The following is a 63,542-nucleotide window of genomic DNA, read 5'->3' as shown; positions in this document are numbered from 1 at the left end:
TGCGGGTACAAATATCCAATAAATCTCATTTTTAAAAAAATTAAATTTAAAACTCCTGTAATAATTTATTAAAAATAAATCGTGTAATTAAAATAATTTTCCTGAAATTTCTCTGGTCTCCGTTCCTCGATTGAGCGTGAAATGTATCTAGAAACCCTAATGCATGAACTTTTAAAATTTCATGAATTAAATCCTATCATGCAATAATAATGCATAAAATGCACAAAAATAATTAAACACAAATTAATGAAATAAACATGCATTTAATGCTTTTAAAAAAATTAATTAAAATGCTAAGGAAATTCAATAACTTGCATGCATGGCAACTTTTTAAATTATATTTACTAACATGGTAAATTACCACTTCCTAAATAAGTCTTTATTAACTTATCTCAATACTCCATCTCCAGTCCGGCCTCACTTATTTAACTGAAAAGGTGACAATTAAACTACTACGTAAAATAAATAAATTTAAAGAATTTAAATACTCATGCAATAAAAATCATTTTAATTTAAAATACTAGAATTATGCATGGCTTATACGTAGTCTAATTTACGGGTTCTGCAATAAGACCAGAATTGATTGAGCTTAGAATTTATTTGGGCAAAGATGCAATTTTCGAAATTTTTAAGGACCAAAATGAATAAATTCGGAACTTTAAGGGTCTGAAAATAAATTCTTGAAAATTACTTGGGTAAATGGTGTTTTTTCGAGAATTATTGAGAAAAATTGCAAGATTTTCACTCTTCATAAAATCTTGAAGTACTTCTTCACCCAAAAAGAATTGAACATGAGACAGTGAAGATGGTTAGAGCCGGTGAAGAATTACGACTGCGATATTAGCTACCATCCGGGAAAGGTTAACATAGTCGCGGATGCTTTGAGTAGAAAGACAATATTTATCGCTCAATTGACAGTTCAAAGACTATTGCAAGCAGAGATTTAGCGATTCGAGCTTGCATTGTATGCTAGGAGCGAGGCTCCTAATCTTGCTATTATGACAGTTCAGTCGACTTTGAGGGATAGAATCCGCGAAGGTCAGTCTTTTGATGAGAAGTTGCGAAAATGGAGACTGAGAGATGAGTCTAAAGGTCAGAAGCTGTATTCCAAGAAGGATGGCATAGTTCAATATCGAGATCAACTATGAGTTCTTAGTGGCGATTCACTTAGAGAGGTTATTATGAAAGACGCTCATATTTCTCTGTACTCCACTCATCCTGAAAGTACGAAAATGTATAAGGATTTGCAGACATTATATTGGTGGCCGGACATGAAACTAGACATATTGTGTTATGCGTCCTAGTGTTTTACATGACAGCAAGTTAAAGCAGAGCATTAGAGGTCAGCAGAAAAGCTTAAGCCATTTCCTATTCCCGATTGGAAATGGAAAAATATTACTATGGATTTTGTAATGGGTTTGCCGAGGACTATTAAGAGATTCAATGCCATTTGGGTGATAGTTGATCGTCTTACAAAATCAGCTCACTTTCTACCTGTTAAGACGACATTCACCATGACTTAGTATGCAGAGCTGTACATATGAGAGATAGTCCGAATGCATGGAATTCCAATGTCTATTATTTCTGACAGAGATTCGAGGTTAACATCGTCCTTCTAGAAGAATGTGCATTCAGCGATGCAAACAAAGTTGTTGTCAGTACATCGTTTAATCCTCAAACCGATGGTTAGTTCGAAAGAGCTATTCAAATTTTGGAGGAACTACTCCGAACATATGTGATCGATTTCCAAGGAAGTTGGGAACCGAAGTTACCTCTAGTGGAGTTCACCTATAACAATAGCTACCAGTCGTCTATAGGTATGGCTCCTTACGAGGCACTTTATGGGAAGAAGTGTAGATCACCGATACATTGGGACAAGGTTTGTGAAAGATGAGAATTTGGTCCGGACTTGATCAAACAAACAGCAGAGCTAGTAGTCAAAAATCGAGATGGGATGAAGACTGCTCAAAGTTGCCAGAAAAGCTACGCTGATAAGCGACGAAGGGAGCTAGAGTTAGCCGTAGGTGACCACGTATTTGTAAAAGTAGCACCTATGAAGGGTGTTACGAGATTTGGCGAAAAAGGCAAACTCAGTACGAGACTCATAGGACCGTTTGAGATTTTAGATAAGATTGGAATATTAGCTTATAGAGTAGCGTTGTCATCGACGCTAGCTGTAGTGCATAATGTGTTCCATATCTCGATGTTACGAAAGTACATGTTGAATTCTTCACATGTACTAAATTATGAGCCTCTGCAGTTGACTCCAAATATGTCACATGAGGAAAGGCCTATACAAATTCTGGATATGCAAGAAAGAAGGCTCCAAAATAAGGTTATACAAATGATCAAAGCCAAGTGGCTAAATCATTCGGAGGAGGAAGCCACTTGGGAAATCGAGACTGACATGAGAGGTCGCTACCCGAAGTTATTCGGTGAGTTTTAATTTCGAGGACGAAATTTCATTTAAGGGAGGGAGGAACTATAAGGTCCAAAATGCGATAATGTAATCCAACTGCATGCAAATCTAAGAAAAATGAGAAATGCTTAATTAAATAGTTTTAATTGCATTGATTAAATGTGGTAGGCATGTTTAAATGTTAAAAATATGATTTTCTACTAGAATGCATAAAACTGTATTTTAAAAGTTATTCAAGACGCGATCGAGGAACGGAGACCGGGGAGCGTAAAAGAAAAATATTTTTATTAAATGATTATTTTTAATTATTTAATATATGATATATTTAATGTAGTATTTTCGAAAATGATGCTTTTGAGATGTTTTTACGCGCCCAGTCGTATTTTAAAACGGTAATTGATTTTCGACGTAAATAAGAACTTTTTGCGAACTCGGCTAATATTTTCGATATTTTTCGTAAATAAAATATTTTACCTACTATATAATTGGCCTAATGGACCTATTTTACCTAGGTTATTGGGCCTAAACCTTTGCCATGCGATTTTATATTAAAATTAGAGTTTGCAAACCCTAAAACTACATCATAACTCACGCATACAAGCACTAGACTCCTAGGGCTTCACTCTCCATCAACACACGCACCCACACACCACACATCAGCAAATTCACGTGAATTGAAGGGCAAAAAAACACAGCAAGCTTCTTCCCCGTCTCTCTGCCAACGCCCCTCGCGTCAAGGATTGTTTTTCGTGCGTGAAATACGCAAAGGCATGCCTTAATCTTCCTTCACTCATCGTTCATACCATATTATGTGTATTTAACATTGCATGAAAAATATGATACATTTTCTTATATTTTCGTTTTTATGGCAGTACATGATCAAAACTTGAGTTTTCATGCTTTTAAATTCATGTTTATGTTGCACAAAGAGGCTATCATGATAGAGTTATGAAATGGGACGTTTTTGGGCATGATTAAGGGTCCATAGAGGCTTGGCTAAGGGATGGAAAAGAAAGGTAAAAAGGTTGAACGAAAATTTGGGATTATAACAAGCTAGGGTTTTGTTTTGAGGGCTAGGAAGGAGCAAGCAGTGGGCTGAGTTTGGGTCACATCCAGGGGTCTTAGGAGAGTCTATTCATGGTCCTAGAGGGGTTGAGAGAAGGCTGGTTCAAAGGGTAAGGGTTGTGGGTGCAAGGGTGGTCGCATGTCGTGTAGAGGCCACGGGTGTGAGGGCTGTTTGGGTAAGGCCTATAGGGCTACGTCCAGCAGCTAGTTTAGGGTTCGGTCTTTCCTATGATTGTTGGTTAGGGTCTGGACATGATGGTTTAGGGCTAGGCTCGATGGATTTGAGGTTGGCTAGGGCTAGGGTTCGAACAAGGGCAAGGAAAAATTCAGTAGGTTGTCTAGGCTTTTCCGAGGGTTCTAAATGTCTTGAATTTGGTTGCATAGTTTTTTGGTTAGGTGTTAATATGCTAAGGTTCAAGTTTGGTAAAATTTGGCTAAGTTTCAAGTCGATTCGGGTTAAAACCGAGACGTAGGTTCAAATTTTAAAACGAATTGGAAGTCGAGGAGCTTAAGTTTACATCTAAGAAATGTTTGTGGGTATATTTAAAGGTGTTATGTTAAGTTTGGATGGATTCGGGTCGTCGTTTTAAGGTACAAGGGTAATTTGAGAAGTTAGGGTTTCAGGGGCAAAACTGTCATTTTATACCTGAAAAGTGTTAGACGTCCTGACAGTGTCCTGAATGCGATAATGAATGTTAAAATGTTTATTTTGAAAGATTATGAAATATTATGATACAAAACTATAAATGCTAAAAGATATGTTGTATGTTTGGTTTAAAAGAAAATGATATTATTGCATGTATTTTTATAAATTGATGGAAACTAGAAAAAATATTTTGAAAGAAGCGATTTAATTATGACGGTAAAAAAATGAGGATTTGTGAGGGACGATCGAGGCCCCAGAGGAAGCCCGTTTATGGGAGAGTGACGTTGATGTCCCTGCCAGCTATAGGCCAGGGCACATAACGGAAAAGTGGTTAATGTTATCTCGCCGTTGGTACCATGTTTACAGCTAAGATTGATTAATCGACCGCATGATGAAGGATGATCACAATTAATGAACGAATTCACATTAAAGGGAATGCATATGTATATGTTTATGATGAAAAGAAAAGGATACGATGAAAGAAAAAACGTTTAAATTTTATGTATGTTAATGAAAAGATATTTTTATAAAAAGTATTTTCACGTGAATCTATATGTACTACTTGTTATCATGGTTAAGGTTTGCTGAATCAATTGACTCACTAGGTGTGAATGTCGCAGGTGAAAATAATTTTGATGATGATGGAGGACTTGATGGTTGAACTGGCTAGGATGATGGTGCACATAACATGAGGACCTTTTCTAGTTTTTTCGGATTAGTATGATTTTAAAGATTTTATGATGTTTATGATTTTTGATGCTTTTGAGTGGTTTTTGAGAGGAGTAAGATGCTTATTCTTTATTTTGAAAAATGTTAGTTTTTGGCTTGGTTTGACGGTTTACGATTTTATGTTTTGCACTGCGTTCTTTTGGATTTTTAAACAATAAGTTAGTTGGTTTATTTTAAATGTTGCAAAATATATTTAATATATATATGTATGTATAAAAAAATTCTAGTATATTTTAAAGAAAATTAAAATGAGTAGTAGATGTTTCAATATGAAATTTGTATTCCTTTCTTTTACTTTCCATAAAATCAAAAATCACTCAATTCTTTTTCATAAGAGAGAGATATGCTCGAAATACCGACATTGTTCACAATTTATAATTATTGCTATTAAAGTTAATAGCAATAAAGTTGTGAATTCTTTTCAAAAATAAATAACTATAATATGAAATTATATGATAGGCTGATCCCTGGATTACTATTCTCTCAAATTTCAATCCACAAAAAGCACTGGTCCTGGTAGATAAATGAGTTCAATATGATGAACCCAACCTTTTGTTAAAGTGTCAACATCAGTAGCTATTATCTGGTGGGCCATTTTTGGCTTTAATTATGGAAAACCATTTGTAAAAAGTTTAAATAAATTTTCTTTTATCAATAAAAAAAAGATTAATATGATTTTATCTAAGAAAAAATATATATAAATCCTCGGAACATACACGAGTTCAAATCGAAATTCTGAAACTAACTGGCTGGAAATCATGATATAGAGGATATCGAATTTCGTCACCTTTTGAAGTGAAATTCTGAATCGATTAAAGTTGTGTTTCATAGAAGGAACAAAAGCAACTATAATCATCAGGACAAAAAACGTGTGTGAGACGGTTTTACGGGTCGTATTTTGTGAAACGGATATCTTATTTGGTCATCCATGAAAAAATATTAATTTTCATGCTAAGAGTGTTATTTTTTATTGTGAATATCGGTAAGGTTGATCCGTCTCACATATAAAGATTTGTGAGATTGTCTCACAAAATAACTACTCATTGATCAGATATCGAATGAATTTCAGACATAGGATGAATTCGAAAATCATGATATGAGATTTCTCGATGTAGTTACAATAAAGTAAACATGTGACATGATTTCTCGAAGCTTTTCTCTCCATCTTTTAAACTGTTGATTGATTGATTATGCGATCTTGAGTATATTTAAAAAATTTTAAATATATATTAAATAATATTTTTAATATATATTAAATAAAAAATAAATCAAATCATATCAAATTCAGCAGCTTCTTTCTCGGAAACACCACTACGCATAAAGTCGTCTTTCCCTCTCTTCGGAAACCCTAGTTTTCTGGTTCCATGTCGTTCTCTCCTCGGGAAATCGAGGCCTTCTCCAGCTGATTATCGCGCGAATTCAAGTACCACGGACAGGTGAAGTTGTCGGCGGATTCAGGGTGGTGACGGCTCGGTGTTTTCATGGCGGGGAAGAAGGTTGATCCTGAAATCGCGGCGGAGACGAGCTGGTCTCTGGGCGATTCCGAGGGTTTCTTCGGAGGTGATTACAAAGTCGGCGCCGGGCTTCACGAGTTCGCGTGGAATTTCCCGGAGGAATCTTCTGTCGTTGGCGGTGGAGGTTTCTTTGATTTGGACCGGACCGAGTTTTATTTCGCAGAGAGCCGAGCGGATGATTACGTTTACGCCGCCGCCTCGTCCACTCATCGGAGTACAGAGTCGATGCTTCTGGCGCTGAAGGAGGAGAAAACGGCGTCGGGTTCCGCTTCGGCTTCCAACCCATCGGTGTCTTCCAGCTCGTGCGACGATCGGCCGGAGATGTCGACCGCCTCCGGTGGAACCAGCTCCAATCCGCCGCCCGACGCAGCGTGAGTGTATTAGCGCCACTGCATGCATGTGTTGTCTGATCACGAATTCCCTTTTGCTATGCACCGGAAAACGGGGGATTTTTACATCCACCGTCCCGGTAACTAACGTGTTCATCAAGTGCAAAATTGATAGGTTAAGTGTCAAATACTTTAAATTATGGTTTAAAAAAATCCTTAATTCTTGAATTTGATGCCCTACGATACTCAATAGAACTCTGAAAAAGGGAAAGAACGAAGGAACATGCTCATGAGCGTCCGTACAATCTTTGCAAGAGTCTCTAGAAGCATCAAACCGAGGGCTAGGTATTTGCGGAATTTGAGGATAACTTAGGGTCTCTTTGGGTATTTACAAAATACGTGTTCGAACGCACAGCCGCTACTGCGGCAGCAATCAAGTGCTATACATTCGTCTTCAATTTTTTTTTAAAAAAAAAAATTCTTTTTTTCCCCTGCAATGTTTTCTTTTCGATTGAGAATTTTGTGCTTTATTCAAAATCCAGACGATGCATATGAAAACCCTTTCCTCCTTCATTTTCAAGCTCTTTTTTTTTTTTTTTGAAGAGGTTTATGAAACAGTTCTTTTACATATATACATTAACCACGAACTTATAAATTAGTTATTATCGAAAAAAGTTTGTTGATCATGATCCTTGCAACGTTGTCCGGTTCTTGCATTACTCTTCATGTACACTAGATAAAATTTTCAACCATGTGGTTTTATTTTGTTTTTTTTTCTTGGTGTGGGTTAGAAGCTAAACTTTTGTTAAAAAAATGAGTTTTGTACTCGTTTAGAATCGATAAAATAATTTAACGAGCTATAGACGAACGCGATTACCAATTAGGCTGAATGAAAAATTAATTGAGTTCGAATTTTATAGAGTAAAAAGATTGAATCGAAATGATTNTGGCGTCTCAATTGAAGAGGCACCACTTTAGTGACTTGGTCGAAAGGCCAAGTTTATTGGGATTGAATTTTGTTAAATGATGTATTATTTCATGAAGATTCAAAGTTTTTCATCTTCTATAAATATGATTTCATTCATTTGCATTCAAGACACACTTTTCTCTTTTTCTTTTTTCTCTCTAAATTTAGTTCTAGATACTAATTTTTAAGCACTTAAAATTCAAAATTTCAAGATACAAAATCTTGAGCTTGGATTTTCTAAGCTTATACTCTTAAATTCGAACTTTAGAATTAAATTAAAGAGTTGTCTTCTAGTTTTAAGTTTTTTAAGCATTTGCGTTTAAATCCAAGTTTTGAAAGATTTAAACTATTGGAATTAAATTTTTAAGTTTAACGTTTAGAATTCGAAATTAGAAAGTTTGTATACTATCTTGATAGCATTCTAAACATTTTCAAAGTTCGTGTGACTTTAAAATTTCTAATGTTATTATTTTGAAGCCGTTGTATCTTAGGAAACAATTGTCAATAACGGTGAGCACCAAGGCAAAATAATATCGTTTAAAAAAAAGTCAAATTCTTATCTCGATTATTTACACGTAACCATTTAGTTCATCTATTTATACAATATGGTTTCCCTAAACAAATACTATAAAAGAATACACCAACCACTTTCCTAGCACATGCGCGTGAAAATCATCCAACGTCAGCCTTTTGTTTCACAATTCCATATATATATGGCTTAGTGTCTCGTAAACTGCATCGGCCAGGGTTTTCTTGGGATTTGTTGCCTCGTAATTTTAACAAAGAATGTATGTGCAAATANGAAAATACATGAAATCCATGTGAGAGTTAAGCAGTACATATATGCGTCCTGTCGGGATATAATGAAAGGAAATGGATTGAATCAGTTTTAAGCTTTGTTGCGTAGTTATTAATAAGTTTTTGTTTGCCAAAAAATATGAACACTATGCATTGTATATTGCATATTTTTCTTTAATTACTTCAATGGAATAATACTCCTACTTTCTTTTCCCAAAAAAGTGATTAGCAATATCCTATCAGAACCCTCAATATGCACATGAAGCATTGGTATTATCAAGGTGATGCTAACTAATCCTTATTATTTATCCACAGTTGCATGAATTTAACATAACTGCTATGTTTGTGTGTTCCAATGTGATTATGATTTAGGTAGTTCGAATGCATAACAAAGGATGAATATTCTGCAGGATCAAGACTAAGAAGAAGGTCCAAAAGCGAATTCGACAACCACGTTTTGCCTTTATGACTAAAAGTGAAGTTGATCATCTAGAAGATGGATATAGATGGAGAAAATATGGACAGAAAGCTGTTAAGAATAGTCCATTTCCAAGGTACCTGTCCTATATACAAATCCATCAGTGGTTAGTTCCTTATGATATAAAAAGAAAATTAATATGCAAATCTGTAACGGATTCCCTGGAAAGAAAATCGACATCGAATCGGCCTCCAATAGTTTATCACCAAGATAATTTGGATATCATCCCATGATTTATATCTAATTTCTAAACCTCAATCTGATCACTAGTACTGAGAAGAGTAATCAAGATTCTGCTTCTGAACTTTCTATGATGCCCATTATTAGTATAACGGACAAACAAGGTGGAGTCAATATATGAATTGTTAGTTGAATATTTGTTCTAGTCTCGAGAGCAATGAATTACGAACTAAAAAATCAATAGCCTTGATCGTTGCGTCGGATTTCTCGTTTGTGGTTTCAGTTTTGTCGAGAAGCAATAAAAAAAAAAAAAGCAAACTTAGTTCACAAGATCATGTATTATTCTCTGCAGGAGCTACTATCGATGTACAAACAGTAACTGCATGGTTAAAAAAAGAGTTGAAAGATCCTGTAAGGATCCAACAGTGGTGATTACTACATATGAAGGGCAACACTGTCACCACTCAGTAGGATTCCCAAGAGGCGGGATCATTCCTCAGGAGGCCACATTTACTATGCCGCTAGCTACTTCTGTCTCTCAGTTTTATTATCCGAGACTCCGATTTCCGCAAGAAAATTCTATACAATTTACGCAGTCCCCCAGTAGTCATGGCCATGTCGAACAATCCCATATAGTCCAAGGGACGAGTTCGCAACCTCCTGTTGACGAAGGGCTCCTTGAGAATATTGTTCCTCCTGGGATGCGAAAAGGATAATTATGAGGTACGGAATACATGCAGTTTGCCTTGAATCCTCGCATTATTTTTTTATGGCAATAACCCCTTGAATAAACATGAGCCTGGTGGGGAGATATAATTCATGTCTCGCATTCTGTAAGAATATATAATTGATAAACTGTTCCTATAAATTTTTTAAGTCCTACAAATTCCTAAACAATTTATTTTCATACACTTGTAAGGGGTGAGTACATGAAAGATACACATCGAATCCTTTTAACTTGGTATAAAATTAAGCTCCTAAAATTCTTCATGCATCATATATATCCAAATACTTGATTATGCACTTTTATCATCAAATGGACCAAAAAGGCTTTCCACTTGTGCAGGATATAATACCACTTGATCCCTTTTTCCAATTTCTGCAATTTGTCTTCTCCGAGACCATACAGGCAATCCTCAATTTGGGGTTCTATTCTATAAATTATATCATTCTAGCATTTATTTGAAGAGCTCAAATTATACCATATCTTTTGTGTTGGAGTATCATTTTCTTATACTCAAGGCGCCGCTTAAGTTTAAAAATTTTAGTTTAAATGTTCGAAACGTTGCTTGGGCGTATGATATGATTGATTACCTTTGCGTATTTAATATTGGCTTCGACTATCCGGTTTTTAAGCAGATACATGGTTTCTTGTAAATCCCTTCGTACGGATCTCTCTCATTTTAATCGCCCAATCAAGTCTACGATCGGAGACTGGATTACTTGTTTAGATCACACTGGAGATCTAGACAAACTTTACGTTGAGACTGGATCGCTGAAATTTCAGAGATCATGCGACGATGATGGCCGTGGAAGTGACCGTGAAATTTTTCTTCAAAAATATCAAGGTGGCTGAAACTTGTGTGTGGGAGGAAGGCGAGGCAAAATAGTCTTATTTCGAATGACCTTCAATGAAAGATTTATAGATTTTGATTTATGATCACATCAGAATTCCTTCTTCTATTAGGATTCGTAATCCTCTTCCCATCAGATTCCCTATTTTCATTAATTAAAATTCTCATGTTTAATATATCATGCAAAGTCAACAATTNTCGAACTCATTATAACTTTGTTCGACGATTTGATAGCGCTGATGCATCAATGATATAAATCTTGTTCATAAATGAAATTTGAAAATTTCGAACGTTAAAATTTCCACCGGTTAATTTTTTGCTCCTGCCACTTTTGTAAACTCTTTTACCAAAAAAATCAGTTTCACTCTGCTCACTTAATTAGTAGGTAAGCTAACTTCCACAATTTCTAACACATGGAATCCACTTATAAACTTCTTTATAAACAATATGTTTGATCTCTATCAAACTATATTTGCCAAATTCAAATCCTTGAATCTGACTATCTCAACGGGGATACAAGGTCCTATACTTGTGTGACCTTCAATGAATCATGGATACAACTAGACATGAGTTCACAACATCTTGTGATTCAGAATAACATATATTCTTATTTGGGCAATTAGCCACATTCTTTTCATCAATCATTTGATCAATAATGTCAGAACTCAAATCTGACTGCATCCATCGGATTATGGTAAGAGCGTCTAGTAGCATCGCCTCACGATTCCCTATGAAACGTCAGTTACTCGTTTTCTTAAAACGTGATATAAATTTTTTTTCCCTCTTTAATCTCCATAATTCGGAATATACATATATATAAATACTTTAAAAATACCTTGTACCATTTTAAAAATAAACAGTCAACTAATATTTAAAAATCGAAGGAAAATAGTTCAAATCGTCAACCATTTTACCGAATCTAAAAACATTATTTGAAAAGTATAGCTCATACCATAACCTCTCAAAAACCTCTCATAACCATAATTAAAAAGTCATAAAATATCTTTAACAAAACTTAAAATCATAAATCATAAACTAGTGCAGAAAACTAGCGTCGATCCTCGGGATATGTGCACCTTCAGTCCAGCAAAGTCAACCATCAAGACCTCCACTGACATTCATAATCAATATATAGCACATGCATCAATCACACCTAGTGAGTATAAAGACTCAACACACCATAATCTTGATAACAAGTACTACATATACATATCACATGCACTGTAAAAATACTTATACTTAAAATATCGTTTTCATGAAGATGCGTAAACTTTAAACACGAACGTTTTCGTAAACATTTTCATGATACATAAACTTTAAATATAAACATGTTCGTAAACATTTTCATAAACATTTTCATAAACTTTTGCATAAACGTTTTCATATCATCATAAACATATTCATATTAATATCATTATCAACATATACGTATTCATATTATCATCAACATATACGTATTCTTTTTTCATTTCGTTGAATTCAGATCGTTAATTGCGACTTTCGTGTTCATCTACGTCTACGTGTTGGGCGATGGATCCATCTACATGTAACCACAGTACTGGGCGGCAGGGACGTCAGCAACAATCTCACCGGTCAACTGAGCCTTGGCCTTAAGTATTAACATATCATCGTATACATATTCATATCCAAGGAAACACGATCGTCAGACTCCCACCGGGACAATAACCCTCACGATATCTCCAACATATCATCGTATTAGCCACAATTACTTTACCTCCTTCAACGTTTCATATTCTCATCACTTTAAAAAATTTAAACATGTATATAACGTTTTTCTTTTAAACCAAGCATGCAACATATCTTTTAACGTTTTCTTTTTATTATAAAAACCAATAAATATAATAAATCATAACATATTAAATCATAAGATTCATAAATATTTTAAAATAAACCTTCTATCATATAAAAACATGTAAACATTCAAAATAAACATTTTAAATCCTAAAAATTTAAAATAAACATTTTAACATATTAAACCATAAACATTTAAAATAACATTTTAACATATTAAAAATCTATACACATTAAAAATAAACATATTAACATCAAAAAATTCATAAACATCCACAACCATTGAAAATAATCATATTAGCATATAAATCAGCATTCGGGACAGTGCCATGATGTTTACTAATTTTCGGGTGTAAAATTACCGTTTTACCTCTAGACGTAAAATTTTTCGTATTTTTCCTTAGACCTCGAAACGACGTTCCAAATCATTCCAAACTTAACATATGACCTTAAAATACACCCATAAATATTTCTTAGACGTAAAATTATGCCCTCGACTAATTTCCCAAATCGTTTTTAAGACTTAGACGTACATCCCGGTTTTGACTCGTGTGGGCTCGAAATTTAACCAAACTTGAACCAAAGCTTCTTAACCCATAAATAAACCTTTTTCAACCCAAATTAAGCCAATTAGAACCCATGAATAGCCTAAGATACCTACTGAAATTTTTCTCTTATTCCTTTGAAAACCCAAGCCACCCTAGCCTTGTAATTTTCTATCCTAGCCCTCAAGCGACTCGACCCGCCCCTACGATCCCTTCCTAGGACCATGACTGAACCCACAACATGCTGCTGGACAGAGCATAACAACCCTAGGAGCCTCAGCCACTCAACCCGTCACCTACATGCCCTACCCCACCATGCCCTCGCGTCCAGCCCCTTGACCTTTGAACCAGCCCTCGTGCAGCCTATTTAAGACCATGGCTCGCACCTCTTAAGCCCCTGAACATGGCCATAATAGCAGCTAGCGGCCGCATGCTCTAGGGAGCCCTAGCCGAAGAGTCCAAGCTTACAAGGAGTCTATTTTCGTTCCTATTCCTTCCCTATTTTTTCCAACCCTTAAACACACACTTATTTGCCCTTAAACGTGTGGAAAAACATCCCTTCCCATAGCCTTATGATGGCAACCCCATTATGCATCATTAACACAAGTTTTGAATCATAAAATCATGAGTTTTTGGCCATGGCATGAAAAAAAACGAAAATAAAATATGTGTATCATGTTTTTCATGCAAGGATAATTAAATACACATAATATGGTGTGAAAGATGTTTGAAAGAAAGCTAAGGCGTGCTTTTGCGTATTTAACGCACGATTATTCGTTGACGATTGCGAAGAACGATGGTACGAAGACGACGGCTTGAATTTCCTTGAAGAACCTTCAAAATTTTCTCTTAATTTGATGATGTGTGCGCGTGTATTTGAGGGAGAGTTTTTGGGAGAGAAAACTCTGAAAAGTGGGCGTGGTGTTGTGGGTTAATGGGGAGGGTTTTTTGAGTATTTTATACTTAATTAAGTTATTAATTAAGCTTAGGACCATTAGATTTTCGTTCCTATTCCTTCCCTATTTTTTCCAACCCTTAAACACACACTTATTTGCCCTTAAACGTGTGGAAAAACATCCCTTCCCATAGCCTTATGATGGCAGCCCCATTATGCATCATTAACACAAGTTTTGAATCATAAAATCATGAGGTTTTGGCCATGGCATGAAAAAAAACGAAAATAAAATATGTGTATCATGTTTTTCATGCAAGGATAATTAAATACAAATAATATGGTGTGAAAGATGTTTGAAAGAAAGCTAAGGCGTGCTTTTGCGTATTTAACGCACGATTATACGTTGACGATTGCGAAGAACGATGGTACGAAGACGACGGCTTGAATTTCCTTGAAGAACCTTCAAAATTTTCTCTTAATTTGATGATGTGTGCGCCGTGTATTTGAGGGAGAGTTTTTGGGAGAGAAAACTCTGAAAAGTGGGGGTGGTGTTGTGGGTTAATGGGGAGGGTTTTTTGAGTATTTTATACTTAATTAAGTTACTAATTAAGCTTAGGACCATTAGATAGATTAATTAGACTCATTAATGCTTAATTAGAATTTAAAAATAATTTTGTTTAAATAAGTTTGCGAATTTATTAGCCGGGTTGGCAAAAAGTTTGCATTTTTGTTGAAAAACCAACACCGATAAAATTTACGTCCCGGCGTATAAAATCACCTCAAAACTCCTTATTTTTAAAAATAAGAAAAGAAATCATTAAAAACAATTATTTAATAAAAATATTTTCTATTTTTCAGTCCTCGATCTCCGTTCCTCGATCGCTACTCGAATATCCTTTAAAATATATTTTAATGCAACATTTAGAAAAATATATTTTAAACATGCAAATATGCACAACATAATTAATTCATGCAATTAAAAATTTTAATTAAAATATAAAAAATTTAATAATTTAAATGCATGTGGTTCGCGTGGACCTTCAAATTTTTTGGCAAGTTACACCCTAGGTATCACCGATAGTGTCTACAAGAACCTTAAGTTATGGTTAGCATATAGTACGTTCCCTTCAATTCATATATCCAAGTCGAATCAACAACCACTGGTATATCGAGAGTTGTGAATATCCATTAAATCAACAACTTTCAAAATTCATGTCTTACGCTGGTTAGAGATTCCTTGCCCAACTCATTAAATCACATATGATATCTTCACATGTAGGCAAATTCTGAATCTCTGATTACAATGTATTTGCTCCTACTTATTTCGAAACTACACCCAACATGCCACCTAATGAACCTCAATGGAATGGGTAAACGGATCAAAGTGTATGCTAATACGTAGATCACCTACCGTAGATCACCTACGTTGTCCCGGGTCAAAAGACTAATGATAGGCAATCACAACCATGTATTATTCCACTCTATGAATGATAACCAATTGGACAGTCCGATGGAGAGTTGTTCAGGGAATCATCAAATGATCACTCATCTATATGAATGGACATCTTCATGCCTTTACCAATGAAACATAGCGTTTACATAACAAATATTAGTCTCAAGTTCAAACGACCTTGATCCTAATTTTAAGCGTTTGATACGACTAGAAACCTGTTTAGAATATATGGTACACTTCCTAATGAGTTTCACGATCTTATGATAAGAGATAGACATCATGGTTCCTGTTATATATTCAAAGATTTTATATATGCAGTTTGCATGATATACAGATAAAGTAAATGTCATAATTGGATAAAACTGTAAAATATTATTAAAATAAGATTGTTTTTACATTAGAGTCAATAAATCCCAAACCACAAATCGACTCGCTGGACACCTACTGTAAAACTTTGTTTCTTTACCATATGATCATATATTTAGATAAAGTCGTGTAATTTTTAAAGGGAATTAAGCCATCTGTATGCCCATCAATTTCTTTCACTCATGTTAATTAGATTCCAAATGTTCGTGTACCTTTTTGCTGCCACCCGTGGCACAATCCTCTCCCCATGAGTGGATGTTCTATATGCATTAATGCTCTCCATTTACATTATTACATGTTTTCTTTATTTGGTACAGGTATTTGTTTCATTGCCTAAAGTTTATATATTCTAACTGAATTCTGAAGCACATTAATCATTCTCCAGGTTAGATGTTAAATCCATTTCATTTGTATGATCAAAATTTTCAAGCATCCAAGTTGAAACTTGAAGACCAACCTATTCCCAACTGTATAATAGTAATTTCCACTTCATTTTTTTTTTACATACAATTTATAACTCTAGGAGGATCGTAGAAAAGTTGGTTGTTGTATAACTTTATTTTGAAATTAAATAATATATTCTAAATAAAGGTTTTTGTACAAGCATATATTTGACATTACGATGCATCTCCACACCGAGGTATCCCTACTCATCTTTTCGTGTATGTCAGGACTAGTTATATAGGTTTTGTTAAGTGGATATCATAATATTGGATATGTGGTTTTTTTTAAAAAAAAAATTACAGTGAGGGCTGGAATGTTTATAGATTTTATGTAGGATCGGTCTCACATATCTCTTGTTTCGTGTAGAAGTGGCCCGGTAAGACTGAAAACAAATATTAGTAAAGTTGAGAAGGCAACAAAGTTGAGAAGGCAGATAGTCTCACGGATTTATATCCATAATACGGGTCAACCCAATCTATATATAAAAAAAATATTTTTGGCATAAAAAATAATATTTTTTATCGATCGAGTCGGGTTGAAAATTCTTCTTATGAAATTGATCTGTAACAGGTTCCATAAGAGTTTTTGTGTCCGAAGTTTGGCCAAAAATTGAAGGTGCTCTTATCAGTTTATGGTATTTTTTCTAAAAAATTTATCAAATTACCGTGATTTTTAAAAGTTTATCAAACTACGTGAAATTGGACGACAAAAATTTAAAAAAAAAATGTAAATAAATGCCCGCCATCTTATGAGAACGGCCAAAAAATTAAATTTAGATGCCACTCCTGTCCTAAAGGCGGGGGATAAAAAAAATTAAAATTGTTTCCTCGCCTTTGGTTGAGGCGGGGCACAAAATTAATAAAATTATAAGGATAATTTAAGTGCACAAAATGCACTTATCAAATCCCCTCAAACTTGAACTTTTGCTAGTCCTGAGCAAAAATAACAATAAAAATAAACTTCACGGAAGAATTAACGCTAACAACTAAAGTCATGGATATGCAAAAGTGATATTGACCTCCGACTCATTTATTTTCATGTAATTCATGATTACTCAAGAGTCACGTGCGTGTGTGCTATGTCAATGCTCATTTACCCAATCAACTGCTCAAATAGATTCACACACTTCCTGAAACGTCTGACTTTCTTTTCCTTAAAACTTGCTAGAATTTTTTTTTTCAAACCTCACTTAACATTCGGCCAAACCATAAAATATTTTTGACCTCATTTTTAAAATAATTCAACCCACTAACATTTTACTAAATCTACAAATAACATTTGAAAAGTATAGCTCATACTATTACCTCTCAAAAACCACTCATAAATAAATAAAAGTAAAAAAAATATTCTTAACATAACTTAAAATCATAAATAATAACTAGTACGGAAAACTAGCGTCGGTCCTCGGGTTATGTGCACCTTCAGTCCAGTCAGATCAACCACCAAGACCTCCATAAACATAATCATCATAATCACCTGCATCAATCACACCTAGTGAGTCTAAAGACTCAACACGTCATATCCTTGATAACAAGTAATACGTAATACAGTTCACATACAACAGTGAAAAATACTTGTACTTAAAATATCAATTTCATGAAGATGCATAAATTTTAAACAAAATCAATTTCATGATGCATAAACTTTAAATAAAAATTTTTCATAATGATGCATCCTCTTTAAACATAAACATTTTCATAAATCTTTTCATAAACATTTTCATATCAACATAAACATATTCATATTAATATCCATGCATATCCATATTCGTATCCATATTCATATTCATATTCGTATCTGTTGAATTCAGATCGTGATTGTGACTCGTATTCTTAATCTTAATGGGCGATGGATCCATCTAAAGAAACCACAGTACTGGGCGGCGGGGGACACCAGCAACACTCTCACCGGTCAACTGGGCCCTGGCCAACGTATTAACATATTCGTATTCGTATCACGTATTCGTATTCATATCCGTATCCAAGGAAACACGATCGTCGGGCTCCCACTGGGACCATAACCCTCACGTTATTTCCAACATGTAGTAGTCACAATCCCTTCACATCCTTCAACATGTTATTATCACTTAATAAAAATCATGTATATACATATCGTTTTATTTTTGAAACCAAGCATGCAACATATCTTTTAAATGCCCATATTTAGATCATAAAATCATAGATATTTAAAAATCATAACTTAACATATTAAAAATCATAAACATCCATAAACATTTTAAAATAAACATTTTAACATCGTAAATGTTTGAAATAAACATTTTAGCATATTAAATCATAAAACATTAAACATATTATCTTAAAAATCCATAAACATTTAAAATTGACATATTAACATATAAGCATCCATAATCATTGAAAATAATCATATTAGCATATAAAATAGCATTTAGAACACTGCCATGACGATTACTAATTTCTAGGTGTGAAAAGACCGTTTTACCCCTAGACGTAAAATTTCACGTTTTTGACATTTTCCTAATTCCATTGACTCTAACACGTTCCAAATAATTATTTAATCTTACATGAATTTTCCTATATTTTTATTTAGCTCAAAACGAGGACTTTTAAATTAATCTTTAAATGTGACGTATTAATGCGTTTTAATCCCGAATTAAACCAAACCTTAATATAAAATTCCCAAATTAAAAACTTAGACTTATAATAATTATTTAAGCTTAAATCCAATTTTTCATAATTTTATAAAGCTTAAAACTCTGTGTTTCAATTAATTCGTTAATTAGCGTTTCGTGCGGCGATTAAATCCCGAATAAATTCAAAACTCATTATTTTGATCCCAAATTTTTAACATAACTTTTTATTATTTATTCTACCCTTCCAAGTCATGAGCCACCCCCGTGGACCCATGGATTCATTTTTAGTTCTTTAATTTTCGTTTTTGACACCTTAACGAACACACCGAGCCATCTCCTAATTTACTCGAGCCACGCCCGAGCCACCTTGAGCCAAAACCTAGCCAACCCATCTAGGGACCCTACTGACCAAGCCCAGCCCGTAAAACAACCCCTGGCCCGACCAAAAGCTTGCTGGAAACTCACCCAATTTACATGCATGTGTACGTGTGTAGTGTTTTGGCACAATAGGACTCCTCCTCCTTCTAGGACACTACCAGCTGTTAAACACTTGACCCAACCTGACCCTAACCTTCCCTAGACCACGACTAGACCACATCCAGACCATCCCCAAGCTCCCACACCCAGCAGCGAAGCACCTGAATCAGAAAACACCAGCTGCGCACATGCTGCCTCCAAGGTGCTCCCCTCACGTTTTTGTGTTTGGCTCGAGCCAGCAGCGACCCAAGCCACTCCAGACCCTGCCCCAACCCTGGACCATCTCCCTGAACCCTGACCGACCACCTAGCCCAGCCCAAACCGAGCCACAGCCCCTGAAACTCTCGAGCAGAACCTGCGCATGCTTTGGGGGAGAGTCCCACTTCACGTGGACTCTTCCCCAGCCCAAGGCTCGAGCCCTAGCCCTCCTAGGACCCTTCCTAGGACCTAACCATGACCCCTAGGACCCAACCACCAGGCCTGGTCGAGACCCAAGCCCCCATGCAACACAAACAAACCTTGCACCTTACAAAACCCAAACAAAACCTACGGCCCCTTTTCCTGTTTCTCTTCCTTCGATTTCAGCCTGGTTTTCTTTATTATTTATCATGTTTTTGGCTATAAACCATTCCATATTAATACCCTATCCATGGCAGCCCCTTAAACAAAATAAAAACATATTTTTGGAACCAAATAACACAAGTTTAACACCTATATGCACATAGTTACGAAAATAAAATTGTATGTCATGTTTTCTTTCAAATCATGATCAAATAAATATTATGGTGTGATAGATGTTTGAAAGAAAGAAATATGGCGTGCCTTTGCGTAATTTACGCACGAATAACCGTTGATGAAGAAGAAAGGAGGGACACCTTGGCTAGCTTTCTACTTGAAACTTTGAAAAACCCTCTTGGAAGCTATGTATGTGTGCCGTGTGTGTGTAGGGTGGTGAGGAGAGAATTTTCAGATTTTGAAGTAGGGTGGCCGATTGTTTGTGGTGAGTAGGGTAGGGTTTAATATATTTTATACACTAATTAACTACTAACTAGGCTTTGGCCTATTAAGCCAATTAAATTAAGCTCATTAGTCTAATTAGGTTTTAAATAAAATATTAACAAGGTTTTGGTAAAAATAAATTTGTGAATTTATTAGCCGTATTGCTAAAAAGCTCGTATTTTATTTGAAAAACCAATACCGATAAAATTTACGTCCTGGCGTATAAAATCACCTCAAAACCCCATATTTTCAAAAATACTAAAAAGCAACACTCATATTTTAAATAATTAAAAACAATCATTTAATAAAAATATTTTCTATTTTTTTTCAGCCCTCGGTCTCCGTTCCTCGATCGCAACTCGAATAATCTTTTAAAAATTCATTTTAATGCAACAATGTGGAAAAGTATATTTTAAACATGTAAATATGCACAACATAATTAATTCATGCAATTAAAACATTTAATTAAAATATAAGAGAATTTAATAATTATATGCATGTGGTTCGCGTGGACTTTTAAATCTTCGGGGCGTTACACTTCCTAGCTTTATAAACTCAAGAAATCTTCAGTTCAGTTTAACCCACACTTCATTAACATACAGATTTACTTGCACATATTCCAAAAGACTTTAAAGGTGATCATTTGGCTCATAAAGTATTCAACATACATATACCAAAAGTTGATGTTACACAATGAGATGCTTTCGAGCAAATGATTAAAGTTCATATCCATAGACTTGACTTGAACAACTTTTCTCAACTAGTATATTGGATAAATGTGACAAGGTTAATATGTCTTGTAAGCTTGTAACGTTATGCTATGGCTCTTGGCTCCAATAGAAGATATGGAAATCAAAATTTGAGAGAAATAATCGAATTTTCATCATCTTCACTTTCATTTCATTCACCATCACTTTATTTTTTTTCTTTTCAATCATATCCTCTATTTCCCATATTTTTTCTTTTCACCACTTTTTGATTTCTTTCTTTGATTGTTTTTCTTCTTTTTGTCTCTTTTTGAACTCCTTTTTGAACTATTTTTTTTTTTTTGCACATTCAATTTTTTTCTTTTTCTTTTAAAGGAGTATTTGAATCATTACAACACCAATGAACTTATTTCTCTCAAAATTTAGGTAAGACAATACTTGTATAAGCTTCATTAGGTTGTTGTTGTGGGATGTAGAATAGATACAAGTGGGGTCTAAATGTATGTCATTGGCACACACCACTTGATTTTTAGTAGGCTCAAAATGGGACACTAAGGATATTTCATGTTGATTTGGCAGGCTCAAACGGTTCAAAAGATTGCCTAAATAATTCCTATGTCACATATTATCCGTATTTCGCCTCGAAAAGTGTTCAAGAAAGTTCTAGATTTCCGTCAATCCATTAGTCAACGAGTACAAACCAATCACATGCATGTTTCAATAAAACGGATATAAAAGATAAGTGCACAAAGAAAAATCAAGCATCTCAATCTACTCGAGGCTCAATGGGCTAACGAATGACAATAACAATGAAAACATGCCCAAAGACATTGAGAAAGATTGCATAGGTCATTTCTGTGTTTGTAAAGGTGTCCGTTGATGTTATGTGAGAAATACTAAAATTCAGAACTCTATTGTCTATTTAGCATCACAAGTATGTACATTGTCTCTAAGTATTTATAGTATCAACAAACATGACAGTGCAAAGATATTTATGACTCCCAAGTTATCATGAATACATATATGCATTACAATCACGATTTCATTTTCATCATCGGCCACACAATGACGTATCCATGACTCTTCCTAACAATTCTAGCATGCAATAAATAAACGATTAAATTTTTTTTTTTTCACAACTAAACTCCTACGAAATACGAAAATTCTAGCTACTGTGCAGAAAATAACTAACAATGAAACAATAACTCAAACAATCAATAAGCACGCAAATTGACACCCCCCCAAACTTACAGTATGCATTGTCCTCAATGTATAAACAGGAAAGAACGGAACAATCATACCTCCCAATACGAGCGTCAGTTCTCGCCGTCACCATCATTGTCATCTTCATCCATGTGCTGGGGTGGGGCCTGTGGAGGAGGTTCTAGGTACTGTGGTGGCCATATAGGCTGCTGGGGAAACATCGGATCATCTGGACCTAGAGGTGGAAACCGCTGAGCGAGCACAGAAGTGAAGTCCATCATATATCCCATGAAATGGTCGGTGCGGTACTTAAGTGAATCCAGCACCTGGCGCTGCTAAACCAATAACTTCCTCTGGTCCTCCATATCAGTCTCAAGTCTACGGAATCTATCTCCCCTGCTCTGTCTCGCTGCTGCGGGTGGTGGTGGTGGAAGCTATGGCTGTGGGATCTCCTCTTCGGCCGGATACTCGTGGGGAATATTAGAGGCAGCTCCAAAGTATGCAACAATGGGGGCCTTCGGCTTATGCACTTGCTCATCAGGCGACCAAGAAACGCCGGCCTGTCGGCATAGCTCAGTAACAATGTGAGAGCATGGAAGAGCGACCGTGGCTAACCCTGCGCCGGCTCTCATAATAGATTCATAAATGATTTTCTCCAAGTCAACAAATTTGCCCAACAGAATAGCAAATACAAGCTCAACTTTGTCTTTGGTCACATCATAGTAGTGCGAGGATGGGAAAATCAGGGTCAATACAAAAGATGTCCAAGCACTTGCATTAGGGCCCATATCGGATTTTTTTTTTAGAGAAATAGGACCGCTTGAGCTCATTTTCCAAGCGGCGCCTTCTTGACATACGGTCCGGATGACTTCTGTATAATTAACCCCCGCTTCGAGAAATTCACCGTGCTCGTCATGATCGTAGCTGGGCATCTGATATATCATATTGATCGTTCGAGAGTCAAACGATACCAATTTACCTCTTACCAAGACTTTAGAATCATCATGACGTATACGGAGATTGGCATAGAATTCTCGAACAACCGAGATCACGGCATCCAAAGGGGGTTGAGCAAATTCAACCCATTGTCGTCGTTCCAGTTCTTCCACAATACAACCACGTGGAATCGACAAGTTAAATCCCTGTTCCAGGATGATGGATCTAGTCATAGAGCTTTCATAAATTTGTTGGGCCTCCTCATTCCAAAACCTGTGAGAATCAAAACTCGAGGAAGAAGAAGCACCCTTTTTTGATTTCTTTTTCGGCGCCATGTAGTCAATAATTCAAAGCACACCCATGCACTAAATCAAATAACCGAGGAGCCAAGGTCACCGAGAATCACACCCAACATTCGTTAGAACCAATATAATCTCACCCACCAACTAATCCGGTTAGCAATATAACGTACAAACCCAGTAACAAGAAAGCTTTAGAACAATAAGAAATCACAATATTAAAAGTTCCCCAAATTCTAATTACCCTGAATATTTGAACAAAATCTGGAGAAAAAAAAACCTTACTTCCACCTGAAAGTTACATAAATTCGGAGTGTGGTTGGAAGTGTGCAGCTTTCAGAGAAGTGCATTAGCGGCTGATTTTTCAGAGAAGGAGGCGGTGCTGAAATTCTGAAGGGGAGGAGCGGCTGTGTCTTTTCTGAAGGAGGGAGGCGGCTGTGATGTTTAAGAGAGGAGAGGTTGATGTGATTGTAAGAACGAGGGTTCGAATCGTTTTTTTTTTAATTTCAGATCGCGCGCATATGCGCGTCATAGAACGGATCATATGCGCGTAGGTCTCTGCCCAAATCTCTTTCTTTTCGCCTTGGTAATTCACGCATATGCGCGAAGTCTCTGTCCTTTTTTCTTTTTGTTTTGTCAACCCGCGAATATGCGCGCCACTGAATGACGCATATGCGCGCAAGTATCTGCTCAAAAAATTTTTTCGCCCGGTCATAGCGCGCATATGCGTGCCTCTTTGTGGTGCATATGCGCGACATCCTCTGCCTTTCTGAGCTGGGGCCTGCGCTTGTGCGCGAAAATGAATCGCACATATTCATGATGCACTCTGTCCATCTTCTTCTTCTTCTTCTTTTTTTTGACACCTGAAAAAATTAAACAATTGAAATCAATACTCGAATAGAAAAATTAAAATTAACAAATAAGGTATTAAAATAAAATGATAAAAACAAAACGAATGCTAAAAATAATTGTGGGTTGCCTCCCACACAGCGCTTGGTTTATAGTCATCAGCCCGACTGTCACTAATCTTTTTCATGGTGGGTCGTATGATTTCTTGGATGCCTTTATCGACACCATTTGACCTTCAACTTCCATGGTCAACTTTCTTCGTTTCACGTCAATGATGGCTCCAACAGTAGCCAATAATGGTCGTCCTAGAATGACGTGAACGTTCTGATTGTTCTCCATGTCAAGTACCACGAACTTTGCTAGAATCTTCAGTTTATCGATCCTAAGTTCAACATCTTCCACAATACCAACGGTGTCCTGATCGATTTATCTACCATCTGTAAGCTTAGTTCTGTGGGCTTCATCATGCTCAATCCAAGTTTCCCATAGAGAGAACTTGGCATTAGATTCATGCTCCCTCTTGAGTCACAGATAGCTTTTTCCACTAAATGACCCCCTATTTCACATGGTACAATAAATTCACCAGGATCTTGCGGCTTATGAGGAAGATTTGTTTGTGTTCCTTCGGTAAATTCACCTTCCACCTGATCTGTAAACTCAATGTTAGTGTGTAGGTTCTTGAGATCTTCAAGAACCTTTTTCTTTTGAAACTCGGCATTTAATTGTAAAAATCTCTGGGGGTAGGGAAGTAAAGAAATATTAATGCATTGATTTGAGTCATATCTCTCACTTTTCATACCTCGAACTCTTTTGATCTGCGTTGACTTATCTTCCCGGATGGGTGTGTGATCAGCCTTTTTCTCTTCTATGTTTACCCAATCAATCTCCTTATGCTGAATAAAAACAGCATTCACTTCCCTCACATTTGGATCTGCAGTCTTTGGTACTGCACCTGATGGTTGAGACGTGAGTTGCTTCGTTATTTGTCCCACTTGCGACTCGAGGATTTTCGAGGAAGCACCAATATTCGCCATGTTTGTCTCCAGGTTGTCAAGACTAGACTCAGTCCTAGCCATCATCTTGCCAGATTCAGAAACGAATGTCCCAACTAAATCCTCAAATGACAGCTTCCCTTCCCCATTTGATGTATTGAACCCCGGTGGAGGATTCAACACATTCTTATTATTTGCGTATGAAAAATTTTCATGGTTTCTCAAACCAAGATGATAAGTGTTTGGGGGAGGGTTACCTCGATATCCTCCATAGCCTCCAAAGTTCTTGTTGTTGATGTACTGCACTTCTTCAAGAATTTGCGATTCTTAAACAACTAACGATGGTCCCTCAGTGTTTGATGTACTCACTTTATTCATGGTTGCTATCTGTGTAGTCAATGTTGATACTTGCGCAATGAGTGATGTGATAGGATCCACAGCATAAACTCCGGCTGTCCTCTATACTCCTGACCTCTCAGACGGCCATTGGTAGCTATTAATGGTCATCTGCTCAAGCAATTCATAGGCTTGAGTAGGAGATTTGGCAAAGATTGTGCCACCTGCCGCTGCATCCACTGTTGTCCGTGTCTGACCATTTAACCCGCTATAGAAAAGCTCAATCTGCACCCAGTCTTCAAAACCATGATTCGGGCACCTCCGCAACAACTCCTTATACCTTTCCCACGTCTCATAAAGCTGCTCAAAGTCAGTCTACCTGAAAGTACTGATCTCAATCTTCAATTGTGCAGACTTTGCAAGGGGAAAATATTTAGAAAGAAACTTTGTTGCTAACTCTTGCCACGTCGTGATGCTCCTCGATGGGAGTGATTGTGTGACGTACCGTACATTTACTACTTAAAATTTGCGGAAAAATTTAAAATTTTCTTAAATATAAACATCCATACGGTCGTCAACTCATCGTTCATAAAAATATCTTTGGAATCATCCATCACCAATAAAAATTTTGTTAAAAGAAAAGCTTGTTCAAAACATCTCGCATCAAAACATAAAATCAGAGTAAATTTAAACTTGCATAAAATATTAAAAATGACGTGGGCGGTCCTCGGGTTTAGCCTCCCGCTCAGTCCAAGCCTGCTCCTTGGTCGCCACCTCCTGTCTCCTCATAGACATCCTCACCTGCATCGATCAAGTCTAGTGAGTCTAAAAACTCAACACGTATAAACTGGAATAGCAAGTAATACATAATAAAACCACATGCAACTTTAAAATAGGACATACATACTTGAAACTAGAACTTGCAAAATGAATTTGAACATACGTACGTACATAATTAGACGTACCGTCAACATAAACTTTCTTAACATGCTTGCATACTTGAACATACATAACTTCATCATTTATCGTAGAGACATGATTCAAAGCAAGTGACTCATAACATAACCGCCTGATCAGACTAACCATAGTACTGGGATGACAGGGTCGTATCCGTTGCCACATACATGAGATCCCCGTTCATAATTTAACGGGCTGATTGGTCCACGTTCATAATTTAACGCTTTCCAATCTCGATCTAAACCCGTTCATAATTTAACGGGCGGATTGGTCCCCGTTCATAATTTAACGCTTTCAAATCCTAAACATAATTTGGTCACAAGACATTTAGCATACCTCAAAAACTTAAAATATTTTCTTGCACGTCATACATACTTACTTGGCGTTGAGGGATTTGTTGGACTTCGATTGGGGTCGTTGCTGCAACATACTAACGTGAATCCATAAACTTAACGGGTGTAACTCAAACGTAACAATCAAGCTTACCCACGAGTTCATACATTTCATTAGGACGTTCTAAAATTCCCGTGACTCGACATTGTTACACATTGCACTAAACCAAGACAGCAAACCTCAAAGCATACCATACTATTTCCCAAAACTCAAGTACACGGACCCCGTGCCCAGGTCCGGTTCCGGGTCCGTGTAGGTGCGGTGGAATGACTCGTGAAGAAAAGGGAAGGCACGGACCCCGTGCTGAGGTCCGGGTGGGGGTCCGTGTACCTGCGCAAATTTGAAATCAAAAGAAAACAAAGGCACGGAACTCGTGCCCTGGTCCGTGTGGGGGTCCGTGTGGCCTCGATTTTTCTGAACCTGCGAGGAAAACTTACACAATGTCTATTCTCCCAATCGAACAACTAATGGAACGAAAATAAACACCTTGAGACCATCTTAAGACACCAATGCTTTGAACTAAACTCGTACGAACGCCCAAAAAAAATAACGACGTCCAACCTACGACACATACAACCCGAAACATGAAAGCTTGACACCCCATCGCTTCCTACGACTTCTAACGAATTAAAGGGCCTAAAGACCTGAAACGAAACCTCAAAAGTACTCCAAACATCATTACCAATGTGCCTTTAGCAGCAACGATTACCCGTCGATCCCCAACGAAGCCTGCAACAATTAACTTCAAGAACACAATTTACGTAAAAGTCGCAGTTTGAGCAATCCCACGAAAAACGCCATAACTCACTAAATTTTCGTCCAAAAATTTTGATTTTTATATCAAATCGAAGGTATCAAAAAGTTCTACGTTTTTTGCGTTGAAAGTTTTCCCAAAACCTTGACCGAAAATTCGCAATTTTAAGAATAACAGTAAAAACGTGATTTAGATCTAAAAATTTTCCTTCAAATCGATCCAATCAATTATCCACTCAAACTATGAACATCATACATGAATTTTACGCATAAAATAACGCAACGCATAATATGACATGATCGACGCAGCAAAAGAGAGATTATGCATGCCTTTTGATATCAAACTTTACCGAAATGACGTCACCGAAGCGGAGATAGAAGCGAGGTTGATCCGGGACGAACGTACAACGATTTTATTGCAACAAAACTCATGAAAAATTGCTGGAGAAATAAAAGGAGAGGGGCGGCTGTTCTTGCTTCAAGGAACCCTAGTTTTTTTTTTTCTCTCAAAGAAAATGAAAAACTGAATTGAAATATGTGTGTGTGTGTGTGTGGTGTCGTGTATTAGTGAGTGAAAAAGGGTGTAATACGTGTAAGTGTGTGTGTGTTTTTAAGTAGGAGAAAATTAGTGCTAATTTAACTAATTAAAATACTAATAAAAGGTTAACCCATACTAATTTAACCAAACTCCTCAATTAAATAAATACACCCTGATTTTTATAAAATTCTCCTTTTTAGCACAATAAAATACAAAAATACTAATTTTAAAAGTTTTAAACTCTTAAATCACTAAATACATAAATAAGGTTTTTAAAATGCTAAACTAAATAAATTATTTAAAATGCCCCATCCTTAACTTAAAATAAAATACCATGCTTAAAATTGCCGAAAATCGTCGCCGGTCTCTTCCTCGATCCCGCCTCGAATAAACGCCTGAAACATGAAACTCGAAAAATATTTTAACGTGCATCACATAATTCTGAATAATTTAAAATAATGCATTTAAATAAATCATGCATGGCTACTACTCATTTAAACTTAAAATAATGATTTAATAATTAAATAAATACATGTGTTATACGTGTACAGAATTTGAGCACTACAGATTGGAGCCATCCTCTTGCTTGGTCTCTAAGAGCAAATGGAAACAAACAAAGTCTAATAATATCATCAAGAACATTATTAATTTTTATTGTATATGTGATCTCTAAGAAAGTCCTCAGGTGAACGTGAGGATCAGCAGTGGCAGTTCCTGCAAATTGGTTCTAATGAACCATATTTATCAGTGCAGGCTTCAGCTCAAAATTGTTGACATTTATAGTCCCTCGAGCAATGCCAGAATAATGAGTGTTGATCACTGGTATGAAGTGATCTCTGATAGGTATAGCGTCTGATGGGTTATATCTCGCGTCCTCCCTGTTTTCAGCCATTGTTTGGATCTCTTCTCTTCTTGCTTTTCTTAATCGTCTCGCAGTTCTTTTGATCTCCGAATAAAAAAATAAGCACGTCAAGGTTTTGCGATCTTAACAAATTAAAGTCAAGATTACTTAGTAACGATATTAACATGCAATTAAACAATTTACTCTCCGGCAACGGCGCCAAAAACTTTTTGCGTATTTTACCTACCGCAAGTGTACTGTGTCAAGTTTTAGTACTGGTATGAGTACAAATATCGATCCCACGAGGAGTAACTATTCAAAACTGTATATTAAATACCATAATTGACATAGTTAAACTTTATTTAGAAAAATCAAAGAGTTGGTTTATAATCAATTCAAAGAAAATAACGAATCCTGTAGTTCTTAACACGTAAGTGAAATTCAGTGAGCAGATAAATCTAGAGATATGATTTCGTCTGGTTTCCTCTATGCTAAATTAAAATTGACTAACATATTATTAAATTGCATCATGTTTACTAACCAAGAACTCGTAATTTTCCTATTCTTTTTTTCAAGTAATAAATAGAACTGTATTACCTATTACTGATTTTAATATATTTATTCAAAATCACGTAAAACGTAATAAATGCAAACAATGTTCTCTTTATGGATTCACCAGAGTTATACGTCTTTTGCACGTTATAAATATCTGACGATGTGGTTTCCATTGTCCTAATTTCAATATCCTCTCTCGAGTGTTAGAAATTAATTATTTGATCAATTGAATTATGCCCAGTAATCCAAAAGCATTAAGAACAAGAAATCATAAATATACATGACGAATTAATTCAATGAAAATTCAAAACGTCAATAACATAGGTTCAACCACGACTACGTCAATCTCTAGAAAATAAAATTAGTTCATACTCGAATCTAAATCAATACAAAACCTGTTTGTAATCATTAAAGACGTAAAAGTAAATAACCGAATTAGAAACGTGTTGAAGAGTGATGAAAGTGCGTCTTCGTGTCCGGATTCAGCGTCTTTGTACTCCGTTCTTCGCGTTCCGTCTTCCACTCTCGCTTTTGCTCTCTTTTTTTCTCTGTTATATCGGCTCTTCTCTTGTTTTTTTAATTCCTTCCCTTTTAAAGCCCACGTCGAAAACTAGAATTCTGGAAATCGCGTCGCGCGCATATACGCGACCTAGACCGACGCATATGCGCGCCTCTTTCTGTGTATGGGCTTCTTCTCTCGCGCATATGCGCGCTCAAGCTTAGCGCATATGCGCAAGACTCTCTGGTTTTTGCATTTGATTTCCTTTCTTGAGCCCATATGCGCGCCCATGACTCGCGCATATGCGTGGGTCTTTCTGCCTCTACGCTGAGGCATGCGCACAAATTTCTTCTAAACTTCATTTTCACTCCTTTTCACGTCCATGTCGTAGCCTTTACCTAGATTCCTGCAATCACACCAAAAATAACAAAAACGCATAATTCCGCCCAAGAAAACTAACAATCCATATAAATTATAAGGATAATTTAAGTGCACAAAATGCACTTATCAATGTTTCTGACATAACCACCAAGGTTCCATTTCACCCCTCCGAATGGACTTCTGACAAACGTAATTATAGTGGCCGAAAAATAGGGATTATTGCAGCCCCCACGCCCGATGAAGGAGAACCCTAAGTGATGAAAACTTGTCAGAGGTACCGAATGGTTGTCCGGTGTAGACATTCCAACTCTTAATTCAGCAGAGAACACAATGATAATCCCAAAAAATGAGAAAGCTCAAAATGAGAAAACACATGAGAATGTACCTTGGACATAAGAGAGACATCTATTTATAGATGTTCAGGAGTGCTTGGCAGGCTTGAGCCCTTGTATATTTGGCTTATTTTTACTAATTAACATATTGGGCTTTCATCCCATCAATTATAATCTATATAAATAATATATAATATAATAATGTATTATATATTTTTAATAATTTATATTTACATACAAATATGATGCAACCAAAAATTTATATCTCTGGTTTGGTCTGGTAAGTCATGTAAACATTACTTCGGTGGAACTCTTAACACCCAAACGTTATTACCATGAAATTTAATTATAGTTGATTAATCAATGCGGAAACTAGTTTAAAATGATCATTTAACATTAGCCAATGTGACAACAATGATTATAATACTAAAAATAGTATATAATAAAATTTCGTCTAAACACATAACAGCATAAAACATGTTCACACAATTAAATAAATATATACAAATATCTCATATTTTCAAGATATGCCCGGATATATTTATAAATATATTGGGATATAAACTACCAAATAATCTCAATAATGGCTTCTTCCAAAAGTATCATCTCCAGTTTCTTGATAACCTATAGTATCTGTCATTGTCCTTACACAAAGACAGTAACAGTCCCCTTGGGATGAGACAACGTCTCGTATGAAATAATTATAATAAATACAATATTTATCTACGAACCCTCAAAAAGTCCTCCGACTCGATTAAATTTACGTACCAGTTAAAAATATGACCCGACGAGTAAAAATACCCGACCAAGGCCCATTTTTGAAAATCACACTTAATTACACCATATATTAAATAATTAAAAATAATTTTTTAATAAAAATATTTTTTCTAAATATCCTCGATCTTCGTTCCTCGTTCGAAGCAAAATACAACTTAAAACCCTAATACGTGAAACTGTAAATAAAACATGAACTAACACACATATCATGCAATAATCATGCAATAAAATAATTAACAAATATTTTAAATAAAATCCTATATTGCATGCATTCAGGTTACGTGACTCGAATTTCTTAAATATTACATTATCACACACTAATTTTTAATATTTACAATTTTTATTTTCAACCTTCGATAATTTTAACTCACTCTTATTTTCAACAATGACATGTTTTTCATGAACTCCGAATGACATTAAATTTCAAGGATAAAATCTCTGATCAACACGCTGCCGTACACGTGTACGAATGGATTTTGTTTTATTCACTGACATTTTCTGATTCAGACGGTGGGTAGATGAAAAGTGCTTAGTCCAGTCCACTCTCCTTCCTAATTGGAGACGAATGAATTTTATCGGTCCACTGAATCGGGCCGGCTAACCATACATGTGGGCCCGTTACTGGCCCATGTGGTTGTTATTTAACAAAAAAGAAAAGAAAAGTAATGTTTATAGAACAAAAAATTTATTTTAATTTAAGCATATATGATATTTTATTTTCTGTATAAAATATTAAAATTCAATTTTTTCAGACAATTAATTTTTTTTTTATGTTTACACTTTGTGGTAGTTCATAAATATCTCATGGATAGAGTAGTTATTGATGTAGGAAAACTAATTTTATTTTAAATATTTATGTTCGTTTTTTTAATTATTTTGGAAATCAGAGATGAAATATATAATAATACTCATCGTTAAACAGTACGAATGGCGTGATTCAGCATCGTTGTTTAATCTCATATCTGACTCAAATTATATATTAATCAGAGTTAAAAAAAAGTTATATTATCTTTATATTCCAATTAATCATCACATAACACTAGCCAAACAATTACGTATATTATTACTCGATATATTTTTTTCGGGTTTTTTTCATATTGTATATGTATTACTACACCAAAATTTGGTACCAAAGTAATGAAGTGGCTATATTATCAAACATATGTGTTGTTAAGGTTATAAATTGGGTCACTCAAAATTCATCTTTAAGAGGAAAGATTGACTAAGTTTATATATACAACTCTCAATAACTTAATCCAATCGTATATGACATCTTATACACTCCCTCACGCTTATGAATGAACAACTGAAACGTGAAATTTATAATATATTAGTGGTTAGCCCATAAGCACAGTCCAACATATAACTGTGGTCCTAGGCTCCGGTACCATATTAAGATTATGAACTTGGACTTTATTCCATCACATAAGCTAGCTAAAGTGGGATTATCCAAGTCCATATTTACAACTTACAGAACTTTATCCAGCCGATGTCATGTATTTAACATACCTCTTACGTCAAAGAATAAACATTTAGAGCATGAAATTTACAATATATTAAGTGGGTAACCCATAAAGACGATTCAATGAGGGGAAGATTGTAAAAGTACATATATACAACTCTCAATAACTTAATTTATCCGATTTTGGACATTTAACACACATCTCTCACGTCCATGACTAAACATATAGAGCAACAAGTTTACAAATCATGTAGCGGGTGGCTCATAAGAGTAATCCAACATATAATGATGGGCATATGTTTTAATATCATCTTAAGATCATCTACTTAGATCTAACTTCACCCCAAAAGTTATCTCAAGGAAGATAGCCAAAGTCTATATATATAACTCCCGAGAACTTACTCTAGCCGGTGTGAAATATCTAATATATGTGTCTCTATTTTGATTTTGCAATTGTTGCACTCATTTAAAGCGTGAATGGATAAATGAGTAAATAGATAAGTTGGGACTATAACCAATAAATCTTTGTTCATAGTCAAAAAATAAATAATAAGTTTTACCAAAAATTATAGTTTTTTTAATGATATGATTCTAATCTTGTTAAACAGTATAACACTCCGAAAAAAGTCAAGTTACATATTTTGAGTGTCCTCTTAGTGGAGACAATCATTGAACCTCAATAAAAACCAATTTCTTAAATATGAAAAATAACCATGTATAGAAATTACTCGTGGGTTAATTACAAATATTTATATCTTTGTGAAATATCGAGATTATTGAAAACTCTTTGTGATTATTAAATTTTTTTGTTTCTATATCTTGAACACAAATGCCTCTAAAAATAAATATGGGCAAAGATGTTTATACTCAAGATTTGAAAATATAGGTATGTGTGTTTATAAGATTTAAAAATATGAGAAGTTAGTGGATGAATTTTTCTTGTAGAATTTTAAGACTCGAGAATTTTTTTTTATTATTATTACAACACACGTTGTAAAAGGGGATCGAACCAGCTAAACTGACGGATGAGACCATGGGCTAATGCCCGGTCTTTTTAAGACTCGAGATTTTAATATGATAATGTATGAAATTGACACAATTATTTTAAGTGGCCTCCTTTTTTCAAAAAAAATAAAAATAAAAATGATATGACATTCTTTTCATAAACTTCGAAATGGCATTAAATTTCGTGGATAAAATCTCTGCTCAACACACTGCCGTACACGTGTACGATTGGATTTTGTTTTATTCACTGACATTTTCTGATTCCGACGGAAAGCAGACGAAAAGTCCTTACTCTACTCTCCTTCCTAATCGGAGACGAAGGAATTTTATTAGTCCACTGAATTGGGCCGGATGACCATACGTGGGCCCGATACTGGCCCATGAAAAGAAAAGTCATATTTATAGAACAAATAATTTATTTTAATTTAAGGATTTATTATATTTTATTTTCTGTATAAAATATTACTGTTCAATTTTTTCAGTCAATTAATGTTTTTTATGTTTTACATTTTGTTGTAGTTCATAAATATCTCATGGATAGAGGAGTAGTTATTGATATAGGATAACTAATTTTATTTAAATATTCATGGTCGTTTTTTAAATTATTTTGGAAATCAGAGATGAATTATAGAATAATACTCATCGTTAAATGTTACGAATGGCGTGATTCAGAATCGTTTTTTAATCTCGTATCTGACTCAAATTTTATATTAATCAGAATAAAAAAAAAAGTTATGTTATCTTTATATTTCAATTAATCATCACGTAACACTAGCCAAACAATTATATATATTATTATTTTTCACATATTGTATTTGTATTACTAAACCAAAATTTGGTACCAAAGTAATGAAGTGACTACACAGCCTTTATTGCAAGTCACAACTTATTTTCCTAGTTGTTGAACTAATTAATATTTCATTTAATAAAATAAATAGTGTGTATGAAGTAAAATGAACTAACCAATTAAATTTTAGGGGAATTTGGTTCCAATAATCTATTTTAATTTTATGTTTTTTTTTTAGTTTTTAAAAGATAAATAATATTTTGGAATATTGGTTAAAATTTTTAAAAAAATTACATGCAAAAATATTTAATAAATCTTATTAAATGATTTGATTAAAAACTTTGACTTTTCATTTATAATATCACATCCTCAAATCGAAGTGACAATGTGTACTTTTTTCAATATCTTTTAATATATGGTTTGATGTATAATATAAGATTCATTCAGTTCTTTTTTATATTCAACATTTGATTCGATATCTATTATTAACTATAATATTCAATTTATCAACATAATATTATATTATTTTCTTAAAAAATTGAATAGAGTATATATTTTATGGTTTATAAATCAAACATTATATGGATTTAAGGTATTAGAACATGTAATCCATGGATCGCGCTTGGTAATTAACTAAAATATAATCATATTAATATTAAATTTTTAGAATCGATAGGTAACTAAACTAATGAATCAAAGAATATATATATGAATTTCAATTTATTAATGAGATTACAATTAATATGGTGTAAATTTTTTCTTGTAATTAAATTATTTTATATGTAAAATTTTTTTGAATACATTTTAAATGAAGACAAAAATTTGTGTGAGACGGTCTCATGGGTCGTATTTTGTGAGACGGATAACTTTTTTGGGTCATCCGTGAAAAAGTATTACTATTTATGCTAAGAATATTACTTTTTATTGTGAATATCGGTAGGGTTGNTTTTAATAAAAATATTTTTTCTAAATATCCTCGATCTTCGTTCCTCGTTCGAAGCAAAATACAACTTAAAACCCTAATACGTGAAACTGTAAATAAAACATGAACTAACACACATATCATGCAATAATCATGCAATAAAATAATTAACAAATATTTTAAATAAAATCCTATATTGCATGCATTCAGGTTACGTGACTCGAATTTCTTAAATATTACATTATCACACACTAATTTTTAATATTTACAATTTTTATTTTCAACCTTCGATAATTTTAACTCACTCTTATTTTCAACAATGACATGTTTTTCATGAACTCCGAATGACATTAAATTTCAAGGATAAAATCTCTGATCAACACGCTGCCGTACACGTGTACGAATGGATTTTGTTTTATTCACTGACATTTTCTGATTCAGACGGTGGGTAGATGAAAAGTGCTTAGTCCAGTCCACTCTCCTTCCTAATTGGAGACGAATGAATTTTATCGGTCCACTGAATCGGGCCGGCTAACCATACATGTGGGCCCGTTACTGGCCCATGTGGTTGTTATTTAACAAAAAAGAAAAGAAAAGTAATGTTTATAGAACAAAAAATTTATTTTAATTTAAGCATATATGATATTTTATTTTCTGTATAAAATATTAAAATTCAATTTTTTCAGACAATTAATTTTTTTTTTATGTTTACACTTTGTGGTAGTTCATAAATATCTCATGGATAGAGTAGTTATTGATGTAGGAAAACTAATTTTATTTTAAATATTTATGTTCGTTTTTTTAATTATTTTGGAAATCAGAGATGAAATATATAATAATACTCATCGTTAAACAGTACGAATGGCGTGATTCAGCATCGTTGTTTAATCTCATATCTGACTCAAATTATATATTAATCAGAGTTAAAAAAAAGTTATATTATCTTTATATTCCAATTAATCATCACATAACACTAGCCAAACAATTACGTATATTATTACTCGATATATTTTTTTCGGGTTTTTTTCATATTGTATATGTATTACTACACCAAAATTTGGTACCAAAGTAATGAAGTGGCTATATTATCAAACATATGTGTTGTTAAGGTTATAAATTGGGTCACTCAAAATTCATCTTTAAGAGGAAAGATTGACTAAGTTTATATATACAACTCTCAATAACTTAATCCAATCGTATATGACATCTTATACACTCCCTCACGCTTATGAATGAACAACTGAAACGTGAAATTTATAATATATTAGTGGTTAGCCCATAAGCACAGTCCAACATATAACTGTGGTCCTAGGCTCCGGTATCATATTAAGATTATGAACTTGGACTTTATTCCATCACATAAGCTAGCTAAAGTGGGATTATCCAAGTCCATATTTACAACTTACAGAACTTTATCCAGCCGATGTCATGTATTTAACATACCTCTTACGTCAAAGAATAAACATTTAGAGCATGAAATTTACAATATATTAAGTGGGTAACCCATAAAGACGATTCAATGAGGGGAAGATTGTAAAAGTACATATATACAACTCTCAATAACTTAATTTATCCGATTTTGGACATTTAACACACATCTCTCACGTCCATGACTAAACATATAGAGCAACAAGTTTACAAATCATGTAGCGGGTGGCTCATAAGAGTAATCCAACATATAATGATGGGCATATGTTTTAATATCATCTTAAGATCATCTACTTAGATCTAACTTCACCCCAAAAGTTATCTCAAGGAAGATAGCCAAAGTCTATATATATAACTCCCGAGAACTTACTCTAGCCGGTGTGAAATATCTAATATATGTGTCTCTATTTTGATTTTGCAATTGTTGCACTCATTTAAAGCGTGAATGGATAAATGAGTAAATAGATAAGTTGGGACTATAACCAATAAATCTTTGTTCATAGTCAAAAAATAAATAATAAGTTTTACCAAAAATTATAGTTTTTTTAATGATATGATTCTAATCTTGTTAAACAGTATAACACTCCGAAAAAAGTCAAGTTACATATTTTGAGTGTCCTCTTAGTGGAGACAATCATTGAACCTCAATAAAAACCAATTTCTTAAATATGAAAAATAACCATGTATAGAAATTACTCGTGGGTTAATTACAAATATTTATATCTTTGTGAAATATCGAGATTATTGAAAACTCTTTGTGATTATTAAATTTTTTTGTTTCTATATCTTGAACACAAATGCCTCTAAAAATAAATATGGGCAAAGATGTTTATACTCAAGATTTGAAAATATAGGTATGTGTGTTTATAAGATTTAAAAATATGAGAAGTTAGTGGATGAATTTTTCTTGTAGAATTTTAAGACTCGAGAATTTTTTTTTATTATTATTACAACACACGTTGTAAAAGGGGATCGAACCAGCTAAACTGACGGATGAGACCATGGGCTAATGCCCGGTCTTTTTAAGACTCGAGATTTTAATATGATAATGTATGAAATTGACACAATTATTTTAAGTGGCCTCCTTTTTTCAAAAAAAATAAAAATAAAAATGATATGACATTCTTTTCATAAACTTCGAAATGGCATTAAATTTCGTGGATAAAATCTCTGCTCAACACACTGCCGTACACGTGTACGATTGGATTTTGTTTTATTCACTGACATTTTCTGATTCCGACGGAAAGCAGACGAAAAGTCCTTACTCTACTCTCCTTCCTAATCGGAGACGAAGGAATTTTATTAGTCCACTGAATTGGGCCGGATGACCATACGTGGGCCCGATACTGGCCCATGAAAAGAAAAGTCATATTTATAGAACAAATAATTTATTTTAATTTAAGGATTTATTATATTTTATTTTCTGTATAAAATATTACTGTTCAATTTTTTCAGTCAATTAATGTTTTTTATGTTTTACATTTTGTTGTAGTTCATAAATATCTCATGGATAGAGGAGTAGTTATTGATATAGGATAACTAATTTTATTTAAATATTCATGGTCGTTTTTTAAATTATTTTGGAAATCAGAGATGAATTATAGAATAATACTCATCGTTAAATGTTACGAATGGCGTGATTCAGAATCGTTTTTTAATCTCGTATCTGACTCAAATTTTATATTAATCAGAATAAAAAAAAAAGTTATGTTATCTTTATATTTCAATTAATCATCACGTAACACTAGCCAAACAATTATATATATTATTATTTTTCACATATTGTATTTGTATTACTAAACCAAAATTTGGTACCAAAGTAATGAAGTGACTACACAGCCTTTATTGCAAGTCACAACTTATTTTCCTAGTTGTTGAACTAATTAATATTTCATTTAATAAAATAAATAGTGTGTATGAAGTAAAATGAACTAACCAATTAAATTTTAGGGGAATTTGGTTCCAATAATCTATTTTAATTTTATGTTTTTTTTTTAGTTTTTAAAAGATAAATAATATTTTGGAATATTGGTTAAAATTTTTAAAAAAATTACATGCAAAAATATTTAATAAATCTTATTAAATGATTTGATTAAAAACTTTGACTTTTCATTTATAATATCACATCCTCAAATCGAAGTGACAATGTGTACTTTTTTCAATATCTTTTAATATATGGTTTGATGTATAATATAAGATTCATTCAGTTCTTTTTTATATTCAACATTTGATTCGATATCTATTATTAACTATAATATTCAATTTATCAACATAATATTATATTATTTTCTTAAAAAATTGAATAGAGTATATATTTTATGGTTTATAAATCAAACATTATATGGATTTAAGGTATTAGAACATGTAATCCATGGATCGCGCTTGGTAATTAACTAAAATATAATCATATTAATATTAAATTTTTAGAATCGATAGGTAACTAAACTAATGAATCAAAGAATATATATATGAATTTCAATTTATTAATGAGATTACAATTAATATGGTGTAAATTTTTTCTTGTAATTAAATTATTTTATATGTAAAATTTTTTTGAATACATTTTAAATGAAGACAAAAATTTGTGTGAGACGGTCTCATGGGTCGTATTTTGTGAGACGGATAACTTTTTTGGGTCATCCGTGAAAAAGTATTACTATTTATGCTAAGAATATTACTTTTTATTGTGAATATCGGTAGGGTTGACCCGTCTCACAGATAAAGATTCGTGATACCGTCTCATTATATACCTATTCTTAAATGAATGTTATATTTATGGGCCCTAAATTATGTAAATGTGATACAACTATTAAATAAAGTTACATTAATAGGAAATCGAACCGGTAGAGTACAACTCCTTGTGACCTTTCGTCCATATATTCTTTCAAGTGCTTTTCAAGAAACCTCACATGTTCAATGAGAAGTTATTATAAGTTGATATCTCAATTAATAGGACTTTACTCCTTTTACACATCCTATTGCCCACATTGTAACGATTGTAAAATTGCAATTTTGTTCTTGTAATTTTTTTTTTTAATTTTGGTTCTTCGCATTTTTCAAATTTTAGTTTTAGTCCAAAACAATTGTGGTTGTTTTTCCAATATGTTGATGTGCGACTGACCTGGTACCAACATGACACTCACGTGTGCAGTTTCATATCAGAATCCTCAAACGAAGAATCTAAAATTTGAAACATAAATGACTAAAACTCAATTTTGACAATATAGACAACCGAAATTATAAAAATATCAAATAGAAAGAACAAAAATTGCGATTTTTGGTTAATCACATATTACATATGATCGATAGTTTTCAACCATTCTTTATTAAAATTATCTTTTTAAAACTATTTTTAAAAATATGCTTGGTAAGAAATTTTGGAAATTGGAGTAGCGTTTTACCACAAGTTTTGTCATTTTTATTAAGAACTATACCCGTGATAACTGTCCAATTCAAATATTTTAATTTTAATTATTGCTTCTAACATTTGGACTATAAAATCACGTGTTAATCTCTCAAGCAAAGTGATGGAAACAATTGCATTCCAAGATAAAGGGTGCTTGCACTACTTTAAAGTGAAGTTGCCTTACTTCAATGTGAAGATAGCTAAAAGTTTCCCCACTCCACTATTCACTTCATCCTAACACTTTTATTTTCAAAGAAAAACAATTGTTAAGCCATTAAAATAAACACTAATCGCCCGATTAGGATTCCATTAAGTTAATTATCCTATTTTGGAATAGTGTTAAGCATTAGTGAGTAAATAAGACAATTTATTCTTATCATAATCAAAACATTTTATATTGTCCAAGTGAAAGACATTAGGAAGGGACAAATAGGTATGTGTATGCATATAATTGTTCCTCCCAAATCAAAAGTTATGAACTATGGCTCCATCAAAATGGATCTGAATGAAGATCAGGCCGTATTCGTGTCGTGTCTGTGTCGTTAAATTGCATAATAGATATAGACTTCCTTTTACCAGTTGGCCTCCCTAATACTTTATGAAGAATAAGGCAGCAGAAGGAGTTGAGAGCAAATTGAATAATATAAATAAAATAATTCTTTGCATTTAGTCTTGAATAAATGGACAACTGGATAACAGAAATTTATCATGTGTCATATCACACTTCAAAACAAAGATGGAAAAAAAACAAAAATGAACTAAAAGAGTCTGCAAAAGCTGATGAATGATCTTAAAACATGCAAAAATATGGGATGAATAAGGAGGCTTCTTACAGGCAGAATGAACACAGCAAAGCACGAAAAACATCGTATGAGACCGGCATTCGAAGTTTGTTTGAATCTTTATGAGCTTACCAGAAACTTAAACTCGAAAAAACGGGGAATCTCCAATATCAACCTCATCCTCTTCGGGAGCTGGAAGATTGAGATCGAGTAAATCAGGGAGCTTAGGCTTCATAACTGAACTTTCGTTGGTATTTTCCTCGCGGCCACGGTCGATGAAATGTGACCTCTTGTGTCCACCTAAGGCCTGACCGTTCTTGAAAACTCTTTGGCAAAACGGACAAATGTGAACCTTACTTTTCTCAGGCTTGATTTTTTTCTCAGCATATTGAAACGAATCTTTAGCAGTTAGTTTTCTGCTGCTAGTGGATCCACCAAATTTACCATTAGTTCTGAAGTCATTGTACTCATGGAGGATGTTCTCATCGCTTTCATACCTTGATTCGGTGGCATTGTTTCGTTTATGGCAAGGTCTGTGCCCTCCAAGAGCCTGATATGAGTTAAACGTCTTTGTACAGTTCAAGCATTCGTATTTACGTCTCTTCTGAGGATGGTTCTGTGCCTCAGTATATGGCGAACCATTCTTCGTTCGACAAGTTTGGTTCCACAATTCCGGATTCCACTTTTGGGATTCAATCCTAGTTGGATTTGAAACCGTATAAGCATCATCATCCCCATTTTCCTTTACCAGGGACTTTTTGCCTTCACCGGTTGTACAATTTCTGTATAACCGGTCAAAAGACACATCTGACTCAACCTTAGCACATTCATCCAAGAAATACCCAGAATCAGAATCCTCCATTGAATATATCTCATCATCCAAAGCAGTTTCTTTAATCTTTCTATCCCCGAGTTTCTTTACTTGGGTCGTCTTGCTCCGGTCTAAGCCATATTTACTATCATTTCTCATGTCAATAGAAGATGATTTAGTCTCCAAAACAGCAGAATTGTTATCAGAAGATTCTACAACCGAATAAACACCACCAGTGTTCACATAATCCATAGACAACATCATCAAACACACAGCCACCTCTTCTTGTTCATTCCCATCAATCTCCGAAACAGATGAAGAACCATTATTAGCCAAGTTAAAATCAGAATTTGGTATAATCTTATTATACCTCGTACTCTTTGATGACCTTGTTCGAACAATCCTGTCATCGACTTCTGCATCGGAACAACTATCCAGTAACAGCTTCTGGTTTTCACCAGGCCAAGATTGATCATCCTTCAAGTTAGCCTTATCTTTCTCCGAGTGAACTGCCATATGACCACACAAAGCTTTCATAGATTGAAACCCTTTACCACATTGCTTGCAAACTCTTTCTTGTGAATAATCGAAACTTAAATCCACTGTCCTCCAAGTTTTCTTGGGATTCTCCCTCAGGCCGTAACTAGATTGCCCATTCACAAACTCGGTAAAATTCTGCTGCACATCATCAATTGGAGATGAAATTATTTTCATGCTGGCCTCAACTTTTTTCTCAGATTCAACTGAATTCGCAATCACATGAGACCTAATGTGACCCCCTAACGACTTCCCACAAGGGTACTTTTTGTAGCAAAACTTGCAAACAAATCTCAAACTTTGATCCTCCTCCATCAAATTATTCGATCCACCCACCATATCAAGATAATCGCAATACCAAATCAAGACCAGCAAACAACTAAATGAACTCAAACTGTGCAACGGTGTATCACTTCCTGATCCACCACTTCACAAACAGTTTAAGAAACAGAGAAGCACGAAAAAACAGACCCAAGATCAGGAAAAAAAAATACTACTGCAAAGTACAAAACTGGGAAGTGGGGCTGGGCACAGATCACCAAGTCTATACCTTGATATTCCACAAGCGATGTAAACAAGAACATCAAACTGGTCAGATGTGACAGTTTAAGGGGAAGTAAAAGATCAGACCCACCACCAAAAGAAAACAGTCTTGGATTCCACATCCATGGAAGATAATTCGCATAAATAACAACTTATAATGAATCACATCCCCAAAATCAAAACTTTATGCCAAAATCAAAACTTTAAACAGATGGGTAGCTAAAGATGGCCTTGAACCAACCACTGCCCATCAAAGATCAAGAAATGAAACAGATACCAAAGACTCTTTCTTCCCCACGTTTCTCTCCATTCGTCCCACATAACCCCCTCACACTCTCTCTACGTAGTTACAATCCGTGTATCTATCTATATTTTCCGTTTTCGTTCGCTATAGTGTGAGGCGTATTCCATGCATGAAAGCAAATACGAATCAAGAGGTGCGCGGCACGTGTACTCACTAGAGAGGGTTTCGTTTGGCCAAAAATCAAACGTTCAAGATCTGTTGGATTGTTCTTATGTGCTTTATCTGACGCAGAATCTCAAAGGGTATATGGAAATTTTGCTTGTAAAAACATAAATTTAGGATTCATATGTTTTTCGTGCACAAAAATACTATGAAAACTTCCAAAATAAACTTGGACTAATGCTTTGTTCACAAAAATTTTCGTGATAAGATCACATGGGTTAATTTTGTGTGACGAAATTTTAATTTGGATCAATGAAAAATTATTATTTTTTATGAAAAAGTATTACTTTTATTATAATATGAATAAGATTAACTCGTTTCACAAATAAAAATCCGTAAAATCATCTGACAGAATATCTACTTCACATTGTTTTGTCTTTGCTCAATGGTCAAGCCAATGAAAGACCGATTCATCAGCCGTTTGTGGGGCGAAATTTCTCTAAACTATAGATATAATAAGTGTTTTGTGTGTTGTATGTATATAGGTGAGTGTCCATGGTTGATTTGATAAGGCTGAGATAATTGGTAAATGTTAATATATGTCTTTTAGCTATATTTTATAGTTGCTTTAATACTAAAATTTCAAGTTTTGGATGAAATTTAAGAGTCGAGATCTAATTATAACGAGTCTAACTTTCATTAAAAAAAATTATTACGTATTTATTGAGAGGAATTCCAAAAGAGATATTTGATTAATCGAGTGTATGTATATATTTGTAAAATATTTTGTCGTGTTCATATAAAATAAAGTTTCAAACAATTAGCAAATGACAAATTTATTATACTCAAAATACTACTTTGTAATATTTAGGGTTGTATAAATTTTTATATATTAATTACATATTTATCACATATCTCATCATACTTATCATATTTCAATTAAAATGCAATCAATGTAACGTAATATTAAATAGTGGTTAATTACATTTTACTGTGTTAATTCTGAAGGTTTACTCGATGATTATCGAAAGATAAAGACTATGGGATATATTATCGTAATTTTTTTTTAAAAAAAGTGGTTTGAATTTACAATCTTTGAGTATCTTTTGAAATCGTTTTAGATCAAGATCAATTTTGAACTAAATATTTTCTTACTAGATATTAGGAACTTAAGACAAGCTTGGTAGAAGAGAATAAAATGAATTCTCATCTAATTCTTTATATCCATGATTGGTATTTCATTGAAATGAGAATGTTCATTTTCATATTCACGATATTAGTCATTCTGAAATGAATATTTTATTTCTTAATTAATTTTTTTTATTGATATGTGATATTAACATAAAGAATTTTATCTTTCTAGACTAATATGATTTGCTAGAATATTGATATTTATGATAAGATATCTAGATATTACACTATTGTTCAAAAGAGTTTATTTCCTCATTAAATTCTTGTTTTCATATTTGCGTAAGACTCTGTTGGAACTTTTCAAGTTCGCAATCTTGATTTTGATGTTAACAAAACTTGTTATTGTATTTTTAACATATTTACTCACGTGTGAAGTTGAAATCACAAGAAGCAAACCAAAACTGAATTCTGCACAAACTGAGTTTCTGGTGAGCTTTGGTTTTTTGAGGATATCTCTTAGATGGTTAATTCAAATGACAATCCGCTAGCTGGACTGATCAGAAAATTCAATTTGAAACAAGTCGTATTTCACGTCAGTTGAGCAAATTCGGATGTTATCAAGATCTAACTGATCGCTGAACTGCTAAACTGATCACACAAAAATAGCAATCAGTTGGGTATGAGCAGTTGCGGTATTTTGATCATATCTCTCAGCTCGTTTATAAAAATGAAGCGATTCAGTATGCGTTGGAAAGATAAGACAATGATATACAAATCATCTTCAAAAATCAAAGTCTGGATCGAAGCTTAAAATGCTGATAAATGACGATGAAGCAACTGGTTTTGCACAAATTGAAATCAGCTAGGCTGATTTCAGCACACCAGCTGAAACTGAACTGAACCGAACCAGTTGAACTGAACCAGACCAGCTGAAGACCAGTTGAGCCAGACCAGCTGAAAGCCAACTGAACCAGCTCATGATCAACTGAACCGAACTAGCTGAACTGAACCGAACCAGCAGCTGACCAACTGAAATGAACTGAACCAGCTGCTGACCAGTTGAACTGAATGACCAGTTGAGTTGACCAGTCGGGAAAATGCTCAGCAAGACGAATTTGACCGTTGCAATTTCAGAAACAGTACAGAAACTTTCCAAACGGTCATATTCTTGTGTTTAACGTATATATCAGTGTTGGGGCCTAAAAATACAACATATTGAAGATCAAACAAGAGCTTCTGAAGATGATTCAAAGTATAGGTAGTTAGCATGAATATATCAGCTAGTTGAGAGCACGAGTCCTTGTGTGAGGTTACTTGAGATGTACACTGTAAATGATAAATTCCTCACACACAATCACTCACACATATACAAGAGAGTTGAACTTCAAAGATTAGTTGAGTGAATCTTGCACAAAGACAATAAACTTGTGTATGTAGTCTTTGCATATGAGACATTAAACAATATGCTGATTCTGAGGTGCTACCTACAATTTTGAGTGCTAGGAGTTCAGTTTAGGCAGTGGGTAAGTCCAAGCTGAATGAGTTTGTACAAGTAGTTGTATAAATCAAAGTCTCCTAGTGAATCATTCTCAAGGGAAAGAAGGGGTGACGTAGGAGCATTTGAAGTCTCCGAACATCCATAAACAAATTCGTGTCTATTTGTTTATTACATTGACTTATCAGTTTCATAGTTTTAAAGATGCATTGTTGAAGCATTTTATGTGTTCTTCAAATATCAAAAATACTGCATACAAGTGTTTGATAAAATGTTTCAACTAAAATATTTTTACACATTCAACTTGCATATATTTTAAATGCTTTACAAAATATTTAATTTGTTTCTACGAAGGATTATTTCGAGTGTTTTCCGCTTGATTTCATATCAAACTCGATTTAGTTCATGGTGTTCAATATTTCAAGAACCGAGCTATTGTAGCTCAACTATTTTCCTCCAAACCGATCTTATCAAGTGGTATCAGAGCGGGTTGTTCTTGAAAGAAAATTGAAACTGATTTTGATGTTTAAAATTCGAAAATTTCAGATTTTTTACACAGATATATGCAAAACTGAATTTTCGTGCAGCTTGTAGCGACCATGGGAAAAATGGCATATCTCCTTGCTCGAGTGTCCAAATGACAAACCGCTTTTTGCGTTGCAAATTAGACTTGTAGAGGTTTACAAAATTTGCAGACTAGTTATGCTCGAGAAAATACAGTTTATTCGTTGAAAGCAAAGCATATGTGCTGCGGCAGAAAATGAGCCATGCAGAAAATTGGTTAGTTATCCATCTTCTTTTATAATTTTCAAAATTTCAAAAATATAAGGGGAGAACTCAATAAAATTTTAACGGAGTTATTATTTTTAAATATTGAGGGGGAGAAAATTTTGTTTAAAATGTTTTGAAAATATTGTTAGATTAGGTGCCCGTCGAGCCAAGTGTTGGCCGAGGGTTCATGTTGAAACTCTATGTATAAAAAATCTTTATTTTAATAATATTTGAAATTATTGTTTTTGGCACATCTTTATCTGTATACCCATGATAGTTGCATAGATAAAGTCCTTTAATATACAAATAGTTAAAAGAATATGAGATGCTCATATGATGAGTATCATGAAACTCATATTTACAATATTGTATATTCTAAACAGTTCTTAGTCGATTCAGCCGCCGCTAAGAAGGATATAGGCCGCTCGAGTTCGAGACTAGTATCTACGATGTGAGTACCATGTTTCATTGGTAGGGGACATTGTGATGTTCGAGCATGCATATAGGTGCTCCTGGTAGAGTGCATTGAGCAACCCTCTATATAGGACTTTCCAAGTGGTTCTCACTTATTGAGTTGAAACGTCCTAGTTTATGGTTGTACACTATTAGTCTTTATGACCCGGGACAACATTGAGCCTCTATGTGCTAGCATTGCACTTTGACTTGTTTACCGACTCTCATGGGGTCATCAGGTGGCAAGGTTGGGTGTTTTGTCGAAACATATAGGAGTCGATGCATTGTAATCGGGGATTCACCGTTTACCTTCGGGTATGGATATTCTACGTGATCTCATGTATATGTAGTTTGAAATATCTGATCAGAGTATGGTGGTAATTATGAAAGGGGTTTCATAGATTACACCATCGATGCAACTACGACATGACACATAGTATCGATTCATTGACAATTGTCGAATCAGTCGGGATATATGAGTTGAAGGGACCATACTGTATGCTAATCATAATTGAATGGTTCTTGCAGGCACTATCATTTGATACCTAGGGAATCATATAACCGATGCTGCTAGGCGTTTAACATGATTGGTTGGGTACTATCAGACTTTAGTTCTGACGTTCTTATTATAAAGGAGTTGATAAGTAATAATGGAGCAATTGGGGTATGCTCATATAAGGACATGTTTAGTCCCGAATCACATGGAGATGTGAACCCACGGCTAGTTGTATCAATGAACCATTGAGGGCCACACAAGTATTAGCTTTCTAGATCCCGTTGAGAAGTAAAATAGTTCAATGTGTTGAATGGCATAAAAAAGAGTTTATAAGCGTAAAGAAAAATAGAAGTACGACTTCTATGAGGGGATTGTAACTTTTAATTTGTGAAAGTGTTCCTAAATTAAAAGTTGACCAAATAAATAATGTATTTGAAAATTGTGATTTTCATAAACATTATTATAGACTAAATTAAATTAATTCAAGTGTTGAATTAATTAAATAATATTGGGTCTTGTAGAGCCCAATAGGAAATAATTATTCAACTAGTGGGCTTGAGTAAAATCAAGTAAAGTTTAAATGGTCTCAAATGGGTTTGAGATATTTAAATAAAAGTTCATGGACTTTGTAATTGTTACAAGCCCAAGTAGAATTGCATGCATGAGAGGTGAAGGGTTGGAGGCAACTTTTTCAATATCCAAGGCATGACATGCCTTAGGAATACACAACAACTTTTGCCCACCAAGAAAACACTTCCTTCTCTACTCCCCATCATGTTGGCCGAAATTTGCAAGGCAAATTCTCTCCATTTTTGCTTCTTCACTTGTTGATGAATGCACCTACTTCTCAAAGAAAAATTCTTTATTTTTTCTAGTGCAAAATTAGAGGGGATCTACCTAGTTGGTGGTGGGCTTAATTTTTTAGCAAGGAGTGCTCAAAGGAGAAGCTTGTAAATTGTCTTCCTTCAAGAGCTAAGTTGTTTACAACTTAGTTGGAGCCAAACATCAATATTTTAAGATTGATAGGTAAAAATTCTAAACACCCTATGAATGTCATATTGTGTTTTGCTTATTTGCTACACTACTTTTTGGGGTGCTCGGTTTTTGTTCTTGTTGAAACAATTTTTTAAAAACTTCCGTTGCGCAACTGGGCACTGTAACTGATCCCGTTTCAAGTGGTATCAGAGCTATGGTTACTATTTTGTATAGCATATACATGATATTATATTGAGATCAATTTCTAACCGCATGAGACAACCAAAACAACAAATTGAAGGCCGGTTTTTAGGGCATTTCGGGCAGTTTGGGCTGTCTGTGGGGCTGCCCATTTCGGGCAGCAAGGCTGCCCGAACAGCCCCTTTAAAAAATAATTTTTTTTGCATGTTGGCCGGAATCCGGCGACGGCGATTACGACTAGGGTTTCCAAAAGTGTTTTGGATTATCAAAGTGTCATGGACCTTGAAGGTGTTGGGCCATTAGATGGCTAGCATATTTGTGAAATTTAAATGGGCCAAAATGTTTTTGGTGAAAAATTATTTTTTGGGCCCTTAAGTTTAAATTTACAAAAGTTGTACATATTATCTCATAAAATAAATAATTGAAGTTGGACTTGAATTATTTATAGTAAATGGTGATTTACAAAAAATTCGGTTATAAATAAATTAATTAGAAAGTAGACAAAGAAGTTTGTATACTTTGTTAATTTAGTTTATAATCGTGGCGGTTAGTGATTGGATCAAGATATATAATATTGGATCAATTGATTATTGTGATAATTAATTGATGGTGTATGATATGTCATATTATGGATGAAGGATGATCAAAAGCCCAAGCCCAATTCGCTAGGTGTATGCTAGGATATTTTGTGTTGAATGATTGTAATAATTATCAATTTATAAAGTGGGCTTGGTTTATGGCCCGTTCCCACCCCATGAGAAGTATCCCTATTTGCCATGGATATTTATTTGTAAATATTAGTATAGTGGAAGATCAAGATTGGAAGATGGTGGCCTTGATGATTATGAAGATTGAAGACATGTAAATATTGGAAGCTTATGTAAAAGTTGCATTTGCATCACATGCATTTCCCTAGGATTGGACTTAGGCCCGTGTTTAGCTCACACGGGCCGTTGGTTTTGGGACGATTGATCATCCTTGTTTAGTTTACTGTTTATAATATATGCATGATATGTTATAAATAATGAGTATGTGCGTTATTATTATGATATTAACAAAGTTGCATGAATCCGGCAAACATACGATCAAACATGACGAGCTTTTGAATAAAATTAATGATGAGACCTTTCAAAATTAAAAACCCTCATTTTGAATAAGATTCAAAATTAACATCAAGCCCGAAAAGGGAAATTATAAAGGTGTTTATAATTTCCATGTCTTCCATCGACAATGGGTGTATGATGAACGCTACCCGTGTTTGGGGCTCGGCTCATATTATTAGGGGGCCCTGGACACCGGAAAGCTGTGACATCCATTGACATGGTGATGTGAACTACGTGGAACTCCCATGACTTCGGCTCATATTATTGAGGGAAGTCATGGAGATCGTCCATTAAGGTTCAACATCGATTGGTAAGGCTTGACACGTAAAGATGAACGACGTCATATTATTGGGTCCTAATCAAACGTGAGACAAAAGTTTACGTAGAGGGTTGCATGGAGATGCAATTGGAAACTACCTTTTAGGAATTGTGATTGGCTGATATTATTCGGGATCATAATTCGCTAATTGGACCTTGTGTATCTACTGAGGAAAGGAGTTTCCCGTTTTCACTAGAGGGTAGTGAAAGATGTCAAAACAGTGGGAGTAAACATTTATAAAGTAAAAGTCCATACTTTATATCTTACAAAATATTTTAAAATAGTCATTAACATTTATCTGTTTTACTTTTCAGTACAAATTTTGACAATGTCTTCGATTCGCAATCCGCTATCCGCAATACTCGAAAAACACATAATAACTGGACCTAATTACCTCACTTGGCTAAGAAACCTGAAAATCGTCTTGAATTCGGAAAGGATAGCATATACACTTATTGAGTCGCTCCCTGTTGAGGCTCCGACTGGCTGCACTCCTGAGGAATTGCAGACTTACAAGGATTGGTGTGACCATGACTTGAAAGCCAAGTGTTATATGCAGGCTTATATGAATGATGAGCTGCAGAGGCGTTTTGAGGATGCAAAGAGTGCTGCTGACATTCATTTTCATCTCAAGGAGCTCTTTGGAGAGCAAACACGTCCTCTTAGGCATGCGACCGTCAAGGAGCTGATCACTTTGCGCATGCGAGATGGGGCCTCGGTCCATAAGCATGGCCTAAAGGTGATTGGGCTCGTGGACAAGCTCGTTGGCATGGATCTGATGTTGCCTTTGGAGTTGACCACCGACGTGTTACTCTTATCGCTGCCTAGCTCATTTGATCCTTTTGTGGTGAATTTCAACATGAACAAGCTGGAGCCTACCCTTGAGGAGTTGGTAAACATGCTTGTCACCTTTGAGTCCACCATCAAGAAAGAGAAGTCGGTTCTTTATGTGGGCTATTCATCTGGTACGAAGACTGGTACACATGGGAAGGTAAAGAAGCGTTCTTTCCAACGTCCCAAGAAGAACGTGCCCTTGAAGAAGCAATCTTCGAGTCCCGCTGTGGCAGCCATACTAGTGAAGGCTGACAAGACTGCTGATATTTGTCATCACTGCAAGAAGCCTGGACATTGGAGGCGTAACTGCAGAGAATATCTTGTCCAGAAGAGTTCTGGAAACAGTATGTTCTATATTGAAGTAAACATTTCAATTAACTCTACTTTTTGGGTATTGGATACCGGCTGTGGCTTACATATCTGTAATGATTTGCAGGTGATGGGAAGAAGTAGGAGATTAAGGGAATGTGAGACCTTTTTGAGAATGGGCAATGGAGCAAGAGTTGCTGCCAAGGCTATAGGAGATGTTTCCTTATTATTGAACAATGATTTTAAGTTGATTTTAAGAGATGTTTTGTTTGTACCTAACTTGGTTAAAAACATTGTTTCCATTTCTATGCTTGATAAAGATGGATATTCTTGTTTATTTAGCAAAGGTGTTTCCTACATTTACAAAAATGAATGTTTGATTGATACTGGAGAACTTGAAAACGATCTCTATAACTTAAAATTGAAAGATATTCCACTAAACAATTTCCAAGCGATAACAACAACAAACAAGCGAAAACAAGATACTCTAAATTCGACACAATTATGGCATGCTCGATTAGGACATATTTCCCTAAGAAGGATGAATAATATGACTTTTTGATTCACACAAAAAGGGGGAGAAATATGTTAGTTGAGATGATTGTTTATCCAAGTTTTGTGATCATCAAAAAGGGGGAGATTATTGAAATTTTTCAAGTTTGCAATCTTGATTTTGATGTTAAAAAAACTTGTTATTGTATTTCTAACATATTTACTCACGTGTGAAGTTACAAACACAAAAAGCAAACCGAAACTGAATTCTGCTCAAACTGAGTTTCTGGCGAGCTTTGGTTTTTTGAGGATATCTCCTAGCTGGATGATTCAAATGAAAATCGGCAACCTCGACCGATCAGAAAATTCGAATGTTATCAAGGTCTAACTGATCGCTAAACTACCGAACTGATCACACGAAAACAACAATCAGTCGGGTATGAGCAGTTGCGAAATGAAGCAATTCAGTATGCGTTGGAAAGATATGACGATGATCTACAAATCATCTTCAGAAATCAAAGTCTGAATCGAAGCTTAAGATGCTGATAAATGATGATGAAGCAACTGGTTCTGCACAAACTGAAATCAGCTAGACTGATTTCAACACTCCAGCTGAAACTGAACTGAACCGAACCAGTAGAACTGAACCAGACCAGTTAAACTGAACCAGACCAGCTGAAGACCAGTTGAGCCAGACCAGCTGAAAGCCAACTGAACCAGCTCATGATCAACTGAACCGAACTAGCTGAACTGAACCGAACCAGCAGCTGACCAACTGAAATGAACTGAACCAGCTGCTGACCAGTTGAACTGAATGACCAGTTAAGTTGACCAGTCGGGAAAATGCCCAGCAAGACGAATTTAACCGTTGTAATTTCAGAAACAGTACAGAAACTTTTCAAACGGTCATATTCTTGTGTCTAACGTATATATCAGTGTTGGGGCCTATAAATACAACATATTGAACATCAAACAAGAGCTTTTGAAGAGGATTCAAAGCATGGACAGTTAGCATGAATATATCAGTTAGTTGAGAGCACAAGCTATTGTGTGAGGATACTTGAGATGTACACTGTAAATGATAAATTTCTCACACACAACCAATCACAAATATACAAGAGAGTCGAACTTCAAAGATTAGTTGAATGAATCTTGCACAAAGACAATAAACTTGTGCATGTAGTCTTTGCATATGAGACATTAAACAATATGCTGATTGTGAGCTGCTTCCTACAATCTTGAGTGCTAGGAATTCAGTTTAGGCAGTGGGTAAGTCCTAGCTGAATGGGTTTGTACAAGTAGTTGTATAAATCAAAGTCTTCTAGTGAATCCTTCTCAAGGGAAAGAAGGGGTGACGTAGGAGCATTTGAAGTCTCCGAACATCCATAAACAAATTCGTGTCTATTTGTTTATTGCATTGACTTATCATTTTCATAGTTTTAAAGATGCATTGTTGAAGCATTTTATGTGTTCTTCAAATATCAAAATATTGCATACAAGTATTTGATAAAATGCTTCAACTAAAACATTTTTACACATTCAACTTGCGTATATTAGAAATGCTTTAAAAAATATTTAATCGGTTTCTACGAAGGATTATTTCGAGTGTATTCCGCTTGATTTCATATCAAACTCGATTTAGTTCATCGGTGTTCAATATTTCAAGAACCGAGCTATTGTAGCTCAACTACTTCCCCCCAAACAAATCCTATCAGATTCTATAGAAGGAATAAAGTATAGGGCAAAGGAAGTTTATAAATAAGATATCATTGCTGCTACATGCTTGTGATTTTTTTGAGTTAAAAGAGATGTTAGGATCGGTTAATTGGTTGGGAAGTGTCACTACAACAAAAACGGCATACGAGAACGGATTTTATCCGACAAAATCCGTTGTCGTAGCGTTTTTAAAACTGTTGTAATTGAGTGTGTTGTTGAAAGTCCGTTCAACGACAACGGTTTTTATCAGTTGTGGTAGGTAGAATTTGCGACGGTTTTTGGAAAACCGTCGCTAATAAAATTAGCGACGGTTTTATTCAACACCGTCGCTAATTAGCGACGGTTTATTAATTTAAACCATCGCTAATTAATAAACCGTCGCTAAAATTAGCGACAATTAGTAATCAAGACCGTTGCTAATTTTAGCGACGGTTAGTAATCAAAATTTCCGTCGCTAATTTGTATCGAAAAATAAAAAAAAATACTTTTAATATTTTAATAAATCTAAAAGAAACTAACAATCGAAACTAAAATCGTGTAAGAGAGAAAAATTTTAAGTGTTGTGAAGTAGTAAAAACGTGTAAGAGAGAAAAATTTTAAGTGTTATGAAGTGGTCAGAAAAACTTTAATTGTTGTGTGAAGTGATAAAATCGTGTAAAATAGAAAAATTTTAAGTGTTGTGGAGGAAAATGGATAAAAAATGGTGTTATCTATAGAAATTGTTGTGTGAAGTGATAAAATCGTGTAAGAGAAAAAAATTTTAAGTGTTGTGGAGGAAAATAGACCGAAAATGATGTTATTTATAGACAGTTTGCGACGGTAATTGAAAAACCGTCGCATGTTTTAATTTTGCGACGGTTTAAAGCCAAACCGTCGCTAAAATTAGCGACGATTTCAACAAACCCGTCACTAAATTTAGCGCCGGTTTCAACAAAACCCTCGCTAAATTTTAAACCGTCGCTAATTGTTTGTCCAAAAATCACGTTAATCGACAACAGTTTTAAGAAACCGTTTTCATTGACCCTAAAAAACGCTCAAAGACAACGGTTTTTATAGAACCTCTGTCATTGACCCTAAAAACCGTTGTCTTTGATCCAAAAAAGACAAATGTTTTTAAAAACCGTTGTCTTTGTCTCCCAAAAGACAACTGTTTCGCTAAAACCGTTGTTAAAAATATACGATAACGATTTTTCACAAAAACCGTTGTCGTATGTGCGTTGTCTTATGCAGAATTTCTTGTAGTGTGTTTAGAAGGGAGGGGTTGAATACACACTCACGATTTTATTATCTTTTCGAATGAAGTGTTAGTTCTGTGACAAACTGAAACTTAGGAATCTCGTCGGTCAATGACAATCAGTTTAACTGATAATAGTTTCGGAAGTAAACTAACTGAAAGATAGAATAAATAACTGAAGTAAGAACACACAAAGATTTATGGATGTTCAGAGACTTTGAATGCTCCTACGTCATCCCTTCTATCACAAGGATAGGATATACACTAAAAGACTTTGATCGATACAAAGCTTGTACAGACCCACTTCAGTTTGGACTTAACACTGCCAAAACTGAAACTCTTAGTTTACGAAATATCTCACAGTTCTTCGACTGTTCTTAGCACAACTGACCTAGTTAAAGATCAAATAAACAACAAAACTGTTTGTGCTTATAAGCTTGAAAGGTAGCCTCAAATGCTACAATTATAACTGATAAGCGTGAGCTTTTTGATTCTTGAATAAGAGCGATAAATTCAGCAGGGTAACAACAAGCTTGAGAGAATAGATAGATTGATTAGATGTGTGTTTATCAACTGTGAGGCCCAATAATAGGCCCAGCCCATTTTCAGATTTAATTTAAATAAACCCAACCCATTTTTCCCTAAATCTATCCCGTATCATCTCCATGATTTTTCCCCTGAAACCATCGGCTCTTTCAAGCACCAAGCTCATCACCTTGCGCAGCGTCCCAACGGCTAGATTTTTTGTGCAGTAGCTTAACAATCTTCTTCCCTCTACTTTCCTGCCATGAATCGGTAGAAATCAGTGCTCCATCTTTCACGTTCGAGCCGGCATCTGCATTTTCATTCTTTGTCCGATTAGGTGAGCTTCTAGCTTCAATTTTCTTGTTGATGTGAGTTTATTTAGCAAGGAATCAAATCCCTTTATTTCCCCTGTTTTCAGCTAATTTCCAGCTAGGTTTCAGATCGTGAACAGTGTTTCCGGCGAGCCATCTTTGCGAAATTACCGTTGTGCATTCTAGTTTCGTTTATTGAGGTATTAAGCTTGAATTTAGATTGTATAAGGTTTATATAGGCTGCCCAAAAATTTAATTTTTACCGAGCCGATATAAAATGTTTTAGTCAGTTGGAATGCGTTCTATTGAAGTATATAATGAATTTATATTGTAGGCTTTATCGTTGGACGAGTTCATCAAGAAGTCCTTAAGAATTTACTGTGGTATTGTAAGTTGTAATTGAGATACGCTCAAACCTATATTATTATGACGCTTATATTGGCGTGTAAGAATATTCGGTGAATGTTGTTTGCTATTACGTGCCTTGAATGTTTATTCTGTTGCGTTCATGCATTAAATTGTATTGGCATAACATATTGAGCCTTGACTCCTTTGACGGCGATTTATGTTGATTCTGTTGAGATATATCGAGTCATCAGAGGGACGAGTGGGTTAGGATTAGCCACATTCCCAGATGGCAGCTAGGGACGAGCGACTTAGCTACTCGCATTCCCGATGCTACGTGCATGGACGAGCGACGATTTGATGCTGCATTCCTGGCAAGGGTGGCCACTGTCACTGTTGATGATGTTATTCGTTTGGACTCCATTTGGTATCCGTTATTCCATTGTTACCATTCATGCATCGCATATCATTGCATTTACTTGGTATTATTACATGTCTTTTATATACGTCGTGATTTTACTGGTTTGTTGTACTGGGGTCCGACCCCTGTTTTCTTTTTATGTTGTGGTTGTTTTTGATGCCATATCAGGTCATTCCAGGGGATTTGATGCGTCTGGTGGAGCGTCAGCGAGTGGTACCCAGTAGTCAGTCGGTTTGTGTCAGAGTTCCCAGATATTTATATATATTATGCTGGTTTGATACATTTGCCAGGGAGATGCCCTGTGTAGCTGTATGGTGTTATGTTTTTAGGTAGTTTGGGATTTTAATTGTTGTATGTCGTGTCTAGTCCTGGCCAGTGCGGCTGCAGGATATTTGTTTGGTTGATTGTGAACCTGATGTTATTTTCGAGCGTATATATGTTGTTGTGTTTTGAAATTTTTGGGATGTCCTACTTACGGGGAGGTCATGCCGAAATTTCTGTGGCCCTAATGAACGTTTTTAAACTCGTTTTCGCTGTTTACACCATTTAATCCTAGTTGTTTGGTAATTAAATATTAATGAAGAGCACGGGCCCTGACAGTTGGTATCAGAGCGTAACTGGGATACGCTCGAATTAGAGTCTAGGACACTCGAGTTTAGGCACAAATAAAAATGATTGTGCATGTGTTTGATTATTTGCTCTTAATTGTTTCTATGTTTTGAATTCATTGTTTCAGCTTGACTAGAGCGTATTAGTTTAAGTTTATGCTATTATACTAGACCGAGTATTTTGTTTCTGCCATTGGATTAAATCCTTGTATCTTTTAGATGGCACCTGGACGTAAGCGTAGAACATTCTGGATTTTTTCAAACAAAGCATCAGTATCTGAAATACTCGGGGACATGACTCTGGAAGATTCTGGAATTGGCACTTGTTCTTTTGAGTAAAGATGATCATTGTGCCATCAGTTGCTTCTGTTTCATGTATCACCATTTCTGAAATGTCTTTAGTTGTAAGTTCCAGGGGAGGAAAAGTGACAAAATAAGTAGAAGGTTCTTCAGTTGGTTGAATAATTGGCTCTTCAGTTGTTTGAATAAATGGCTCTTCAGCTGGCACTTGTTCAGTTGTAGCTGAGTGCAGCTGAGCTTCTTCAGTTGGTTCAAAAATTACTTGTTCAGTCATAACAACTGACTGAACTTGCTGCTCAGTTTCTTCAAAAATGGCCTTCTCGACAGGTTCTTCAGACATAATAGCTTGAACAGCTGGTTCTTCAAAAATAGGATCTTCTGGTTCCCCAGTTAAGATCACATCTTCAACTGATCTGGATGTCTCTTGCTGAATATCAGAGGTGATTGATTTAATGACATCATCAACATTTGCCAATGATAAATCAGCTTCTGATTTAAGCTTTGGATCAGCAGTTGAAGAGGCAGGTGCTGAAGATGATGAAGGTTGAGCAGTTGAAGTGGAAGGGGCAGTTGCTTGTTGAGAAGTTTCAGCAACTTTGTCCTTGGGGGGTTCTTGAACTGATTTCTCAGCTGGATCTTCTGATGATAAGTCTTGAGAGGCTTCTGGAATGACAAGTTCTTGACCCATTTCCCAAATTTTTATCTCCATCTGCAACGAGAGAAGATCCGAGTCCAGCTGATCATGCACAGCTTTGTAATGGTATATAGTTGGACTGGTAGGATCATAGTTCAGTTGCAGTTGAGCAACTATTTTTTGTAGCCTTTTAGCTCTCAGCTGATTGAAAAAATAGTTCTTCCCCCCAGTGCTTGAACAATTGTAGATGCCTTAACTACCTTCAACACAACATTTTCCAGCTCAATAAATTTTTTCAGTTTGGATTTTCTATGTAGCTCTTTGGCGAAGACATCCGTTCTGAATCTCACTCATTCATCATAGGTTTTGAGCTTGTTGGCTGAAAATTCATTGATCTCTTCCCAAATGAGATCAATGTGCGTTTGAATTACATTGGTTGGCCTGGGCTCTTCTTGCAATTTGCCCTTGCCCTTAGAGTCAGTCAGGGCATGAAGAATGTTAAACCCGAGGTAGTTGCATCAATTTGTTCTCTAATCAGTAGCCCCTTTGGTCTGGTAGGAGGTAGAGAGGTGTAGCAAGTGATAGTGATCAGTGGAGCCTTCACTCTAGCAGATTTCTTCGTGTCACCTGATTTGGTGACCTTTTTCTTCGGTAGGACAGCAGATAAAGTTAACTGATCCTCAGTTGAGGATTCAGTTGGAATAGCTTTCAGAGGAATAGCCTTGATAGGTTGTTGAGCCTCTGACTGCATCAGTCTTTCAGTTGGTATAGAACCAACCACAGCAGTAGGTTTTTTCTTCAATGTCCTTGTCTTCTTGAAGATCTTTGGAGATGGAGTCTTTTTTGAGTCAGTTTCAATGATGACCAACTTTCGTTTGACCGACTTCTTCTTAAGTGTTTTCTGTTTCTGAACTGACTTGGGAGCCTCCTGTGTCCCAATCTCCTTCTTCACTTTCAAAAACTGCTCAGGAGATATGTCCAGTTTCTGCTTCGGTGGCTGGACATTCTTAGCATTAAAGATTTTCAGCTTTGATGACCTTGCAGATTCATCGGTCACCAGTCTTTTGACTTTCAGCAAATAGCTGAGCTGCACAGCAAAATCTCTTGATTGCTTTGACACTAGATACATATTTCGTAGGATGTTGAAGATGATGTTCTTCCAGTTCATTCTCCGCCCAGCCATGATAGCAGTCATGGCTTGAAATTTCACAAGAGTCAGGGCAGCAAAGGATCCAGCCTTTGCTAAAAGTCCTTTGGCAATAATATCTACTAGTAATTGGACTTCTGAATTCAGCTCCTTCTTGGGATCGGAAACTTTGATTTTCCGACCATCAGCTGACAGAAGGGTTTGCATTTCCTCAATATCAGAAACTTCCACCTCAGCCAGATTGACTATCCCATCGGAGGGCAGTTGAAATAGGTTGCAGAAGAAGTCCTCTTCAATGATCAGCAACTGACCATTCACAGTAGCAGCTATGAGAACCCGGGATTTTACGATCCAAAGCAAATCAAGTAAGTAATACGAACTTGAAATTTAACTCAAACTAAGCTCAAAAATTTTCATTCCAACAAAATAACTTGAATATTAACTTAAGATTTCAGCTAACTTAACTCGAGGAAGCATCTTCAAAGCTCGTGAATTAGCTCAACAGGAAGCCAAACTACAAGTAACCACATCCATCAAAGTATTGTCACGGGAGGAGAAAAATCCAGCTCAACGACTCGATCTGTCAGCTCAAAGAAGCTCAACCAAGCTTGTCCTAACAAGACCAAAAAAGGAAGTAAGGGAGGAGCTAAAGGTTTGGACTAATTAAGTATGCAAGAAATAATCAATGAAGGAGCTAGGATTTAAGACAAACTTAATATGCATGGGAGTTTGGATTATCATGCTAGAACTTGAAGAATGCATGGGAGTTTGGATGATCATTCTAGAACTTGAGGAATGCATGAAACTTTGAACCCACCATTATACTAGTCTTGGAATTTAAAGAACACATAGAATTTTTGTCTACAATTGATCACATTCAAGCTTTTTCTTGATGGCCAAGAATTCGGCCAAGGAAGTGGCAAGGTGGAGAGTTTTTTTTGTGCGTATAAATACTACTCATTTGGTTGAGAGATGACACACCACCAAACCTCTAAAATTTCGGTCCTCTCTCCCCCTCTCCCTAAACCATTCGGCCGAAGTAAAGGAATAAAAGAAAGGAAAGATTTTGTGCCGTCCAGAATTGCCATCCTGTGCCGAGGTGCTGTCGGAGTAAAGGCAATATTTGTGAAAGATACGTCGAGGTGCTGCAGAAATTTCGAGAGGCAAGGTGCCAAAGTTACAAATAAATCCGGTTCTACCTTCAAGATACGGTAAGTGGGATTTTGTTATGTATTTCGTTGTATTTTGAAACATTGATATACATAACGTGACATGCATGTTGGTGTGTCCTTTTTTTTTCGAAAATAATAGTCTGTTCCATTTAAAATTACGATCGATTATGTGTTCTCTTCTGTACTTCGAACTTCTTGATTCTGCTGTGTCAGTATGAAAACTCTGAAATCTGAATAGCTGAAAAGTTCTGTCTGGGACTTCTGAATTTTGATTTGCACTGTTACGATTCGAAATTGAAATGAGACGAGATTTGTAGTTCTGTTCTGGACCCCATTGGTGGGTATAAAATCATGTTCTATTCTGACCCCCATTGGTGGGTATAAAACCATGCTCTGGCTTCACCCCTTAGAGGACTAACATATTGGGAAACAATTTGACCATGAATATGAGATGAGTAACAGTGTTGTGTTTTGTCTGTTCTGAAATGATCTGAATTGTTTCTGTTCTATTATGAATCATTTGATAAGTTCCGTCTTTTATTCGGTTCGTTTCTGTCTGGTTAAGATAAGAATATAAATTTTGAAAGCATGTTAAAGGAAATTTTTAAAGATCAAGTTCTATATGTATCTTGGAATCGATCAACCCACACGTGCTGAGTGTTTCCCAAAACACTCACCCCTTACAAATTTCAGATAAAAATGATGAACAAATAAATGAGGAGGAGCAGGAAGCTTTCTGGAGTTGGTGAACGATGATCAAGATCAAGAACCAATGTATCCTTTTTGTTTAGTTTTCCGCATTTCGCAACTCTGATGTATTTAATTCATTGTCATTGTAAGACAATATTGTATTTATGAAAAAGACTGGTTTGATTTGATACGAGGCTTTATTGTTTTCAATATAATTGTTAACAATGCCGGATGTCACCATCGATTCGGACACGGGGCGTGACATTTAAGTGGTATCAGAGCCGCCAGGTTCATAATCCCGCTGGGATTTTGATATACAAAATTTGGCGAAGTCAAATTTTGGCAAAAGCCTAGTGTATCCCGAATCTGAATCCAACTTTCATCTGTTTCCTAAATTTATGAGAAACTCAAAAACTATTCCTTCAATCGTTCCGCAAACTCTTAGTATCGAAAATTTTCTACGACAACTTTGTTTCTATTATTAGTGCCTTTCTATCCTTTATACGATTCTGATACTTTACCTCGATCTTTATCCTAGGAAATGGCTGCTCCACGTACGCGCGCACAGGCTGCCCTTCGTATGCGTCAGCTTACTATCGATAATCAAGCTAGGGAGATAGCGACCTTGAAAGCACAACTGACCAAGGAAAGATTGGAGAAGCTGGAGCTTGGTGAGATTAGACACATACTGGAGACTGACGTGCAGCGATTAACTCATCACTTGGACTTGGCTTAGAGCCAACTTCTACAGATACCGACTGATTCGGCTCGCATTGCGCGCTTAGCCTCACTAAACAAGGATCTGCTGGAAAGAGTTGGGACAGAGAGAGAGCGCGTTACGCAGGCTCGTCAGCGTCAGGAGGAGTTCAGCGCCAAGCAAGAGCGGTACATCTCAAAGCTCCACGGCACTATGGACAGACTTCAAGATCAGAACAACTATTTGCACCTAGTAATAGAGAACATGGAGGAAGAGGAAGAAGCACCGATGGAGGTGGCCGATGACGACACAGACAGCGGCAGCGACGGAGGAGAGATGATAGATTAGATTTGTATCAAGATTATGATAAAAGCATCTGGATTGTAATAAAATTGCGATTAAGAAAATATTATGTGTATCAATTATTTTAAATGAAACTTCATATTATCTTATTGCATATTTAAAATTGGATGAGTATACTATCAATAAAATTGTGTTTTTATCTTTATAGGAAAACAAAAATGGATCTTCAAAGCATTATAAATGAACTTCAAAAACAACTTCAGGAAAAGGAGACAGAAATAAAAACACTGAAAGAAAAAAATGAAAAACTTGAGAGAGACAATTACCAGCTGGATGGGAATAACGTATGCATGATGGAGGATCTTTGCGAGGCCAGAGAGGAAGAGAAGAGACTACGCGAGGACGTTAGACGTTATGCTGATTATCATCTAGAGTCGGAACGTGGACACTAGATCACCAAGCAAGAGTTGAACAAAGCTCAGGATAGGATTCTTACACTCCAAATCCGGGATGAGAGCCTTCTCAAAACACAGCGTCGTCTTGAAGAACGGATTGAAGAGCAAGAAATTGATGAAAAAGTAAGCCAATGCAAGTTTCGAGGGCGAAACTTTTAATAAGGAGGGAGGGATGTGAGAACCCGAGATTTTACGATCCAAAGCAAATCAAGTAAGTATTACGAACTTGAAATTTAACTCAAACTAAGCTCGAAAATTTTCATTCCAACAAAATAACTTGAATATTAACTTAAGATTTCAGCTAACTTAACTCGACGAAGCATCTTCAAAGCTCTGGAATTAGCTCAACAGGAAGCCAAACTACAAGTAACCACATCCATCGAAGTATTGTCACAGGAGGAGAAAAAACCCAGCTCAACGACTCGATCTGTCAGCTCAAAGAAGCTCAACCAAGCTTGTCCTAACAAGACCAAAAAGAGAACTAAGGGAGGAGCTAAAGGTTTGGACAAATTAAGTATGCAAGAAATAATCAATGAAGGAGCTAGGAATTAAGACAAACTTAATATGCATGGGAGTTTGGATGATCATTCTAGAACTTGAAGAATGCATGGGAGTTTGGATGATCATTCTAGAACTTGAGGAATGCATGAAACTTTGAACCCACCAT

The 63,542-nt window shown here is 35.2% G+C and overlaps 2 protein-coding genes across 3 annotated transcripts; one reads left to right on the top strand and one right to left on the bottom strand.

The window, feature by feature from the left end:
• The first annotated feature begins 6,153 nt into the window (after positions 1-6,153).
• LOC140974727 (probable WRKY transcription factor 57) lies at positions 6,154-16,219 on the top strand. Of its 2 annotated transcripts, XM_073438215.1 has the most exons (4): positions 6,154-6,744; positions 8,878-9,021; positions 9,478-9,848; positions 16,088-16,219. In XM_073438215.1, exons 1-3 carry the CDS (start codon positions 6,341-6,343, stop codon positions 9,839-9,841), a joined length of 912 nt encoding a protein of 303 aa, XP_073294316.1. In that variant the 5' UTR covers positions 6,154-6,340; the 3' UTR covers positions 9,842-9,848; positions 16,088-16,219. The 2 variants fall into 2 exon arrangements, with proteins under 2 accessions (XP_073294316.1, XP_073294315.1); XM_073438214.1 differs by lacking the exon at positions 16,088-16,219 and having other exon boundaries at positions 9,478-10,738.
• A 25,133-nt stretch (positions 16,220-41,352) lies between these two features.
• Positions 41,353-43,869, bottom strand: LOC140975335 (uncharacterized). The gene is made up of 2 exons (XM_073438996.1): positions 43,340-43,869; positions 41,353-43,216 (listed from the first exon to the last, which is right to left on the bottom strand). Exon 2 carries the CDS (start codon positions 43,126-43,128, stop codon positions 41,581-41,583), a length of 1,548 nt encoding a protein of 515 aa, XP_073295097.1. The 5' UTR covers positions 43,129-43,216; positions 43,340-43,869; the 3' UTR covers positions 41,353-41,580.
• Positions 43,870-63,542: the final 19,673 nt, after the last annotated feature.

Source organism: Primulina huaijiensis, chromosome 4 (genome assembly GCF_012295235.1).
Source record: "Primulina huaijiensis isolate GDHJ02 chromosome 4, ASM1229523v2, whole genome shotgun sequence".
In the NCBI taxonomy this organism is placed as follows: domain Eukaryota; kingdom Viridiplantae; phylum Streptophyta; class Magnoliopsida; order Lamiales; family Gesneriaceae; genus Primulina; species Primulina huaijiensis.
The sequence above is the reverse complement of the archived record's forward strand: the minus strand, read 5'-3'. Positions and strand labels throughout refer to the sequence as shown.

Excerpts from the sequence above, each read along its gene's own strand:
- LOC140974727 (XM_073438215.1), top strand. The coding sequence starts at position 6,341 with ATGGCGGGGAAGAAGGTTGATCCTGAAATCGCGGCGGAGACGAGCTGG. Across the intron at positions 6,745-8,877 it reads AATCCGCCGCCCGACGCAGC|GATCAAGACTAAGAAGAAGG; the intron begins GTGAGTGTATTA and ends AATATTCTGCAG. Across the intron at positions 9,022-9,477 it reads AAGAATAGTCCATTTCCAAG|GAGCTACTATCGATGTACAA; the intron begins GTACCTGTCCTA and ends TATTCTCTGCAG.
- LOC140975335 (XM_073438996.1), bottom strand. The coding sequence starts at position 43,128 with ATGGTGGGTGGATCGAATAATTTGATGGAGGAGGATCAAAGTTTGAGA.